At 31.0% G+C, this 72,089-nt stretch overlaps 2 protein-coding genes and 1 long non-coding RNA gene across 6 annotated transcripts; 2 read left to right on the forward strand and 1 right to left on the reverse strand.

Moving 5' to 3' along the window:
• Positions 1–3,032: 3,032 nt before the first annotated feature.
• LOC114754570 (uncharacterized) lies at positions 3,033–3,803 on the forward strand. Its single transcript, XM_028943354.1, has one exon. It carries the CDS (start codon positions 3,033–3,035, stop codon positions 3,801–3,803), a length of 771 nt encoding a protein of 256 aa, XP_028799187.1.
• Positions 3,804–25,857: 22,054 nt separating this feature from the next.
• Positions 25,858–38,375, reverse strand: LOC114754564 (probable sucrose-phosphate synthase 4). Of its 3 annotated transcripts, XM_028943347.1 has the most exons (14): positions 38,057–38,375; positions 35,238–35,327; positions 32,890–33,107; positions 32,170–32,233; positions 31,364–31,563; positions 30,433–30,913; positions 29,632–29,763; positions 29,039–29,170; positions 28,727–28,903; positions 28,406–28,459; positions 28,247–28,309; positions 27,056–27,907; positions 26,819–26,946; positions 25,858–26,172 (listed from the first exon to the last, which is right to left on the reverse strand). In XM_028943347.1, the coding sequence occupies exons 1-14, from the start codon at positions 38,294–38,296 to the stop codon at positions 25,896–25,898; spliced, it is 3,108 nt and encodes a 1,035-aa protein (XP_028799180.1). In that variant the 5' UTR covers positions 38,297–38,375; the 3' UTR covers positions 25,858–25,895. The 3 variants fall into 3 exon arrangements, with proteins under 3 accessions (XP_028799180.1, XP_028799181.1, XP_028799182.1); XM_028943348.1 differs by lacking the exon at positions 28,727–28,903; XM_028943349.1 differs by lacking the exons at positions 28,727–28,903; positions 29,039–29,170.
• Positions 38,376–49,355: 10,980 nt separating this feature from the next.
• LOC114754565 (uncharacterized) lies at positions 49,356–51,600 on the forward strand. 2 transcript variants are annotated; one of them, XR_003741208.1, is made up of 3 exons: positions 49,356–49,570; positions 50,977–51,076; positions 51,436–51,600. It is a non-coding gene; the product is annotated as an uncharacterized LOC114754565 (long non-coding RNA). The 2 variants fall into 2 exon arrangements; XR_003741209.1 differs by having other exon boundaries at positions 50,977–51,071.
• The last annotated feature ends 20,489 nt before the right edge of the window (positions 51,601–72,089 follow it).

The raw sequence follows: 72,089 nt of genomic DNA on the forward strand, positions 1-72,089 counted from the left end.
CCGTAACTCTATTAACAACTTCGGTATAACATTTAACAACAAGTTTTCTGAAAAATTCAAAAAAAAAGAAGAAGAAAACATTTTTACAACTTTAGTAACTACTTTTTTTGAAAAATTTTACAACTTCAGTAAAACGACTAACAATTTTTATAACGTTATTAGCAAGTTCAATATAGCAGATAACGAGTTTTTTTAGAAAATTCAAAAAGTAGTATTTTGACAACTTCAATAATGTCATTAATAAATTATGTAACTCTATTAACAAGTTCAGTACAGTATTTAACAACTGGTTTTCTAAAAAATTCAAAAAGTGGCATTTTTATGATTTTAGTAACGTGGTTAACAAGTCATGTAATGATATTAACAGCTGTCATGACCATAATGGCTGCCTAATAAGTGGAAAATTTTTGTTGCACTACTTTCATGAGGAGCTAATATCAAAAACATCAACCTTTATGAGAGTTATTAATATTTACATGACTTGTTAACCATGTTACCAAAGTTATAAAAATACCACTTTTTTGAATTTCTTAGAAAACCTATTGGTAAATGTTATACTGAACTTGTTGATAGAGTTACGGAACTTGTTAACAATATTATTAAAGTTGTAAAAATGCTACTTTTTGAATTTTCTGAAAAACCTGTTATTAACTGCTATACTAAACTTATTAATAGTGTTACAAAACTTGTTAATCGTTTTACTAAAGTTGTAAAAATTTTCAAAAAAAGTAATTACTGAAGTTGTACAGATTTTTTTTTTTGGTTGAATTTTTCAGAGAACCTGTTGTTAAATGCTACACCGAACTTATTAGTAAAGTTATAGAACTTGTTAACGGTATTACTGAAGTTGCAAAAATGTTACTTTTTAAATTTTCTGAAAAATCTGTTGTTAACTGTTATATTGAACTTGATAATAGTATTATAAAACTTGTTAACTATTTTATTGAAATTGTAAAAAATTTCAAAAAAAACTTGTTCTTGGCCGCTGAAGCTCTAGTGACGGCGGCCACTTGAGTTCCAGTCATCAGCTGGCCAGTGGGGACATGTGGTTTTTTAAAAAATGATAAATATAATAAAAGGTAATATGGTCATTTCACTAAATTTATAAATGTCAAATTGGTCACTTGTGCCTAAATTGGGATTTTGCAAATTCAAGTGACCATTTTGGCATTTCTAAGTTCAAGTGTCATTTTTGTATCATTTTTTCAAGATACTATTTCTTAAAAATAAATAATATATGTTTATGTATTTAAATTTTATCTATCATATTATAATATAATATAATTGAAATATATTGCTAAACAATGAAAATTTTATTGAAATCCCTAATTATCTTAAACGAATCTCTTACTAACTCAATCAGTGCTATTCTGACTACCCGAGCACATTCAACCATATTGATTTGGGGAAAAAAAAAGGGTAATTAACATGATAAAAGTCTTTTTTTCCCTCTTAAAAAGGGAGCAAAATACTTCATCGCAATTTTTAGTTTTTAATATGTTTAGGGTGTTAGTTTATGCAACAAAAAATTTTCATTGATTTGTACGGAGTGCACACTTTATGAAAATTAATCACATATTGACCCATTATGGTTTTTTTAAAAAAAAAAAAAAGATAACTTTTTTCGTCAAAAAATTAAAAAAAGATACCTACCGGTTTTAGATAACCGTCTGTATCTTATACCTGAGTTAGAATATTTGGCATAGCTTCAACCTCTTATAAAAAAAAAAATACTTCATTTTAGCATCACCCAGTGTAACTTTAACTGAAAAAGGTTAACTTTTAAAGAGTATAATTTATCAAAAGTACAAATATCGGGAAAATTTGTCACATCTGCAAAAAATATAAGTATCACCTCATTTACACGCTAACTAATCAAACAAGAGATTCTAAGTATCAGATGAAATACTTATTATTTTGTCTTCAAACAAATGAATTCGATTGTTAACAAATATTTTTGTAAAGATGTGTGCCAACAAATTAGAACACTGAACAAATTAATGACCACAATCAAGTAATTACCTGAAATAAAAAAAATCTCTAAATATCTTCAATGTATAGGAGCTCAGTCAGTTATATTTCTCCCATTGCCATTAATGAACAATTATTTTTTTTAAAAAAAGTTTTACGTCCTGGTCAAAACTTGACTACCAAGTCACTGAAATAATCAATTTTTCCCGTCCTCTCCCACGTCCCAAGTCACCAATAATATTCTTTTCTTTGGTCTCAAGAAATTATCGGTACTTTCAAGTTTCAATGCACCATATTTCCTATTTTTACATTTTTATTTTCATGATTATTTATATATTTTTATAATAAATTATATTTAGTTTTTTATATAGCAACTGAATTACTACTATTTAGTTAGTTAATAGAACAAAGATGCATATCTATTTGGATTGATTTTTTTTTTTTCCGGCTATCCTATTTAGATTCATTCCTTATTATATCTCTTATCTTCATATACACACACATTTATAAAAATTTATCCCTTCCTAATAAATCATATCTTATCCATTGTCTCGACACACACAAACACATGTATATATGACTAATCAAATATGTGCGTAGAGATCTATATATAGACCCCACCTCTTCTCGAGTACTCCCAAGTTGTTCATAGAAAAGAACCAGCGTTGCATCGTTGAAGGAGTTTTCTAAGACACGGGCGAGGCACATAGTTTTGGATGCTATTTTGAGATTTCTTGTATATAATATCTGGACGCTATTTTGAGATTTCTCGTATATAATATCTTTCTTTCTTTATTTTGATAACTAAACAATTCATATATACAAAACGTAATACGACAGCCGTGTAGGAAGCTGAACAGTATGGTTTACTGATAAGAAATCTTGTTTCTGTGTGTTCTTGTTTCTCATCCTCTCAAACTATCTGAGTTATTCAGATTCAAATATTAGGTCTTATTATAATCATTTATATATTCTTCAGTTTTTAAATTTTCCCTTTTTTCTTTCAATATTTTTGACATATAATTTTTTATAGTGTAGCTACGTTGCAATTCCAAACGACCATGGCTGATTCACGACCACTTAAAAGAATTAAAACCACTACTTGTGATGAGAAAACTACTAATAAGAGCATAACTTGTGGTTTGCCGATGGAAATATTGTTGGATATTACTTTAAAAGTTGCATCTCAATCGCTCACTGACCTTTGTCACCTTAAACTGACTTCCAAAGAGATGCTCAATATAACAAATGACGACGATGTATACAAGCATGCTTCTTTGGATACAGTCCCCTTCTTTCGATTGCAAGATATACCACAAGAAGCTTCATTCTTAAGTCGTTGCAGATCAAGCGGTAACTTAGAATCTCTCTATAGAGAAGGCATGGAAGTATACTTCACTAACTTAGAGTTTTACGAAAAGGGATTGGATTTGGTACGCATGGCTGCTGGGAAAGGGCACAAAAGATCAATGTATGCCTTTGCCATGATTGTTCTAATGAGCAGCAACACAATAAAAATAGCGTTTTTTGGGACCCAAGAAGTTGAAGACGCTTTGGGGTACCTGAGAATCTTAAGGAACCAGAAGTGTGTGCTTCAGTGCAGGAGCGATGTTGCCGAATTCGTTCGTTGTTTGAGGTGGAATAATATGCGTTCTAATCTTGTAGTGCAAGTAAGAAAGCGTTTATGCAATAACGTTCCATGCACAAATACATTGAGACTGAGAGTTGGAAGTTGGTGCTTTATAACTGAAGATGATGATGAGAATGATCCGAACATGTGTGAGAATTGCAGATGGGACCACGAGGTGGAAGAATTTTGCAATATGATATAGATTTTATACATGTGTCGTGTTTTGGTATAGGAGACAACATTTAACTTTTTGTTGGTTGAATTTTGCAGTGTATTAATGGTTATTGCACATTTTTAGTATGTTTATGATGAGCACTAGTTGCCTTTTATATTTTGATAGTTTTTGGTAAATCGATCATTTGTCCTAATTTGGGAAAAGTCACGTTTGGCAAGATCTAATTGATTCATATTTGAGGCACCAAACTAACTCATCATTAGTTAGCCAGTATATAACTTAGAAGCAACGGTATTTATTAAAGAGAGCTTTAAAAAAGGTAATCATTTATAAGGACTGAAAATCAATATGTCAATATATTTATGGGAGAGAATATTAAAAATAGTAATTATTTATAAAGATTAAAAATCAAACTATAACCATATAAATAGTAAATTGCGCCGAGTTAAAAACCCCAGCACTCTCACTGAATAACTTGGGGGCAATTTATTTATAAGAAAAAATTGATCTACAGGCCGCTGGTTCTTAATAATTTTACCTGATTGGCTGATTGTATCTTTATTATTTATTATTCAAAATACTGTATTGCTTTTATATAAAAATTTATTTACATGAACTGATTGATTGTATCTTTATCATTTATTTTAAAATTAAAATACAAAAGATCTGTAATTTTTCAATATTAATAATTCATCTGAGAACACCTTTTATTTTGGCTGTTTAGATAAAATATATGTTATTGAGATTTTTCTGTTTTCTTATTTCATATTTTTTTATCAAAAAAATTTTGCACCATTAAAATATAATTTGAAAGATCAAAATCATAAGTGGAAGCATGAAAATACTACCTCATGTTCTTAACATAAGACTAAATAATTAATTTATAAATATTAAAAAAACTAGTTAAATTAATTATTTGTAATACATAGATTTTCTGTTTCCAAAAATACTCTTGTTTAATCATGATCATTAAAATTAATAAAAACTTCTTAACATGTGTAATCACTATAGAAATTATTTAAAAGAAAAATAAATAAATATTAAAAATAAAGTTGATTAAGATTTTATATTTAGGATCAAATTAAATCTCCAATTAATTATTATGCTAAGGACTGGAAAAGATAGTATATTCTAACAAATGTATGCTTTTTTGTAAATAATTGTCTTGTTGTAAATCAAATAATATATTATTATTCATGCCATTATTGATTTTTTTGCCAGAATTCATTATTAATTACTACCTCTAGTTCTTAACATAAAAACTAATTGAAAATTAAATTTGGTTTTAAATATAAGACCCCAATCCACTTTGTCTCTAAAATTTATAATGTTTCTCTAAAATATTCTATAGATTGGAAGAGATTCCCATCAAGAGATACTTTTAACATATATAATTAAAAAAGATAATTTAGAAAAATCAATATACATTTGTTACATTTAACAAACTTAAATATCATTTGATGCATTCATGGCAAACACTAAACAAAGAAAAGAAAAGTCATTTTATGTATTGGTTAATTATGTATATGGAATTTCCACTGTCAATAACTTGCCATCTGAAGTTATGAAATAAACAATTTTAAGGGTTTATATTAAAACATTCGAAAAATTATAATTATTTTAAGGATTGTAATTATTATTAACTTTTATATTAGATTCAATATCATAATTTAAAAGGCTGATAATAAAAAAACTAAAATCTTACAATGAAATATTTTTAAATGATTATTCTTATGAAAATTTGAATATAAATCCTATAGAACCATGTCAAAAAAATTTGGCATAAAGACAGTGATCAGTCATATTTTTATGCATTTATATCCTCTTCATTTGGTCCTTTTGATAATGAATTTTGGCTAATTGATCTCAATTACATTATATTTTATTTTATTAGCCATTTTCTAGTTTATGAAAATTAATTGGTTAAATATCAGAAATTAATAATTAAATTTTCATTTAATATTTTTCCACATGTGGCTATTGAATATTTTCTTATTTTGTGAGGAAAATATATATTTGGTAGGTCCTTTAATTAGGGTTTTTTTTTTTTAATAACAAGGGAAGCTAAGCTTGATAAAGATACAAACGGTAACTATCCACCTAATAGAGCTAACCTCCTGAATGGAACTAGTTTCAATGCTCATCCTTTTGATGAGCACCCTAAGCTTATTATATTTGAATCATCCATATGTTATTTGGATATTTCAGATTTGATTTTTCTTTTATTTTTATTTATTTAAGATACTTATTTTAATATCTATAGAATCTAAAATAGTGATGATCTTTTAATTATCAACTATCATTCTTTCAAAAAAATGGTTTTTTTGTATTTAAAAATAATTAATTAAATATTTTAAATCTGAACTGTTCAAATCAAATATAAACAATCCAGATCTGATAAGCTTGAGGTGCTTATTAAGGTGACGAGTATCGAAACTGGTTTCCTCTTTAATAGCACTCTCCAAATCTAAGTGGAGCTGGTTTAGATAAAAGTCAGGAGGTCCTGTTAAGATCCTCATATCAGTAGTGCTCCCATGAGCTTCCCTCACAAGACAATCAGCACATTTCAAAGTTTCTCGATACACACGTATTGTCTCTAATTCCCAAGCGTCAGAAATGAAAGATCTGATTTCCATAATCTCCCTATCCAGAGGATGTGTCCCTCCACGGTCATTCATCACCAGTTGAAGAGCTTGTATTGAATCTGTAAAAAGTTTAACTTTTACAAATTTTAAACTCTTACAGATTGCCATACCTTCTGCCGCAACTGTCGAAGCATAACCTATATTTTTCTAGAATCCCACTAACCAGTTTCCTTTATGGCTTTATCAGCCACCACAAGCTGGCTGGTGCTGATCTTTAACCGAGCCATCGATGTAAGTATCGTCCATTCTCGACTCCCTCGAGCATGAGTAGCGCACATCTCTAGGCAATAACCTTTGGATGTTCAGCAGTTCCTTCAAAGGCCTTCAAAAGCTTGTTTGCATCGGTTTTCCCATTTAAGCCAGCAGGCAAGTCCAAACACCTTCCTCCAAGGCCACTTTGCAAACTTTTTGAGTTTCCCATTCATTCCTTTCATTCCTTTTCAACCAAACCTAATCAGGTTTTATTTTAAATACTTTGAAATTTACATATTTTAAATTAAAAATTAACATGTTCACATTTAAATACTGAGTCACATTTTAAAATTTCTTAGTTAGCATTTTCTGTTAAGGAGCCTAAATTTCAGGGACTAAACTGAAATTTAATATAAACTTAAAAGACTAAACATATATTTTAGCCTTGCTTTTTATATAAATAAATTTTAGTAAATTATTTAATGACATTTGAATTCTCTTTTCCAAATTTGAACAACCAAACTAATTTAATCAACGGCTTCTAAATTAGGGAAAAAAACTATAGGATTTGAGAACATTTAGGAACAATTAATGTTGGTAAGATTTTTTTTTTTTGAGATAAAGATGCTATTTATTAAAAATAAGTAATGCATATTTTTTATTTATTTCAATTTTATCTATCATGTTATAATATAATAATTTAAATATATTGCTCAAAGAAAAAACAATGAAAATTTTATTAAAATCCTTAATTATTTTAAGTGAATTTCTTGCTGACTCAATCACTGCTATTCTGAGTGGCCAAGCACATTCAATCATATTGATTTGAAAGAAAATGTAATTAACATAGGTTTTTTCTTCCTAAAAACGGAGTAAAATACTTAATCACAATTTTTAGTTTTAATATTTTTAAGATTTTAGTTTATGCAACGAAAATTTTTCATTGATTTGTACTAAGTGCACACGATATAAAAATGGTTAATATAATTTTAGATTCTTTAAATTTGCATAAATTTTTATTTTAATTCTTTGAGTTTCAAATTATGGTTTTTGGTCATTCAAGAGCCAAATAAGTCAGTTTTTTATTAAATTATAGATACTAATATTTTAGACAGAAAAAAACTCAAAAGACTAAAATGAAGACAAACTTAATAGTGTTGGTTGCTCAATATAAAATATATTTGTATTTTATCATCTGATGTAACTTTAAAATAAAAAAACGCTATGTGTCCTCCTTCTCTTCAGTGTTTTGTGAGCCGGGTTCGACTAAGAAGGAGACAATTGGTTTCTTCGAGATTTCAGTAGGAAAAGCTCGAAAGGTTGCAACTGGGTGGGCCCTTTTCATTGTATCTTTTTACCTGCGATGAATTTGAGTTTTGATAAAAAAAAAAAAATTTATAGGGTCTCAATTTATGCTGGTCGATGGGACATGGACAGGTTTTATTACTCACGCATTGTGCTGAAGTTTTCTCTCTCGTCGATAGAGGAAGTAAGAGAAGTCACCCGTTCAAGAATTTTATTGATGAAGCCAGGCTTTATGTCACAGGAAATAGTCCGTTCTTCTGTCTCATTTATCGAGAGAGTCCTTGGCTACCGCTAACTATTTAGCGAAATACTCCCATTTTTCGGAGAGTAACTTTGTATCCCAAATCAACTACCTTTTGATTTAGAGGGGAACATTGATAGAGAAAATTAGGTTTTTGTTGTTACGTCTAGGTTATCTTGTTGTCTCAGCTTTCATCAAAACAAAATTTTAATATTGAATGAGTATAATTTATCAAAACTCAAAAGTACAAATATTAGGATAATTTATCACATCTACAAAATACACACACACACAAGCATTACCTCATTTATCCGCTAATCAATCAAAATAGTCAAAATATCAGATGAAATTATTATTATTTTGTCTTAAGGAGGGAGGAAAAAGAACTAGAAAAGAAAATAAGGGGAGAAATGAGTTCTTCCCTATTTTGATGGGGTAAAGGGCGTCTCCATTCCCCTTTTCCTCTATTTCCATCCATTTTCATCTCAAACATAAGATTGAGATTTTAACAGTTCAAATTTCATATTTATAAAATCATAAATAAAATGTCAAATTTTTAAAAATAAATAAATAAATAAAATCAAATAAAATTACTAAATTTTAGTTAGGATAATTCATTACAGTAATAAAAAAGATTTTATAAAATTATTTTTGAAAATATAAAATTTGGACTGTTAAAATTTCAATCTTAATGGCTGAATTAAGAAGTGGATGGAAATGGAGGAAAAGGAAAGTGAAGACACTTCTTACCCAATCAAAATAGGGTAAGTGGGAAAAAAATAGATGAAAATAGAGAGGAAAAAAAGTGGAAAGATTCTTTGCCCATTTGGATGAGAGGAAAAAATGAAAAAAAAAATGGGAGAAAAAATAGACTGTGGGACCCATCTCTTTTTTTTTTTTCAACTTTTTTCTCTACATATGAAGAGAAAATGAGAGAAAAGTCACAAATCCTTATATACCCTCATCAAATATATTTCAATAATCTAACATTGAAATTTTTTTTTTAATTTTAGTTGTAGCTACTTTATTGTTTTAAAAAATTATCTCATTGTATTATGACCAATGATATTTTAGTTATTCATATATTCATTTTCTTTTCTCTTTATTTTCTATCCTCCATCCAAATAAGAGAGATGATAACATTTTCTGTTCTCTTTCGTTTCTCTCCTCCTATTTTCTTTCCTCTCAAATTTTTTTTTTTTCAATCCAAGCACACCAATAAAGATGTGTGCCAAAAAATCAGAACACTGAACAAATTTATGACCACAATCAAGCAAATGACCTGAAATTAAAATAAAGGGGAGAATTCCAATTAAGTTCAATTAAAATGTCAATTTTTTATTTAATATAAGCATCTATAAAATTTTGTGCAAAAATAAAAAATAAAAAATATATTTATAGAAGAAAAGTAAAATAATAGAGAGCTTTTCTCCTTGATTTCGTTCTCATGAAGTAAACAAAGCTTTATATCCTGGATAAGGTAAATCGTTTTTTTATTTAAATTGCATAAATATCTTTAATATTTTTGTGATTATATACTCCTTTTATGGTAGTGAAAAGTAAACCAAAACTTTAATTTTAACTTTAATTTTCAACTATAAAATATTCTGAATCAAATTTTCAGTGACAAAAAATTATATATTTAAGTTAATAGGAATGTGTTAAAAAAATTTAAGATAAAAAAAAAAATCCCAATTATATCTAGTTGAAATAGATAGCTTTAATTTTTTTAAAACTATAAAAGGGGTATTTTGGTCTTTTGACCAAGTTTATAAATCCTTAATTAGACATCTTGGCTTAATTTGTTAAAAAAACTCTCCAAATTTCTCCCATTAATGATCAATAATTTTTTTAAGAGAAAATTATGTGTCCTAGTCAAAACTTGACTGTCAAGTCACTGAAATAATCAATTTGTTCCCTCCTCTTGCAAGTAAACAATAATTTTCTTTTCTTTGGAGTCAAGAAATTACCGGTGCTTCATATTTACTATTTTAATATTTTTCATTTCATGATTATTTATGTTAGGTTTAAGGTTTTGATGATAACAAAATGAGTAATTTGTGATTCAGCATGTTGATCGATCATCTAATTGATCAAGGTTTTATCGATAAGCTGATAGATAATAACTCTGTTTAATTAAGTAAACTCAGCAGAAACTTCGATCGATAACGTGTTAGATAATGTGTTGATCGATCATTTGATCGATCATTTTTAGTTGCATATGAAAATCTGGGATAAATTATCGATCACTTGATCGATAATCGGAAATACAAAATTAATAGGTGTTTATCGATAAACAAATTATCGATGAGAAGACAGATAAATGGTAATGTACTTTACTCATTCTATGTTTTGTTTTTATCGCCATTTATCGATCACATTATCGATCAGCTATTTATCGATAATATGATCAAACATTGCCTCATAACTCTTCATGCAGGAATTTATTTCGGTGGCTTATCGATCACTTGATCGATAAGAACATTATCGATCACATGATCGATAATCAACATAACTCTGTCTCATCGTGGCTCTTCGATCACCGGATCGATAATCAGATTATCGATAATCTTATTGATAACCATCCTTCATGTTTACATTGTTTTCACATAACTTGATCGATAAATTAACTCTTTTGTTTTACAAGAAAAGACCTCTTTATTGATAACATTATCGATCAACCTTTTATCGATCATCTATTCGATCCACTTACATAGTCTGTGTTTTCACAAAATATACTTTTTTCTACTATTTATTGATAAGGTTATCCATCATCTATTTATCGATAAAGTGTTCGATAATCGGTGTTTCAAAAGTCATTTCTATAACACTCTATTTATTGATAACCTGATCGATCAACAAGTGTTCGATCACTTGTTCGATCATGAGGTGATTTCAGTTTAAGTCTTAAGTCTCGATGTTTCTCAAAATTTATCATATATTTCATTCGATCTTTTCTCAGCCTTCATAAGTGTCTTGTTTCACTATTTAAAGAATGTCAAAATCAAAAGGAACCTTGATATTCATTGTCTATGCATCATAGTATGATATCACTTTTTCCCTTTATCGATCACTTGATCGATAAACTAATGATCCATAACTTGATCGATAATCTTGATTCTCTGGTTCAACGTTTTCACTCAGAATAATCGATAACCTGATCGATCAAGTAATAATCGAACAACATTTCGATCAATCACGTTCAGTTACTACCCAGTGCATCTGACATTGATTCTAATCATAAGCTATGAATATTCAATTATCAGTTGGTCAAATCTACTCTTGATCTTATTCTACGAAGAATAAACTTATTGAATTAATGTATTTTTGCAGATTACGAAGAAAATCCCAATGGCACTCCAACGCTTGTCCAAGTAGTCTGTAACCTACTTTGTCAGAAGCATTAATGCGGAAACCGTTGCAACTGGAAAAACACGCAACCGGATTTACAACAGCTAGAAGCTCTTCCATCTAACGGTTACTAAACGACCTTAACTATAAAAGGCGTGAAGAAGCATTAATGAATAGAATTGAATACGCGAGCTACCCTATGTTAATTTTTACTGTTGCATTCAATACTATGTTCTTTCATAACTCCGAGCGTCAGTGATTATCATTTATTCACTCTGTAAGAGAGTTTATTTACTACTCATTAATAACATTTGTGGGATACTCACTACAAAAAATATGTCAATTGTAGCGGTTAGAGTGAAACATTTCTAGCGGTTTTAACCGCAACAAATAACATTTGTAGCGGTTAAAAAAACCGCTAGAAAACCAAGCGCAAGAAAAAATTTCTAGCGGTTATGGAAACCGCTGCACATCATGGTCAAAACGCTAGAAACTTTCTAGCGGTTTTTAACCGCTAGAAAATCTGTAAATGAAAACATTTCTAGCGGTTTTGTAACCGCTAGAAATGTTCAACGGAATAAAATTTATAGCGGTTTAATAACCGCTAGAAACATGCTAAACCATATTGCCGGGAATTAAATAATTTCATTAGCGCGCCGAAATTTCTAGCGGTTAGAGAACCGCTAGAAATGTTTGGGAAATTAAATTTTTCCGCCAATTAAATTTTTGGAATGACAGCAAAAAAATTTTCTAGCGATTAAAACCGCTAGAAATTTTGGCGCAAAATTTAAATTTGACGAAATATTTCTAGCGGTTTTGAACCGCTAGAAATGTTTACCGTGCCAGAAAAAAAATTTATGGTTTTTCATATTATAATTTTAAAAACCATTAAATAAATTATGTTGAAGAATTTTTGTTAATTTGTATAATTAGTTATATGTTACATTTTATATATTTAAATTTTGTAATTAAATTATGAGTGTGTCAAAAGAAGTGAATTTAATTTAATAAGATAATTGAATTGAATATTTAATAAGATAGTTGAATTGAAGATGATATATTTTGTAATATTGAACCTATAGTGTTAGGTTGAGGAGTATTTGAGGAGGGTATGACAAGTGTGAAGCAGAAAAATCTGAAAGAAAATGAGAAATAAATATGTTAGTAAATTTTAAATAAAAACAAATAAAAGATACAATGAATTATGAAATAAAATTCACTTACCATACAGCAAAGAGAAAGAAACCACCATATGAGATAGTAAGAAAAAAAGAGAGAATTATGAAGAAGAATAGGAGAGGAAAGAAAAGAGATGGAGTAAATGAATGTAGAGAAGATATGGTATTTATAGGGATCAGCGACACATTTGTAGCGGTGTTTTTGTAGCGTTTTATTGCATTTTGTAGCTGTTATTCATTTTCTGGCGTATGCCTAACCGCTAGTATTTTGTAGCGGTTATATACAAATTATAATTTTGTATAATAAAATTGTAGCGGTTATGTAACCGCTAGAAATTTAAATTTTTTTATTTTTTAAAAATCTGAATGAATTTTAATCTATAGATATGTATTTGTAGCGGTTAATAACCGCTACAAATTATAATTTTTTATAATAAATTTGTAGCGGTTATTTAACCGCTACAAATTAAATTTTTTTTATTTTTAAAAAAACTGTACGAATTTTAATTTATACTTATATATTTATGGACGAAAATTTTTTTTAATAATTTATTTTGGATGCTGCTATTCTCCATCATCATCCGGCCTGAAAGGACACATTTTTAAAAAATTAGTTAAATTTATAATGTATTTGGAAAAAATTAGTAATTAGTAGTTAATTATTTAAATAATTTAAGAAAAGACGTGTACCTGATAATTGGCAGATTATCATCTCCTTGAGGAAAGAAGTCTTCAAAATTCAAGGGTTGGAAGGGTTCACTGTCGTAAATAATGTCACCATCACCCATATCATAAAGATCCCGTGGCTTGAGGTGAACGACCATATTCCAGTCTTTATGTTTCTCGTCCTTGACATAGTAAATTTGGTGTGCCTCAGAAGCAAGGATATATGGCTCATCATCTTCAGATGCCCTCGTATGAATAAGTCTAGAGAAATTAACTGAGGTGATGCCCAAATGGTCAGTAGCAAGTCCCCGTGAAGTTGTCGTATTTGCCCAAGAGCACTTGAACAGTGTCACGGTGAAAAGTTGGTAACTCAACTCAATAATGTCAATTAGCTTTCCATAGTAAGTGACGCCTCCAAAGCGCATATCGCCATCACTACTGCTAGCATAACATCTCGTTCCGAATGTCCCGCAAACTCCAGAGTTTTGTGTGAGCAATCCCTGATCACGTCCAACCGTACAGAACTTGAAGCCGTTGACATTGTACGAGGTAAACCTTCGTGCATGGTCTAACGGACCGAGAGAAAGAGCTTTGAATTCATCTGTGTATGGGCTGTTGTCATTACGTATTCGACGTGTAAACCAACTGGGAAACTCTTTGTGGACTCTTTTATCAATGTCAGCAGAACGCGCATGGCCCCGTAGCTGATGCCTGAGATAACTCCTAAACTCACTATAGTAAAGTGTAATTTGTTAGAAGAGTCAGTAAGAAACAAATATAAAGTGTAAAAGCTAGTGAGCTTATATGATATATATATACTTACTACATGAAGGGTTCAACTTGGCTGCAATTTATCAAAACGTGTCTGTGTGCCTGGAGTTTCTCTGTAGGAGTGAGTCTGAAGAATTCATATCCTCCAACTGGTTTCCCAACAGGAGGAAATAAAGTTGACGTGGAAGGACTAGGAGGAGAATCATCTACGCGACGCGGGCGGTTAAAAGATGTCTCCATGTCATCAAAGTACCTCGAACAGAAAGTTAGGACCTCATCTCCGGAATAACCTTCTGCTATTGACCCCTCAGGCCATGCCTTATTCCTAACATATGATTTTAATTTTCCCAAGTACATGTAAGTTAAAATTGCATTAATAATTACGAGTAAATGAAAGAACAATGTGAAATTTAAAGAGGCGGGAATAAAAGATAATCTAGTACCTCTCTATAGGGTACATCCATCGATAGTGAACTGGGCCAGCAACCTTTGCTTCTCGAACAAGGTGGACAGTCAAGTGAACCATAACAGTAAAGAATGATGGAGGAAATATCATCTCCAAGTGACAAAGTGTAAGAATAATTTTATTTTGCAGCTGATCAAGCTCTTCCGCTACCAAGACCTTCGCACACAACTTCTTGAACAATGAACATAATTCTACCAAAACCACCGATACATCAGAAGGAAGTGTGTTTTTCAAGGCCAATGTAAGTAACTATTGCATAAGAACATGAGAGTCATGACTTTTCAACCCAGTAACCTTTCGAGCCTGCAGATTGATACACCTTGAGATGTTGCTAGAATATCCATCTGGTACTTTTATGTTCTTCAACGTCGAGAGGAAGATATCCTTGTTATGCTTTGTCAAGGTGAATTTAGCTGGCTGAAACTTGTCGTTTTCATCAGGCCAAGCCTCTTCACGAATTCCCCAGGCCCGTAAATCTTTTCTAGCTGCGAGATGGTCTTTGGACTTTCCAGCTTCATTGAGCAACGTATATAGCACATTATCGCACACATTTTTTTCAATGTGCATAACATCCAAACTGTGTCGTAGCAAATTAGATTCCCAATAAGGAAGAGTGAAAAATATGCTTCTCTTCCGCCATTGCATAGGTTGCGTATCAAATGTCCCACGAGATCGTCATCCCAATCGTTCGGGATCCACACTCTTACCAAACTCGACATTAACATCTTCTAACTGCCGCAAAATATCCATACCAGACAAAGTAACAGGAGGATCTCTCTTCTCTTGTTTCCCATCAAAGCGAATCCGTTGCAATCTAAGTCTGTGCTTGGAATCAAGGAACCGTCGATGTCCTATGAAGCACCACTTGCAACTGTGTGGAAGGCGACATGGCACAGAATCAAAATTGCACTCAGGACAGGCCAACCCAGTATGCACATTCCAGCCAGATAAAGTTCTCAAACCGGGAAAATCACTTATTGTCCACATCAAGGCTGCACGGAGATTAAATAGTTGCTTGTCATGTGAGTCATATGCCTCAACACCATTCGTCCATAGGTCGATCAATTCGTGTATCAATGGTTGCAGGTATATGTCAATATCATTTCCTGGTGCTTTCTTGCCAGGAATGATCATGGAAAGCAAAAAGGAGCTCTGCTTCATGCACATCCAAGGTGGTAGATTGTATGGAATTAACACCACCAGCCAGATACTGTAACTTGTGCTCATGTTTCCGAAGGGATTGAAACCATCGGTTGCCAATGCAAGACGTACATTTCTAGGATCATTGGCAAAGTCTGGAAATTTCGCATCAAATGCTTTCCACGCCTCTGAGTCTCGTGGGTGCCTTAACCTACCATCTAGATTTTCCTCAGTCGCATGCCACCTCATATGCTGAGCCATTTTTGATGACATATACATTCTTTGCAATCGTGGTTTCAAAGGAAAGTATCTAAGAAAATAATATATTAAAAATTTAAAATACCGAATATTTAAATACTAAATATCGACTCAATTTAAAAAAATTGATGACATAATCAATTGTTTTAAGAATTTCAAATATCGAATATTTAGAGACGAAACAAGTAACACACTGTAATAATTTGTACCTGAGAATTTTGGCCGGTTTCTTCTTTTGCTTCTTGCCCTTCCGTACCGACTTATAGCGTGACATCTTGCATCTCGTACAAATCTTTTTGTTGGCATCATCTCCCCAGTATAGCATACAGTCGTTTGGGCATGCATCTATCTTCTTATAGTTCAAGCCAAGCTTGTTAATAATCTTTTTTGCTTCGTAAAAAGATGGAGGGAATTCAGCTTGGGGGAAAGCATCTCCCAGTAATTCCAGCAACATGGACATCGCCTTGTCAGTCATACCGCACAAGCATTTGATGTGATACAGCCTCACCAAGAATGACAACTTCGAATACTTTGTGCACCCAGAATAAAGAGGCTTGTCAGCTTCGGTCATGAGGTCAAAAAATTCCCAAGCAGTTTCGTTTCTTAGAAACTCTGGTTGAGGTCCCTCTACTTCATCTTCGTTGGGATTCGGGCTTTCGTGAACACCAAAAGCATCATACACAGCATCATTCACGGCATCGACTTCATCCACTCGAACTCCCATCCGTGAAACTACTAGAACTGACTCAGCACCCATATCTAGCCGTTCCCCATGTAGTTGCCAAAATACGTACTCTCGCGGAAAAGGCTTAAAGATTAAATGTTCCCTAACAATATCTTTGGGATGCCACTTTTTGAAATTACATTTAGGACAGAGACACTGAATCCTACCATTTACGGCAGCATTGGCGAAAGCAAAATCCAAGAAATAGTTTAGACCAACCAAGTATTGCGGAGTCGACCGGTGCAAGTTGATCCACGACCTATCCATCACTAATAATGCTCAAATTTCGTGAAAATATGACACAGGAAGCTCAAAGAGAAGTTAAAATGAAATTCAGTTGGAGTGCTTCAGCTTATAAAGGAGGCTGTCAAAGGAGAGGAACGGTCATTTTTTTGTAGCGGTTACAAAACCGCTACAAATTTGTAGCGGTTTTAACGGAAAGTTTCATTTTCCAGCGGTTATTAACCGCTAGAAATTCAAAATATCGGTTACAAACTGATAGAAATTTCTAGCGGTTTTAACGGGAATTATGTCTCCAATGGTTTTGAAATTTCTAGCGGTTTCTCATAAACCGCTAGAAAATTACATAATTTTCTAGCGGTTTTGTAACCGCTAAAAAGGTTCGCGTTGTAATAAAATTCAGTTGAATTTTCTAACGGTTTTAGAACCGCTACAAATGATATTATTTTTAAATATTAAATATAAATATTGCGCAATAAATTAATAACATTACAAAAATAAATATTTATTAAATTAATAAATGATTATAGAATTATTTTGATTAATTAACATGTTTAACGTGTTTAATAAATTGTAATGTTGATGTTGTAATAAATAAATAAATATTTCAATATTAATTAATACTTGACATAAATAAAATTATAGAAATAAATAAATAAAGTAAACAAATAAATATAAAATTTAAATAAATATCTAAATAGTATATAAAACCATAAAATCAAAATTCTAATAAAATCCTATACAATAAAAGCAAGATAAATCATGGGTGAGGGGCAGAAGCAACATCATCGTGATCATCCTCTGTTGGATCCTCCGGTTGGGGGTGGGCAAGCCGCTCAACCTGCTGAGACTGGACTGGCGGATGGGGGGTAGGGGCGGGACTGGTGGCAGGTGTAGGTCGGGGATCTCAGGAATCGAGATGTTTGGAGCTATACTGACCACCACATGACGCAGAGCCGTAGCAGCTGCCAAGAGCTGGTCAAGCTGCGTCTGGAGCTGACGATCACGCTCCTGCAGGATCCTGGCCTCCATCCTGGCCTCGAACTCTTGTCTGAGCTCCTCTCACAATTCCTCTGAGGATGAGGAACCCGGCCGCTTCGCACTCGCCTGAGAGCTCCCGGCAGTATATGAAGGGCCAGCGCCACTTGAGCGGGGCAACCTAGTCGGTGTAGGTCCAAGTCCAAGCCCGCTAACTCGACCAGGGTGCTGCGGCCGGCCACGACCCGCTAAAAGTGAGGCAGTGGGATCCAAGGCAGACCCTTGAGACTCACGCAACTCGGAATCGACCTGAGTCATCCGTGCCTACCAAAATTAATATAAAAAAGTTAATTATAATATAATGATATCTACACTGTGATATTATATTAATATTTAATTTATTACTTACCGCTATCTCCTCAACCTCATCCGACGCACACCCGTCTCGAGGTCTATACACCATCGGCCACATCTCGCCATAAGTGGCCGTGTATCCCCGCTCCTGCCGTATCTTCTCCCTCTGTAAATGAAATCAAAGAAATAATTAGTTACAAATTAAATACATATACATATTTAATAAATTTATTTCAAGTACTCACAATCTCGTCATAAGTGATCGCAAAGCTCCTGGATCCAGCCCTATGACGTATCGTCTGATGCCTGACGCTCCCAGCATTTCTCCTAGAAAGAGCCTAAAGCAAAATGTAAAAAAATTAAATTAAATGAGTCAAGTCGGATAAAAAATAAAGAAATTATAATTAATACAATATTATCATACCATCTGGTCAGCCGTCATCCTAAAATAGACGTAACTGGACCAGTCTTGCTCCAGGACTCCACCAGGTACATCTGCCAGTATCTCCTGGAGGGGCCTCGTCCCGTCACCTTTCTTCTCCCTCCACAGGTCGGCCCTTCTGTTCTTGCATGCCATCCCAAGCCTCTTGATCGTGTCAGCCCTCAACTCCTCCCTCAGAATAAATTTACTCTATGATTAAAATAATAAATTAACTAAATAACAAATTATAAACAAATAATTAAGCAATTTCAATAAAAATATTTAGTTTTTAACTAATTTAAGAATATTATAAATAAAATATAAATTAATCAAAAACAAATAATAATTAAACAATTAAGTAATTTAAATGAAAAAATATTTTTACTCAACTAAATTTAAAATTATTATAAGTAATAAATTAATGAAATCAATAACAAATTATTTTCATTTAACTACTTTTAAATAATTTAAATAAAAAATATATATTCATTTAACTACTTTTAAAAATATTATAAATAACAAACAAATTAAATAAATAAAAAATTATAATCAAACAATTAAATTATTTGAAAACAAAATATATAATCATTTATTTAAATTAAAAAAATTATAAATAACAATTTTATATTACCTTCATCATTTCCCAACCTTGCTGCTTCTTGTCTGAGGTGATCTTCTTCCAGTCCTGCACGTAGATGGGGAACAGCGTCCACTGCTGACCAAGGAGGTGCACGTACTTGTTGTACAACTGGCCACCTTTCTTCGTCGGTTGGCCCAACTCATTGAGCGGCACAACCACTCGTCCGCTCGTCATCATAGACAGCTCTCTGGCTGTCAGCCTCCGATAGGACCTGTTCCCCTCAGTGTCTGCAAAATTTAATTAAGAAATAAATTATATATCAATAAATTAATACAATTTCTATATAAATTAAATACTGATCAAAATTTAAAAAAGTTAAATAAATACTTACCGACAAATTCCACCTCAAAACCAGCCTGACGTCTCGGAGCAGGACGCTGCGCAGCCTGGGGATTCTCATTCCCCTGATCCTGCTCCTCCTCCTCCTCCTCGTCAACAGCATCAGCATCAGCATGGGGTTACTCATCCCCAGTAAAATGAGCCTCCTCAGTCCGCTCAATATCATCCTGCTCCATAAAACTGAGGATATCCTCCTCGCTGAGATCGTAGTCATGAATGCTAGGGAATGGCTCACCAGCATCATGATGAACCTCACTGGGTCCAGCTCTCTCAGGATCAACTGGGTCCTTCCCGTGCCGACGACTCATCCTAATAACAACAAATAGTAATTATTTATAAATAAAATAAAAAGAAAAATTATTTATAAGCCACAACATAATAAATTAAATAAAATAAAACATAAAATAAAAATTATTTATCAATAATTACTATTTTACCTGAAAATAAGGATCTGCAACTGAATCAGAACTCGAATATGTTTTGTGGAGAAAATTCAGCAGAGCTTCGCTTCCAGAACGATTGAAGAAGTGAAAGTGGAGGGGTTATATAGGCCGAGCATTTCTAGCGATTTTCGTCAAAACCGCTAGAAATTTCTAGCGGTTCTCGGAAAAAACCGCTAGAAAATCCTAACGATCACAAGTGCCTCGAGAATTTACAGATATTTCTAGCGGTTCGTGTAAAAACCGCTACTAATTTCTAGCGGTTTTTACACGAACCGCTAGAAATTTCTAGCGGTTTATAGAGAAACTGCTAGAAATTGCTAAACTCCTTGGGAAATTAAAATATTTCTAGCGGTTCATGCATCAACCGCTAGAAATTTTCAGTATCTAGCGGTTTATTGGCCTGAACCGCTAGAAAATAAACGCTACAAATTTGGCGCCAAGTTCCCGCCAAAACCCGGAAAATTTTCTAGCTCTAAATTTCTAGCGATTAGGTGGTAACCGCTAGAAATGTGCGGGCAATGGTCAAACTGTCGGTAATTTGCAGCGGTTTTTCTAAAAACCGCTAGAAATGTTGGAATTTCTAGCGGTTTTGTTGAACCACTAGAAATGTTCCGCGGCTAATTCAACATTTTCTTGTAGTGACTCAAGGTTGTGGACTCTTAAGTGGGGCTGTAACCTTACGGGAAGTAAGGGGGAGTGATTGAGAGTTTCAATTATTGTACTGAGACGCCATGAGCCCGATCAATCTTGGAACATAGTGAAATACTCAGAGGTGTTCTGAGGACCAGACGTATGTCAAGTGGTTGAGACCGAACCAGTATAAATCTTGTGTCTTCCTTTCTACGGTAAAATCATTCTAAACTCACACTCTCTGTTTCCGATAGTTTTTTGTTTTAATTTCGTAAATTTTTATAACTCACCCAATTCACCCCCTTCTTGGGTGAAACTGCCACTAACAATTTATATATATTTTATAATAAATTATATTTCATTTGTTACTGTTTAGTAACCTTATTACTACTTAGTTAGTTAATAGAACAAATATGCATATCTATTTTGGATTGAATTTGTTTTTTGCCATCTTATTTAAATTTAGCCCTTATCATATCTATTCTATATATATATATATATATATATATATAAAATTTATCCCTTCCTATTACATCATATCTTATCTATTGTCTCAATATGTATATATAAGATTTATCAAATACATATATGTTCAGAGATCTATATATAGATCCCATCCCCCCACCTCTTGTTGAGTGCTCCAAGTTTCCCAAACAACAGAACCAGCGGTGCATCGTTCAAGGAGGCTTCTAAGACACAGGTCAGGCATACAGTTTTAGGTGCTATTTTTAGATTTCTCGTACATATACAAAATATGCCTGTGTGGGAAGCTGAATATTAAAGTGCTATGCATCATGGAAAATATAAACAAAATCTGAAAAACATATATATATATATATATATATATATATATATATATCAGTTAGAATCTTAGTATCACCATCGATTATGGTACTAAAATAGTTATCAGTATCTGTTAGTAAACCATACTATCTGCTGATTAAAACTTATATGCTGCCCCAACCAAAAAACAAAAAAAGAAAAAAAGAAAAACTTATATGCTGAGAGCGCGGTAATTTATTATGGTAATTTAATATTTTGTTTACAATGCACATATGCACAGATATGTGTCGGTTCTCTTAATTGGGTAATAAAACAGTTACTGATAAGAGATCAAGAACTTGTTTAGTTTCTTGTTTTGAAAACAATTTTTTGTTTTTAAAAATAGAAAAATAAAAACTTGTTTGGTAATTTGTTTTTAGTTGATTGTTTTAAAAAACAAAAACCAATAACATGTTTTTAAAAACTGAAAAACCAAAGCAACTTTTATATGTTTTCTTCTTTTTACTTTTGTGTTTTTTATTTTTTGTTTTGAAAAATTTTGAGAAATCTTCTTCTCTTCTTACCTACTATCCACTATTTATTATTACTGGTGACAACTATCACCTATACAAAGTATGATTTTTTATGATTTTTTTTCAAACATAATTTTTTAAAATTATTATCTGAACAAATTCTTTTGTTTTTTAATTTTCAAAACTCGTTCCAAGAAACAATTTTATATATTCTGTGTGTTCTTGTTTTGAGAACAAGAAAACAAAGAACAAAAACAAACATGCCCCAAGTTTCTGTGTGTTCTTGTTTCTCACCCTCTCGAACTATCATCGAGTTATTCATATATTCAAATATTGTGTCATATTATAATCATTTGTATTTATGTTTTCCCTTTTTTTCTTTTTATATTTTTGACGTATATATTATATTTTCTTATGGTACAGCTAGATTGCAATTCTAACAGTCATGGCTGATTCAAGACCCCTCAAAAGAATTAAAACCACTACTTATGAGGAAATTTCTACATCTAAGCGCATAACTTCTTGCTTCCCAAGGGAGATAGTGTTGGATATTACTTCAAAAGTTGCTTCTCAATCACTTGCTGACATCCATCGCCTCAAATTGACTTCCAAGGAAATGCTCAACATTACAGATGACGACAATGTATACGGTTCCTTTCATCCAATTCAAAGAAACCCCACAAGAAGCTTCATTTTTAAGTCGTTGCCGATCAAGTGGTAACTTAAAATCTCTCTATAGACAAGGCATGGAAGCATATTCAGTGACTTAGAGCTTCATCAGAAAGGGTTGGATGTGGTACATGTGGCTAGTCAAAAGGGACATGCAAGATCAATGCACGCTTTTGCCATGATAGTTCTGATGAGAAGCGAGACAAGAATAGATTTTCCGAGGACACAAGAACTTGAGAAGGCTTTGGGGTACTTAAGGTTTTCAAGGAATCAGAAATGTGTCCTTGGATGTAGGAATGATGTTTCAGAATTTATTCGTTGTTTAAGATGGAACAATATACATTCTGGTCTTGTGATGGCAGCAAGAGAGCGTCTGTGTAAGAATGTTCCGTGCACAAATACATGGAGACTCAAAATGGGAAGTTGGTGCTTTATAACTGGAGACGATGATGAGAATGATCCCAAAATGTGTGAGAATTGCAGATGGGATCATGAAGTGGAAGAATTTTGCAATATGATATAGATTTTTTATGTGGGTTGTTTTTTGGTACACGAGACAAACTTTTTGTTGGTTCTAATTTTGTAATGTTTTAATGATTATGCCCATTTGTAGCATGTTTATGGTAAACACTGATTTTTACTAAGTTGATCATTTTTCATCGTTGGCAAAAAAAAAAAACAAAAAAAGTTGATCATTTTTCCTTATTTAGGATAAGTTATGTATTGCAAGATTTAATTGATTTCAAATTTGAGGAAAAAACTAACTTAGTTAGCTAATAACTTAAAAGCAACAGTATTTATTGAAGAGATTATTAAAAATGGTAATCATTTATAAAGACTGAAAATCAAGATGTAAATATATTTATTGGAGAGAATATTAAAAATTGTAATTATTTATAAAGATTAAAAATCAATATATAAATATTAAATTGCGCAAGCCAAAAGCCTCTGCATTCTCTCTGGATAACTCAGGGGCAATTTATTTATGAGAAAAAATTGCTCTGCAGACCTCTGGTTCTTAATAATTTCACCTGATTGGCTAGTTGTATCCTTATTATTTATTATTTAAAATCCTATATTGCGTTTATATAAAAATTTATTTATAGATAACTGATTGATTGTTTCTTTATCATTTATTATACAATTATAATGCAAAAGATCTGTAATTTTTCAATATGAATAATTCATCTGAGGACACATTTTATTTACGCAGGTTAAAATATAGTTTGAAAGATCAAGATCAGTTGTTGCAATAATCTATATTCTAACAAATGCATGCTTTTCTGTAAATAATTGTTTTGTTTTAAATCAAATAATATATTATTCGTGTCATTATTAATTATTGGACACATACTGTTATCATCTTTTTATCGAAATCAATACTAGCTCTGGTTCTTAATACAAAAACTAGATAAAAATTTAATTTGATTATATATGTAATATCACAATACACTAGTCTTCTATATTTATTTATTTTGCCCCCAACCTCAAGTAATCTCCATGGTAATTGTGAAAATTGTTTCAATACATATGAATACATGATTAACAATGATAGTTTAGAAAAGATAATATCTATTTATTACAAATAATTAATTTAACTAATTTTTTTAATATTTGTAAATTAATTATCTAGTTTTTTATATTAATAAGAGGAGGTAGTACTAATATATCATTGGATGCATTCATGGCAAGCATTGAAAAGAAAGAAAGAAAGAAAGGAAAGTCATTTTATGCATTGGTTAATTATTAGCAATAATGTTCATCAACGTAAAGAAGATATCAAATCGGATCGTCGACAATCATACAAACTAAAGGCAGTTTAATATTGGGAAAATGATAATAAAATACCTTCTGAATTTCAAAATGACAAATAAGACATCTGAATAAACAAAATGACAAAAAAGGCATCGGGTACTAATCTGGAATTTTGATTTTAAATTTTACAAAACATATAGTGAGATTTACAGTTTTCATAGTAAGAGTTACTACTTTGTCAATAGGTTTTGCAACCTGTTTTGAAGGGCTGGGCAAGTTTTCTGTTAAAAAAAATATAACTCCACGCCGAATTTTACAAACACATAGTGGGATTTATAATTTTCAGAGTGAGATTTACTACTTAGTCAATGGGTTTTCCAACCTATTTTGAGGGGTTGGGCAACTTTTCTGTTAAAAACAATACCATTCCATGCTGAACTTTACAAAACACATAGTGGGATTTACAACTTTCATAGTGAGAATTACTACTTTGTCAATAGGTTTTACAACATGTTTTCAGGCCAAAAATCAAAATTCCAGATTGGTACCTAATGCCTTATTTGTCATTTTGAAATTCAGAAAGTATTTTATTGTCATTTTCCCTTTAATGTTTTTAAACTTATATTTTGGTATTATTGTACTTTTAAATTTTAAATATTCTCCTGGCTCGGAAGAGAATGGAGGTGGAAAAAATATGTGGTGTAAATGTTGATGCAATGCAAGTTAACTGTGCTAGTGTTTTAATGTTGATTTTTTTTCATAAATAGTTTCTATATTTTTCGATGACAGGAGAAAATTTTACGAAAATTTATTGTAAATTTAATTTTATAAATATCTTGAAAAAATATTTTTAAAAAACTCAGATACCTGTGATCAATAGATGCTTGTAACCTTTTTTATAACATTTCTTGAAGTGTTATACATGACTAAGTAACCAATAGATAAGTTTGAAGTTGGTAGTATTATTATATGCTATAAATATAAAATTTTAAATGCTACCACTCTACTTTTCTGTGGTAGTAGTAGTGTTAGGCTTATATAACTTATAGGCTTACGCAACTTAATTCCAATGACAATATATTTGTGTCTATAGTATGTTTGTGTATCTCATATAACCCACAATTAAATATGACACTTGCTATTGTGCTCACTTTAGTAGCTACCAGCTACTAATGGGAATATTATCCACTTTATATATTCACACGTATAGATCATATACACCTTCTGGTGCTATTTCTATAGATTCCAATATGTGAAAATGATAAATCATGTTAGAGATGTATGTCTTGTACATAACTGATGTACGGGATTTACATTCTCCTTTTGGGTAATATTTATTTTGTGGGCTTATAATCATCTATTTGTATTGTATAGTTCCAAGACAAGGCATATGAAAAATAAAAGTGAACAAATAGGAATCATGATGCTCCAGGATGCCCTAGAATTGCAGATATGTCACAGTCCATGTGGCCGTTCTCTGAATAGATAAGGTTGGGACTGTCTAGATTGAACATATCTTCTCTTTTGAAACTGTCTTCACTGTGAAGAAGCTTTTCGCTGCCTTCCTCTACAGATCCTCTTAAAACAAGAGTCTTGTGGATGCCAGCCATGAGTTCTTCATAATCTGTATCCCCTCTTTCTCCAACAAATATGATTGCTTTGGACAGATCAATTCCCCACTTAACTGATAAATACCTGCATATTGGACAAGACGTATGTCATTTTATCTTTGTTGCTCAAATCATTTCACAACTTGCAAGATTCAGATATCTGGGATCAATCATACAATGAGATGATGAAATTGATAGAGATGTTACATATAGAATATAAATGAGGTGATTCAAGTGGCAAAAGGCTAACGGAGTTATTTGTCATCAACAAATAACAATAAACGTAAAGCAAAGTTTTATTGCATTGTTATAAGACGACCACTAATATATGATAGTGAATGTAGAGCTTTAAAGGGACAAGAAGTTCATAAATTGGCGTGACATCTATTAAAGAGAAAATGGGAGAAAATCATTTGAAATGAATCAAACATATACAAAGAAGGCCATTGGAGATGTCAGTGAGGAGAGTGGACCAAACAGTATAGTGTCCTCTAAAAATGGTAGAGAAAGACCGGAGAGGATGTTAAATAGAGTTATTGAACAGGACCATTTGGCTAATAAAATATTCAATGACTTGGTTCTTAACAAAGCATAATAGCATCATGAGATCCAAGTTATCAATCCTTCCTAGTGGGATATGTTTCTTCTTCTTGTTGTATTCAGCTATCTTTTCTCATACTTGAAGTTTCGGTGCACAATAAAAGAAATAGGGAGGGCATGATGTTGCTAACCTCAAAGCTTGTTTTCTTGATGCAAATAATGGTATCACATTTAATCTGAATCCTGCATGTGTATAGACTAGGTTACAACGGAGGCCTCTCATTCGTAGCCTTTGACGAAGATCATATATGTTTCTAACCTGTGATTCATCATCAACACATGAGAATCATGGTTTTGAAATAATTTTTTTCCTAAAATATACGAACCATTGACGAACTAGTTTCTTCTTTAACACATAAATATCTTACCTTCATGCCTGGTTTCACACAGTAGGAATAACACCTAGAACTAAAACCACTGACATACTCTTCAATGTAGTCCTTATCTTCTTCACCTTCAATCCCAGCCAGCCTTGGTACCATTGATGTAATATTTTCACCGGGCCATCTATACTCAACATGGGCTTCATAATCTTCATCAACCATCAAATCTTTCCATGGATAATACATTTCACTCCCACTGTTACACACTAGAGCATCAAATTCTTCTATGTTTATATTGCAGCTGTTTAATGCTTCAATTGTCTCTTTCAAACTTGAACCTGTTAAGAGTACAACTCCAACTCTTCCTGATCCTATACCTGGTCCTGCAAATTTCATCACACTCTTGATAATTGCCTCAAAAGCTTTTGTCAAGCTTCCTTCTCTGTCATAACAATCTGCAGCAATCACAACAAGCCTTTGCCTTCTCATGGGATGAAAACTGGCACTGGAATTCCTAGTAGATGATGAGACCCTATGGCTAATGGCTTCAATGAGTTCTTTCGGTCTGGTTGCTGGATCTGTCTCTGTATTATTAAACTTGGAGTCTCCTTCAATGGAGAATCTCAGAGAAAGGTCCTCTACATCTCTTAGAGAATCACTTATTGGTTCTTCCGGAATTGGCATGATTTCCAAGCGAGAGGTAGAGAGGTGGTTCCTGCAATGTTCAATATGAGAGAGGTAGTTTTGGCAGTGCTCTGGCCATGAAAAACGATGGATGTTTCTTAGGCCATTTTTGCGGCACTCTAGCCAAAGATTTTTATCAGCAACAAGCTTTAGCAGTGCATCTGCCATGGCTTTCTGATTATGGGGATCAATCAGGAGTCCATTGTTAAGTACCTAGTATGGTATGAATGTATATAAGATAAATGGCTAGCCCAACAAAATAAGCATAAAATTTTAAAAAGAAAAAAGAAATGTGGCTAACTTAATGATGACTAACCACGTGGAATAGGAAATCCTACCCAAAAAATAGTTGTTAAGGTGGAAGAACCAGCCCACTTAAATACCCATTTAATGTGACTTTGAGTACACTTTATTAAGTGGTTAGTGATGAGGAAGTAATGCCGGGCATTGTAGAGAAGGCTCCTTGAATAGAGGAACTGGAATTTATTTGATACAATAAAATTTAATTTTGATAATAGGAGACAGTGTGTTTATGCATTATTTTTAGCCTACCTTTAGAATGTCCACCGGCCCTCCATTTTTTGTGGCGACAACAGGTAAACCATAAGCTGCTGCCTGTGTAATATGAGAAGGAAAGGAATTCCTGTAAGTTCTAATTTCCTCCTTGACTGAATCAAATTATATTTCCTTTGATTAAAAACCGAGGTTTACCTCAATGATTGTTAGGCCAAATGGTTCCACCAAGGCTGGGTTGATAAAAACTCCCTTCAGAAGACAATATGCACAGTACCGATGTTAGCAAATGTATCATAGACAACAAGTGTGGTGTATAAATAAAAAATCTCAAGACATATGGCATGCAGAAAACTAAGCTCTGAACCATTATTTCACATCATAAGTTAATTACGTTGTACTGTTATAACGATCTATATAAGTCATATAGGGATTTTTCACTTTGCTGCTTTCCTATGAGCAAGGCTAGTCCCTACATTTTTAGTATTCAAAAAGATGAAGACAAATATGTATAAGTACCTTAGTTTTTGCAGCAAGACGATATATGTCTGGTACTTGAGATTGTTTATGATGCTTGGGGTAAGCTACTTGACCATATAAATCGTACTTATCAATAAGCTTGAGCACCATGGAAAGAACAGTAGAACTGCTTTCAGACATCTCTTCAATGTCATCTCTATTTCCAAGTATGAGTGTCTGCCGTGATTCACAGTGAAACACTAAGTCATTGCTTTCTGACATGCTTACAATTTGTAACTAAGTCTTATTTTCAATTTAATCCCTCAATCATTATATATTGAAGGTTTTCCACGTCAGAAATGTAAAACATACCAGGTTGGCCAATTCCCTGAGGCGGTGGCATTCCCCAAAAGCCTTGAGCAGGGTCATGACATTTTTCTTGGGATCAGGTCGGGACAAGGCTAGTATAGTTGGCTTGTGAGGATTTGTGAAAAATCGCATTATCTGCATAGAATATAAAACTCATTTTCATATTTCTTTAAGTGTTGGAAATTTAGGGGAAAAAATGGGTACCTAAATTTTAAAATATATCAGAACAGTTTTTTGAAATTTTGACTGCAATAAGGGCATTAAATTTAGTTAAAATTTACTTGGAGAATTTGCCTGCTAGGTTCCACAATTTTCCCAGATCAGTTGTGGTTAATTTTGATGGGACTTAATGTTTTTACTTCAAAAGTTCCAAAAGGTGTTCTATTTACATTCAAAGTTCACATACCCATTGTGTAAACAGATCATATTACAAGCATAAAATAGTTTCCTAAGATATTAAGGAAAGACGTGGTGCTTCATATGTTAAAATTGTTATTTCATTGTTTTCAAATAAGCATTAAGGAAATAAACATGGGCTTCTGTTTTTGATGCCAAAAGAAGAAAGGAAATGGACATGGAAGGGAAGAATTGGCAACCTCAGACCATATAGGAGGTAGTTTCTTTTTGCTTTGAGCTCTGTTTGATCCAATCAATGACTTCAGATCTCCCTCACCTTCCATTGATTCATGTGTTGTAACATAACTGAAGTCCATGCCTGGTGGAATGACCTAATGATATAGTTTCAGCAGCAAATTTAACTGTTTAAGTGTTTAGCAGTGAAACTCTTGGAATCCCTTGTTCAATAGTTGAGAATATTGCCACACAAGTAAACACCAGCGAGTAATGTGATTTTGCATCTTTGCATAAAAGCATAAACTCTTATTTTCAAGTGCAATCAAGTATCTGACATTGGCAGCACTGGAACACTAACACAGACACACAAACATGTTCTACAAATACTAATGTTCATACTAGTTAACTGGGGGTTAAGGATATATACATTTGATTGATTTGCTCCTACCATTCTTTTAAATTTATATAGAAGTATTTCTGCAATTTCTCATATACGGAGTCTGTTCTAGTCAAATCATTGATTTGAAGATTGGTAGCCTCCACATACTTGGTGAGAATATACATAACCTCATATTCCCTTCAGTCCTAAATGTGGGAGCCAGATAACTAATTTGTAGAGAATAAGAAAATTAGTTAAATTAGTTATTTGTAAAAAAATATGTGTTAATTTCCCTAAAGTATTAATCATTTGTATTGGAAACTACTCTCTTGATGAAAAAACTCCCTTAATTTGTGCAATCAATAGACAGTGTGATAGTGTTGTTTGTATATGCTATGTGACAAGCAATTGAAGGCCAAAAAATATTGAGATTCATCATGCATACCACCATCCTAGGCATGTATCTTCCTAGGCAGCTTACTCCACGCCGTCTCCGAACCCTAAGTTTCCTCTCCAACTTGAGGTCAAACCCGTCATACAGTCCCCATTGCTCTTCAATCTCTTGCCTTGTACTGGTCACAACCATTTCTGCAGCGTCCAACGCCATCTCCTCAGCCTCAATCCTTCTCATTATCTTGTATGTCACATTTATGGCCTCCCTAGACAGCCTTCCTTGCTTCAGAAGCTGTTCAAACTTGTTACGTCCCAAGGAGTGCCCTGTTAGTACCATTGGTACATTCAGTGCACCAGACAAGTGAGCTGCTATCTCCCCAGCGTCGGCATAGTGACCATGGATAACATTAGGCCACATTGGTTTTCCTCCCTTCACTTGTTCACCTAAAGCCCTAGCCATGTTCACAATGTGATTCAAAGCTTCATCTACAAACTCAGGTAGGTATGGCCACAGTGACTCCTTTGGTATGTATCTGCATCACATGTCCCATCAAAATTTATGATCATCCGAATCTGAAATGTGGTTTAAAGTTTGTCTTTAGAATTTTAGACATTTGCATGTTTCCTTACAACAAATGTTGTTTGTACTATACTCAGATGAATGATGGGGATCTAAGTGGAATGAGGAACCATATCCCCAAAGCTAGTTATTGAGGAGGGAGAACCAACTTATTTTAAATACCCCATTGAGCATCTCTCAAGTCTTCATCAATAAATAACAAAGAATTTTACGTCTGGTAGATGAAGACTCCAAGTTAATGAAATTTATTTTGATTATTCCTGTGTTTTGAAATTCTTCCTGGAGGCCAAAGGACAAAAAATTTGAAGTGCATAAGAAAAACTATAGTGCAAGGCACTAAATTAAAGTTTCGTGTCTGAGTCATTTGGAGTACTTAGTAATATAAATGTCTTAAGGAACCTACTTGTCTTGTGGGCCACATGGAAGCCGGATGATATAAGCTCCGCAGCTGCCACTGCCATCAAGAGGACAAGACAACATCTCAATGGGCTCCCCATAGCTTGAGTCTACTTCTGGTGAAGCTATCTGTCTGGTTAGTAGATCAACTCTATATATTCCCTTTGTGTTTGCTAGTGCACGAGCTAGTTCCACCACATATTTCACCTGAATTTGAAACTCAAACTCAATTTATGGACAACAAGAATGCTTTTTTTTGGATCTGACTTGAGCTTATTAACTGGTCAGAGAGAAATTCTTGCAGAGATTTAATCTACTGATTCTCAGAACCTTAGTCTTTTTTAACATCATACATTATTCTCTTGCAAAACAGCCCCCTGCCTCTAATATCACATGGAGTGAAGTTGGAGATAGTACTGCTGAACAGTATCTAACGTTGGAAGCTTTTCTCTATAACTTATAATAGTGGAGTTCAACTAAAATTTATTTGAACTTGTCTCTCTGTGTCTCTTAGACTTTGTGCAATACCATGCCATTCTTTATCCTTATATAAATATAATATAAAAGCTTTAACAAATTGCGCTACTCATGAGTCATTATCAGTGCAGTTCATTTCTCAGACTCTCTGCAAAAAAATTGAACTAACCTTAGTTTATTTCTAAATGTTCAATAAATCATTATGTCAATTACTAGCTAGCTATCATTTGCAAACTAGAAAGTTAGCTGACATATTCACTTGGCTGATCTTTTTAGCTTAGCCCACCAATTTTAATAAACCAAAACTCATGAAATCTCTGTGAAGTTAACAAGTACCTGACCACCAGTATCAGAATCTCTCCCAAGTTCCATGTTCTCTCCTCTTACCAATCCGTGAACACTACAGTAGAAAAATCATATCACAATTATAGAATATGAAAAATTGACAATACATTAGTTATTCTACAAAATACTCCTCTAGTCTTGTGTATAATAAGAACTAGATAGCAAATTTGTAGAGATGAAAAAGATTGGCTAAGTTAGTTATTTGCAGAAAATATGTGTTGGTTTTCTTAAAATACTTATTTAATTATTTATATTGGAACTAGTCCCTCATCTGAAAAGGAAAAAATTCGGAAAAAGTCCCCCACTAAAAACTTTATTGGTAGCAAGGACCTAAATCAGAATGTCGATTTCTATCGTTACAAAATTTGCGAAGTATTGGTACTTTCTATGTATAAAAATTCACCAAGTTCTTCTCACGGATAAAATTTTCAATGGGGGGCTTTTTCTCAATTTTTCTTAAGAAAATCCTCTTAGTATCTGCAATTGGTAAGATGGTTTTGGGGGGAGATTATAAACCTTGAACACAAAGTAAATTGACATCTTATATTTAGAATCAAAATAAATCACCTAATTGGCTTATGCATTTAATACCGGAGGGAATATCAAATTTATTTTACTTTTAATTTCTCTTGGAGAGCTAGGACTAATATTCCCACATATCACACTTTAGCTATATATATGTTTTTGGTGATGATGGAGTGAACATGATACCTGATTAAGACAATATAAAGGTTCCTAAGCTCATTCTCATCCGACCAAAGTTGCATTTCCGAACTGATCCTGGGAATGTCCTTCTTAGATTCCGAAGCATTTACATCTTTCTCTTTTTCACCTTCTGAAAGTTCTGACAGATCATCTGCAGCATCATTCCGGCCTTGTTCTCTCTCAAATCGCCGTTCTGCAAGCTTTTGTGCATCATCCCATGCAATCTGCAGAAAACAATGGTTACAGCAATTATTGTTGAAGCTTCTCTTCCAAGCAAACCCTTTAATTTTATGAATGTTTTAGGAATGATCAATATTCTCAATACTATTACTAAGTATACCACAATTACTGCACTGAAACTCATATCAGACATTAGGAAAACTAATCGTTTGGTCCTTATAGCTTTCAAATCGGTTGCAACTTAATATTACTTGGTACCTATAGTTTTGACTCAGTTGAAATTATATCCCTAAACTTAAACTGAGTACAACTTAGTTCCTGTAATTTTAACTATTTAAAATATTAGTCCCTACTTTTTAGAAAAGGCTAAGATGTAAATTTGTTTCAAAAATTTTCATTGAAGAGCACTAAGTGCCCAGAAGTGTTTTTTTTTTTTTGTGTAAATTTGTTCTGAAAGTTTAAAATCAGGCAATGTTACCCTTATTGTTAAAATGTAAGTCCCTATAATTTTAACTATTTAAAATATTGGTCCCTACCTTTTAGAAAGGGCTAAGATGAAAATTTGTCTTGAAAGTTTTCACTTAGGAGCACTGAGTATCCAGAAGATTTTTTTTGGGTGTAAATTTGTCCTCAAAGTTTAAAATCATGGCAATGTCACCTCTTACTGTTAAAAATATTAACAGTTAACGTCAATGTTCAAAGACTATAAGTCCCCCTACTGTTACCTAAACAAGCTTTAGAATGCCTATCTCTTTTGAGTGAAAACTTATGGTACTAATTTGCACCTTAACCCTTTCAAAAAATAAAATTATAAGAACTAAATCATGTTTTAAATGGCTAAACTATAGGCACTAAGTTCACGTTCAAGGACTAAGTTTTTCCAAGTCAAAATTACATGAATTGAATGGCACCAATTTAAAGTTTAAGAATTGAATTACGAACAAAACTATAGTAACCAAATGATTAAGTTTTCCTATTTAAAAATAAAAGAACAATTAGCTACTTAAATTGAATTGTAATGTAAATGGCTTATGAACTTGCATAGATGCTTATTACTTAAGAACTGTGAGCCTTTAAGTGTGTAATCAGCTTATAAACACAGGCATTATAGAAACTACTTCTCCAGTTCTTAATATAGGACCTAATTGTAAAGTTGATTTTAGTCACAAATATAAGACTTATTTCTTATATCTATCAATTTTTTCTAAATCACTCCTATTAATACTCCCTCAACTATAGTCAAGTATGAGAGGGAGAGAGGATATGATAAAGATGATTAAGATATTCTAGGAAAAACATATCATATTTATTACAATCAACTAACTTACTTAATTTTCTTAATCTAATCAAATTAGTTAAATAGATCTTATATTAAGGATCGGAGAAGTACTTCTTTTTTGAAAATCACCTCTAAGCTTTTATTTTGATCTTATGTGATGCAAATCCAACATTGTGAAGCAGTGCTGCAAAGTTTTGTTTAAAATTATATCAATTCAACAATTACTGTCAAAATCACATCTAGAGAATTGACTTGTGACTTGTCTAAAGTCAGCCAAATTGCCTTGAAATGATTAGCAACCAGCCAATAACCATCAATTTAGTTATTTTAAATAAACTATGATTTGGGTGTCATACTTTACAAGGAATCTAAAATAAGCTAAAGCCGTACTTTTTATAACTTATAAATAGTACAGCTTCTCATGGATTTTTTATATGATATATATATTATATCATTTTAGCAAAAAAAAAATGTCCCGAAATTTTTTTTCCCCCTGATGTTGTCTCGGAAATTTCAAAACGCAGTGATATTGGTCTACCCCATAAAAAAAGAAATAACGTTTATAGCTAAAAAATTAAAGTTGATGGTTAAAACGATAAGAAACAATATTACTCTATTCTAATACTTTTAGAGTAATATTGAACCCAAGAAAAATTTCCCGACAATATTGCTTTTAAGTGAAATAAATTTGCACCTTAGCCTAAAAACAAATTTACACTAATGAAGGTTGGGTTTAACGGAATAGATTAAACTCTCATAACAGAATGAATCAATGTTCAGAACCATACCAAGAGAGTTACTCACATTTAAAGTTTAATGGTGTCTCAAATAAGATTACCTCTTGTAATAATAAGAACACATGCCCTTAAAAAATTGTGGGGAGAGAGAGAGATGCCTGTTTCTTTTTGCGAGTGAGGTGCCAAATCGGCCAGCACATATTCTCCATCCGACTGCTGCGATCTCTGCTATTCCTTGTCGCTACCACCTGCTTATTGACTGCCCATTATTTACTCTTCACTACTGTAAGTTTTTTATATGTATAAATTTTATAGTCAAGTACAGTTTCGTCAGACTTGTACATATGCACAGACACAAACACACACATTTACATAAATTAAAGTCATATTAAAAATTATAAGAAAATCAAACACTCAAGAATGTTAAAGGCTAAAGTAGAATGCGAGTTGAACTTAAATGACAAAATAAAATTCACAAGGACCTCATAGATTTTTAAAATATACGGATTAAATTAAAATTTGAGAAAATTTACATGAATTGGAAAAAGGTTTGCATTTTTCAGTGATTAACATGTTTTCATAAAAACTTGTTTTAAAATTTACATGAAGTGGAAAAAGGTTAGCATTTTTCAGCAATTAAAATGTTTTCATAAAATCTTGTTTTAAATATTATTTGATTTCTATTTTATTCACAAAAATTTCCTCCAATAACACCTTGCACATTTTTCAAGGATATGCTTTACTATATTGTCATAATATATTGGATTACAATATATCTAGCATTTCAGAATATTTTTTCGAGTGTATCCAACACCATAAAATATTTTGTGGTGTCTGCAATATCCTGAATTTTCTTTTTTTAGTGTGTTTAACACTTTAAAATATTTTCGTATACATCTAGTACTGTAAAGTATTTTTTTTAATTACATCCAGCACCAAGAAAAAAATTACTTTAGGGTGCTAGATGCACCTGAAAAATACTTCTAGATCTTGGATGTATTATAAAATGTCCAACACTCAAACAAATACTCCGAGGTGCGATATGCATCTTAACTCTAATATATTTTATGTTTTTTTTTTCTTATACATTAAGTCCATCTTGAATATATTTTTTTTTCCTTCCAAATTAAATAGTCATTGAAAACTTCTTTCTCACATCCATCAAGTACATAACTTATGTCATTTTCAAATTTCGAGTGAAAGAAACTTTGCAAAAATTGAACTCAAGGTTTCTATTCAACTCGAAAGATATTGCAAGTTGGACTACTTATATGCACAATCTCTCTCTGTGTATAGGTGTATATTGTGTAGGTGTATTCGACTTCCGATACTAGGTATAAGAACTAAATAACTAAATTATAAAAATTAAAATATTAACTATATTAGTTTTTCATAATAAATATGTGTTGGTTTTTCAAAACATCTAATTTAATTATTTTTATTGGAAACTACTCTTACTGATCAACTCTTTTTGGTATATACAATTAACAAGATTATTTTGGAAACAAGTATAAATTTGCAAGGACAAACCCTCAATTACTAGCTTTTACATTTAGCATAGGTAGGAGAGCATATTATTTCATGTGGTCCCAATTATATGAGGTGCCAGAATTATTATGAGAAATTAACTTGAACACCCACAACTTGCGTTTAGAATTTCCCCACATCTATGGAACAAAATAAAAGTCTCATCATCACCTCAGACCCAAAAAAGTGAAAAACTATCCTTCTTTTTTCTCTCTTTTCTTTATTCTTTTCACAAGTGTGTGTATCTATTAGTTTTAAGTGCAATTAATTAATACCTTTGAACCAAATATATAAAAATTTAAAAGATAAAAAACATATTTTTCATTGTCTAATTTTATATAAGGCTTTAATTTTGATTTTCTTAATTTGATGAAGTATTTTTTTTTATTTATTTAACCTTAACATTATATTATTAGTCTCAAATTGTAATTTTTATATCACTCCTCGTTATTTTAAAAAATAAAATAAACTTAATACGTTAATATTTGTAAATATTTTGTTGACATTTAAAATTTTGATGTTGGCATCTTTTTCAAAGAAGTTAGCGGTGTTAGAATTAAAAAGATTAAAAAACACTTTATAAAATTAAGAGACTAAAATCAAATCTCCTGCAAAGTTAAAAAATAAAAATACACTTGTATCAAGATTAAATCATTATTAAACTGATAAAACTGTAAACCGATGATAATTTATTTCATCACTACGCTTCCGAACAAAAAGTGAAAGAATTCACTTTTGCTATTTCTTTGTATCTTAGTCTATTCCTTCACTCCACCAAAGATTCTCAAGTGCTCTAAACCCAAAATTAAAAAAAAAAGTTTAAAATACTTTTCTCTCTAAAATATTAGTATGTCAAGGTTAAATTGTATAGATATTTCTTAATTCTCATTGTTTATGAAATTATTTAAACCTCTCCTCTACTTTTAAAGCGCAAATAAACAAGTTAGATATACAATAAAAAATTACCATTTACTATTACCTACTCTTAAAGAATATATATATATATATTCGGGTCAAAAAAGAGAATATATATTAGTTTTGAAGATAATAAAGAGGTCTACATCATTTAAATTAAAAAAATTTTAAAAACCCATGCTATTTGCTCTAACTTTTTCGGATATGACACGTACACACACACGCATATATATAAACACACACATAAAAGAAGAAAAGAGTCGGCAAAAAAACAAGAAGAAGAAGAAAAGAGTGTTTAATTTGAATAAAAATTTATGTGTATATATATATTACTCAAGAAAAAAACACTAAGAGGAGGAACGCAGAAGAATATATCTTTTCCACCCTTAACTAATCAAGCAATAGTTAAAGTGAGTTTCCAGACTCAATAATGACCCAAAATTCGTATAATTAAAATGATCCTAGTAAATTTATAGAGAAATTAACAGAGAGATAGATAAAGAGAAGAAAGAAACTGAAATGAAGAAACACAAACCTTAACCCAAGTTCTGTAAATATCAGATTCATCAAAGCTATCGATAACCTGTTCAACAAAATACTTTGTAGGACTGAAGAACTTGTAATTATTCTTATTTTCTCCTTCCAAATTTCTTTCTTCTTCTTCTTCTTCAAACCTTGTGATTCTGTGCTTTCCATCGTTATTCCTCTTCCTGGTGCTGCTTCCTGCATCCAATATTGCCTCCAGATATCCATGCAACCACTCGTTCACTGCCATGATCTTTCTGTTTGGAGGGCGAGAGAGAAACTTATAACTTCACTTCAACTTTCTTGCATCTGTTTGAACCCTCTCTCAGAGAGGAAGAATGGTTTCAAGTGTTGTTTTCTGAAGCCAGCCAACCAGCGGCTTATTATAAATGTCCTTTTATATTATTTTGCCAGAAAAGAAATTATGTGAAATTTCGTTAATTTTAATTTTATTACACTACTTTTATAATTCTAGAAACTACACGTGCAAACCTTCTTTTAAAACATGAATAAATCATATAGACCTTTTTTTCTTTCTTTCATGTAAAGTGTGAATTTTGCATATTTGATTACAGGATTTTAATTTGATTCGTTAATTTTTTTTAAAAAAAAATAGCTTTTCAATCCTTTAACCCTTTTATCATTAGTGTAACATTCTGATTTCTAGACCTAGAAGTACCAAAAATAGCCTGAATTAGATAGGCTGCTAAACTGCAATATAACCAAAGCTAGAGACTCCAGAAAAGTTTCAAGGGTCCAGAAAGAGAAAAGAGGTTAGATATAGGCCAAAGATTAAGTTAGAAGCCTCAAAAAGATGGTTGTATGAGGTTAAGTTTAAATAGGGATTAAACTGTAAATTCAAAAAATTACGATTATCAGGGGTAAAAATGGAAAGCATACAAAAATTCCAAGAAAATGGGAAATAATACTCCAAGACTCTTTTATGAAGAGACATGATGAAAATACCCCTGAGAGAGCTTAAATGGAATTTATGAGGTTATGACCAGTAAAAGGTGCATGACTTGATGTAATTATTTAAAATACTCCCTCCATTTCTTATTATAAGAGACAAATAACCAAATTACGTTGATAAAAAAACAGTTAAAATTAGTTGAGGACAATTAATGTGTAAAAAGTATAATGTTTTTTCCAACAATGCCCCCATTAATAAGGAGAAAGAGTATGAGAGAGAATAATTAAATTATTAAAAAAAAGAGAAGTGGGAGGGAGAGAGAGTATGAGTTGTAGACAAAATAAATAGAGATAAAATAGGAAATCAATACAAAAAAAATAGAGACAACTTTTAAGTGTCTCTTATATATAGAAACATGCCATAAGCATCAAATGTCTCTTATAATAAGGAATGGAAGGAGTAGCAAGAGATCTCAAAAATATACACAAAAATGAGGTTAAATGGTTAAAAGATTGTACTAATTTATAAATTAGCCCCGCAACTAAAAGACTAGTAGAATGGTTTTAATAAATTAAAAAGCTAATTATGCTGTTAAAAAGGTATTTTAGTAAATGATTTTTATGCAAGGCTTAAAGGAAGCGTTATGGCCTGAGAAAATTTATAGATATTCTCTAGAATTAAAGAGGATTTATGGAGTATACGGAAGAATTTTTTGAGCTCTAGAAAACCAAAAAAAACTCCAAAAAATGAGAGCCAAGTAAATCAAAAAAATATCCAAGGATAAGACAAAAGTCATGATGGCTCATTAATGCATCCTATAAGGCAATCATGACACATGTGAAGGCATTAATTAGGAGAGAAGAGGTAGTTGAATAAGACACAAGTGATGTGACAAATATATCAGTGCTCTAGGAGACTAGAACTAAGAAAATGAATCGATAAAGTGCACTGATAAAGTGTAAAGGTACACTTACTTTTCACTTGGCCTAGATTACGCCACTTGTCAAGCTCCCTATGAAGAGGATTTTGGCTTTAAATATCAATTTCATTTGGAATTATTTTAAGGATAAAAAATAGTTCAAGAAGCCTTCACAAGTTGACACCTCACCCTTGTAATTTGAATGAACTTGAGAGGTATTTTGGTTCATGCAGACAAAGTTTTGGCTATAAATAGAATCCTTCCCCTCTTGTAAGACTTGATTTTTAGCCAAATCTAGGGAAAAGTCTTGCCATTTGGATTCTTGAAGAACAACCAAGAGAAAACTACCTCTTTTGATCAACCAAGCTTAGATATAAGGTTAGTAGGTTGTTTTATTATGTTCTTTGCCTTGTTTTCTCAGTTTGTATGGTGGAAAAAATCTATCCTTTCCTCTTTTATGTTGTTGGCTGAAATGTGTAAGGTTAGGAGGTGGAGATTTTGATGTTAAACATAGTTAGAACACATTAATTCAATGTTGATTCAAGTGGTTTTGAGTTGTTGTTTAAAAGATTTTATGATTTAATGACTAAGGGTACTTTTGGGCCAAAGCTGTTTGGAAGGGAAGGAATTGGATTTTCATTAATCTAAACTTATTTTTGGATTCCTTAGAGAAAATTATGTAGGATTGGCCTAAAAGAACAATTTTTACAAAGCTAAAACATTAATCCAAAAATTAAGAGAAAGAGGTTAAGTTCAAGAGAGCTAGTCTTGAACTTTATATAATCTAGTGGTCCTAATAGATTGTATGATTATCATGGTTATGTTTAGGACCTTGGAACATCTAAGAAGATGTTTGATAATGTTGACCGAAAGCCCTTGTGGTTGGAAGTTAAGGAAGTCAAAGGAAAAGCAAGAAGAAAGCTTGAGGTGCAAGGTAATAAACTTACCATTTATGTGCTTGATGTGGTATGTTTATATGTTGGTTTGTTTTGTAGATATTTGTATGATGTTGTGACATAATGATTGTTATTGGAAATGCTATTTTTAATATGTTTCCATGGCCATGCATTTTTATACCAAGCATAAAGTATAATGGCATGTCACTAGTTAACTTAAGTTTATGGAAAACTACATACCATATACTAGCATCCATCTTGTGCATGTATGTGGTAATGTTTGCTCTTGAGATTCTCTCAAATCTCACCTCTCCCTAACCAACCATTTAGGTTAATCAACGATAGGCAATAATGGCATGAGAAGCAAGGAGAAAAAAGTAGAGAATTATTCTTGTTAATGAATGAGACTGTTGATGAATGTATAATTTTCCTATTTTGTAAATTATGTTATGGATGCCAATGATGTCATGTTTAATTATAATATTTATGGCATGAATGTAACTGTATGAGAAAGAATGGGAAAGAGTAAGCCCAAGTTATATATGCCAAAGAAATAAAAAGAATTAAAGTAAAGAGTAGCTAAGGGATAAAACATAAGTCCTGGGATAATAAGTTTGTAGCTCCAGTTTGACCTATCAAATGAATGAGTTAAGCCATGATATTTGGCAGAATTATAGTACACATCCCAAGCTTTAAAATGGTAGGTAGATCACCTCAATTGAATGTGTACACAAGGAGATACGAATTTCTAAAATTGAGACACAGAATTTGAAAGTTCCAAATTTTACCAAATAAACAGTAATATTTATTGAATAAATTGTACTAATTGGCCAAAGATAAGTCTAGTTTGATATTTTTTTCTTAAATATCATTGAATGAAATTTCCGTAAAATTTTAGAACACCTCAATACGATTTTTATGGAATTAGTTATGAATTTTTGAAGTTGAGCCTATAATCAAGAATTTGAACAGTGAATAGTAACCCAAGTAATTATGTTGAAATTTTAAATCTACAGGCTTGTATCATTATCCGCTTGAACCATAACGCTTACTAATGCATATTTTGAGAGGTTAAAGGAAGGACGTTTTAGTTAGTTTCAAATAATAATGTTTTATAATAAGTATTGCTACGATGAAAATAAAACTTAATATATCAATATTGTAGAATGTTTTGTCAACATATAAAATTTTAATATAAGTTTTTTTTTCCGCAGAATTAAATTTAAATGACTGAAAAGTCATTTTATAAAATCAGGGATCAAAATCAAATAAGAAAAATTGATGAAAGTTTCCTATTTGTAAATTTTATGTTCAGACAAACTTGATGCATTTTTATGCACAGAAAATATCAGCACTCTAGATTATATCCTTTTTCCCCCATAAAATTCTTAAATAAAGTCTTTTTATTAATTTTCCTAGTTATTTGAGTTTATTAGAAATAGAAATAGGTTAGGCTAGGTTAGACTTCAACTAAATCGGTTTGGGTCTATACTGTAACAGACATCTAACACTCGAGACTACATAAAGGCCTTTTTTATGCCTAAGCTTGAGCATTCAAAAAGCTTTTTGAAAGCCTATTTAAAAAGTCAATGCCTCCAAATTCATATATAATTGTAGCGGCTTCACTCTATAAAAAGGAGGACATAAGTTTGAATCTCACAAAGCGCACTTGTTGGGAGGACTATTTTTTAACTACTCCTGTAAAACCCTATATCCCAAAACATTATAAACTCGACATAAAATTACTACTATGGTAGAAAAGGAAAGCTGTTACAACAAACTACTATAGTAGAAAGAAATTTGCATAATTTTTAGAAATTAACATTTAAACTCGGTTCAAACTCAAACTCCGTTGCATGCAACTAAAAATCATTCATGAACATCCATTGGGCCTCCGAGCCTCCAGCCTAGGTAACAAAAGATATCAACATCAGCTAATCCAAAAGGTTTCTAACAAAATAAATCAAAGTTTCATAAGACACTAGAAATAGCCTCTGGCCAACCAAAATAAGGAGATAACATTCCCTCTAGTTTACAATAAGGCCGGGCAATCAAAATATTTCAAAAGGGGCTCTAAATGTGGCAATATACAACTAGCCATACATATACAAGGGCTAGAGGCCTAAAGCTAACCAAGCTCAAGCCTCTGCGTCTCTTCCCGAAAGCACATGCCTAGAACCTTCACCTGAAAACATTGTAAACCATGGGGTGAGACAAACGTCCCAGTAACTAACCTTTCCAATTCAAGGTACTACTAAATAGGTGCTCGTGAGGTATCAAGTGGGGCAGTTCACAAGTAATATGATAAATGATAGCCACAACAAGTCATGCAAGTGCAATGGTGCAACCCCATCAACCATATCCCTCACTTTGGGGGATTTTCAAGAGCCGAACCCGGCCTATCCCTCACTATGGGGGACGTAAGGAGCCAAAAAGGGCCTATCCCTCACTATGGGGGATGTAAAGAGCCAACCATCATACATTAATGGAAGCCTTACCACGTGGTAGTAACAATCAAAACTCTCACCAATTTCCAATTCATGCATCATGCTCAAACTGTAATCAAAGAGTAAATAATCATTTCACAATTAACTTCTTTCAGTGGCCTATCTTTCACAAGTTCCAAATTCATTCAATATCAATTGAAACCCCACAAGACGGTTTTCCTTTTTAATATACAACATACACTCTGAACACAGTTGTTACTCGGAGCACAAAACATAAATCCACTCACAATACCACAAAAGCATATACAAAGGATTGGAAAGTAATTACCTCTCGCCTGAGCAAGGAATAACAAACCAACAATACAGCCCCGTGCACCAACAAGACTCACAACAGGTCTACACAAGCACACAACCATCATGTATTAGCTTTCAACTAATAATGTGGCCAAACAACACTTAGGGACACAAAATTCCTAACTCTAACCACAACTCTACCCAACTAAAAAGGGTATAACCATCAAGGCAACACTCTAAGGTCATAAAAATCCATTAAAACCTCAATTCCTTTCCAAACATCAATTAAAACTCATAACCTCAAGGACCCGCTAGGAATTCAACACCCAAACATCCCATTTGAACAATTGAAGTCTTAACAACATTCTAAACCGATTAAACATCCAATTTAACCCTCCTTAACATAACCCAAATCACAAAACTCAAAATCAACCTTCACATGATCATCCTTAATCACAAACCTCCCATTTCCATAAACCCTAATTTCAAAAACTCAAAGTTCTTCAAATCCAAAAAAACTACACCGATTAAATACTTAGACTAACCCAAAGCAATCAATTAAACTCAAAACAATCGGTCAAAAACCTCAATTCCATAACAACCTACAAAACTCTAGGGTTTCACCATAAATCCTCAGAAATTCCAAGAAAGAAAGTAGATTAGAGGTTAAAATCACTTACTTGAGGTAATGGATCTTTAGAAATACCCCCTCTAGGCCAAAAATTCAAAACCCTAGCAGAGCCTCTCTCTCTTCCTTTAGATTTTCTAATTTTCGCACATCTGACCCCTCCAGCGATTATATAGATTCGACCCCTTTTGCCACGGCGACCCCATAACTTCGCCGCAGCGAACTAATCTCGAAAGGGATTACTAGCTTGAAAACCTGACTTCGCCGCGGTGAAAGCTTCCCGAGAGGAAACTCTCGCTAGCCCAGAAAACCTTCGCCGCGGCATCCCTCTAATTTCGCCGCAACCAAACCTTCCCAAAAAGACATTTCCCCCTGGAACTCCTAGTTCGCCGCGGCGAACAAACCCTGAGAGGGATTGTTCACCTATTCCTTCAACCTACCTCAATCCCAAGCCAAACACCAAGATCAAGGTTAAATCACTAATCTATCCTCAAAACCAACCAAAAAGAGGCTATTAAAACCCGATAAAACTTAGGACGTTACAGCTCCAAGCTCGAAAAAGATTAGTCCCAAGTTCAATGTGACTTGGGGATGCCCTTGTTTCACCTAATATATATATATATATATATATATATATATATATAAGCCTTTATATCTATGTAGAGGCCTATGTCTTGAAAGTGTAGAATCCATTCTCGCTTGCAATATAAGAGATTAGTGAGGAAAAGAAAAGAATGCATAATGACAATAATTATAGGAGCATGTAGAAATCAGAAAAATCAATCATCTATTCACTAAAATAAACTTACAATACTTGTTATGCTTTAGTAAATAATACAAATAAGGGGACAAGGAGTGAGTTGGCATTGCAGTCTTGAGTAATTAAAAAAAAAAAAAAGATGTAGAAGTGCACGACTGGTGAATGAAACTATGAAAGAGTTGATCTTATTTAAGAATGTTGTGATATACATGAAACCAATAAGCCAAAATTAGAAATTTTATATATAATTTATAAAATTGATTTAGAAAAAAGGAAAATAACATAAAAAGAAGTTGAAAATTACAATATTCCAATTTAGCCACCTAAGAGGTCAAAATTCCAATGGAGAAAGTGATGTCTGATTTGATATTTTGCAAATATAGTTAATAAAAAAAATGCTCTTGTATCAAAAAGTTTATTAACAAGTTGTGAACTGATAATAACCAATATTGAATAATAAATGACAAAAAATATACTGGCAATGACAAGTAATTGATTAATAAGTTGTGTATTGACAATGACAAGTGTTGAATAAGCAATGACAAGAAATATATTGGTAATGATAAATCTGGTAGCTTTTTTTCAAAAAATCAGATACAAGGGCATTTTAATCATTTGATTATATTTGCAAAATACCAAATCAGGCACATCTTCCTCTTTTGGGATTTTGAACTCTTAGTCACCTGAATTAGAATATTGCAATTTTAACTTCTTTTATGTCTTTTTTCCTTTAAAAAAAAGTGCTGATGAGAAAAAGTAGCAAGTGGATTTTATTCTCTCGCTTCTATTTTTCCCAAAAAAAAAAATGTATGAACGTTTATAAAGTTTCATTATATTTTGTTATACTACTTTTTCTCCAGCATATATTTTTGGACTTCTAAGTAGTACCCATTCCTTCATTTAAAACATCAATAAATTATACAGACCTTCTTTTCTTATGTTTAGCCAACCTTTATTTTCTTTTAACGAGATGTCTTTGAACATGTTAAAAATATAAGAAAATTTTGCATAATGTTTGACAAAATTTAAGTACTTTTAATAAAATTTAACACAAATATCAAGTTTCACTACAAAAAAAAAAACAGTCTATTAGTGACGGAATATTTTCCGTTACTAATTTCTGACGGAATTTCGACGGAAATTCCGTCAGTAATTTTTTCGACGGATTTGGGACGGATTTCCAACGAACTTTAGCAACGGAAAATATTCCATCGCTAATTCCGTCGCTAATTTCTACTCCTATTTTGTGATAGATTTTCTGACAGAATTTGTTTCCGTCGCAAAATTTTGTCACAAAATTCTACATTATGATTATAAAATTTAAAAAATTTATATAATATAATAGTGTAATTATTTAGACATGTATTTTAACAATTTATATATCTATACATATTTATAATATAATAGTTTAATTATTTATACATATTTTCTGTTGGGAAATAGAAGAAAATTGATATCCTTATTAGACACTTTTTTGAAATTGATTATATTTTTTTGAGCTTGTGAACTTAAATTAAAAAGCTGAATATAATTCGTAATATGATTTTATTTTCTTGTTACAATATGATTAATTTTTTTGTCAGATTGCTGCTCTTTCTTTCAACATTAGTGTAAAATAAGTGTCTTTAGATATGATAATATATGTGAAAAGTTTCTTTAGATATGATGAGATATGTGGAAAACGTAAAGACATGTTGAACTTTTACCTAATTGATAATTTATTTAACAACATATTGAAATATTATTTATTGACTTATTTTCATTGAATGAATAATAAGGGCGCCATAAACTATAGAGTTAAGTTGGAAACCTAATAACGAGGTCAATTTAGCTCAATTTGCATATACTTGATCTGTTCAAAAAAAGAAAGTTCAAAAGAAGTTTTGGCCAGGTTAGTTTAGATCCAAAAGCGAGTATGTTGGATTAGCTTCATTATTTGACTGAAGTACTCAACTGATGGCCCATGTTATTAAATATAATCTATAGTGTGTGTATCCTAATTCTCGTTTGCGACTTGGAGTAATAGTAAATGCTCATTTGATAATGAAATTATATATAAGAATATCTAAGATAAATAAGGGGATGGTAAAGTATAAAAAGAGAATCAATATCTTGAATTTCTAAAACAATAATTATAAATATTTTGAATTTCTTTTTAGTCATCCTGAAATTGAGAAATGATAATTAGAAAAGAAAATTAGAGATTATAGAGTAGATCTAAGACTATAATAAGAAAAATCTTATTAGATCTAAAAATATTTGATTAGAATATTATAAAAAGCTTGACAACTTTACTTAAAAAAAAATTTCATCCTGGTAACATATAAGTTAGAGATTCTACCCCTATCATTATAATCCTGTGGATTAAATTTAATTTGTAAATTTCATATTTAAATATATCTATATTTTATTGTCAAAGATTTCAAATATATTTGTATTAAATTTGATAAAAATATTTCGAATAAGCTGCGGTTTAAATCTTTATTATTGAAGTGTCTTATATTTATGTTTTTTATTTTAACATTATTATATTCTTTTTAATGCTTATTTCTTGATGTATCTTATATTTATACCACTATATATATGTATGATATTAGTTTAACATTATTGGACAGTATTTCTATATTATTATTACTATTTAGGTTTTGAGGTATGTATTAATTTTCTCTAATTACATGTTTAGATGGCAAAAATTGCTAGTAAAAAAAGGAGTGAAAGTTGAGAGGGAAGGTACTGAAAGATAGAGTGTGTGAGAGAGAGATGTGATATAATTAAAAGTGAGATAATATATGTGAGAGAGAGGTATTATAATTAAAAGGAATAATTTTAATAATTAATTTATCATTTTAATGCTAAGTATATGTTCTATAATAACAATTTTATTTTATAATTTTTTACTGAAGAAACATTTAATCAGATTTTAGTACTGGGAAAACGGGGCCGGGCCGGCCCGTTTAAGCCCGAGTTCCAAAAATAAGTAATTTTTTCAAGCCTGGCCCGTGAGATGACAGGCTCGGGCTAGCCCGCGGGCTTTTGGCCTTTTTAACTAAAATGAATTTTTTTTTATTTTTTTGTATATTTTATCAAAATAATAAAAATGAAACAATAAAATTACTAATAAAAGGTATAAATATAAATAAAATTGAGTTACAAATATAAACATTATCATGTCTAAACATATATTATAGTGTAATAAAGTCTATTGAATAAACAAACTAAATAGAGGACAGATATAAATAACTAAATAAGCATTAAGTTCAGTAGATAATTACAATGCGGATGATCTAGTTTGATTATAAATAATTAACAAAAAAGTTTAACTAACAAACATAGTATACATGAAGAATAATCATTTGTCATATCGACAAAAAAGAAAAGAGTCCATCTTCCTTAGTTCTAAATTTGTTTCTACTATAAAAATGATATAGATCTTTATTTTAGTTTAAAAGATTTTTTGATCAATTATATTTCAAGTATAAAAAATATGGGAGAATGACAAATAAAGACTATAAAAATTACACATATAGTATTTTAATAGGTTTTGACAACTTATTTAACACTATATTTTTGTGAATATACCTAGTTTTAAATTTTGCAATTTTCATATTTTTTTGGTTATTTTTCGCACAACTATAGTGATTCTTTTTTTCTTTTTGTGAATGCTATCTATGTGAGCTGCCAAGATAAGTAAAACTAAGAGTATTATATGTTTAAAATGTTAGGGTTTTCTTTTTTAAGTTAAGAAAAAAAGATAGAAATTTAAAAAAAATTGGCGGGCCTAAACGGGCCGGCCCGCGGCCCTACAGGGCCGGCCCGTTTATTTTTCGGCCCTACAGGGCTAGCCCTTTTAAGCCCGACTTCCCTTTCAAAACTCCAAAATACAAGCTCGGCCCTTGACTTAAACGGGCCGGCCCGACGGGCTCGGCCCGTTTTCCCGGCTCTAGATTTTATATCTATATGTGTGTGAAAAATCTTGCCCCTCCAAAATATTCGCATGTTCCCTCCGTTTGCAAAGGCAAAATTCATTTTCCCTCCACAAATATCACAAATTTGCTCTCTTTAGGATTTTTTTTTCTAATTTCCTTCTTTTAAAAAATTACAAGAATCGCAAGAGGAGGAGCCAGACCACTTCTAAGAGTTTCCTCAACGCCTAAGGGTTTATTTCTCTGATGAAACCCCTTCACCATCGTCTACCAGTCCAGCAAAGGCGCCTCCAATCCTCCACTCCTACTCTTCTTCCATTTCTCCTCCTCAGATCAAATCGTGCCTGAATGTGCAGGTTTTGAGACTCAGAGTGTCGGCCTTCCGTTCGCGTTGTTGTGTCCATTCACATTCTTTGGTCTCTTCTTCAAAGTTTAGATTCTATTCCGTTATGTCGGCCTCCTCTATTTTCATCGTTAGCGTTCAGATTTGTCACTAGGTAGCTTCTTGGCATTCTATTTCTTGTTTTCATCTTCTAGTTCATATTCCCTTTTAGATTTCATTTTATTTGTGGGTTACTTTTTATTTCAAGGTTCAGATCTCCCTTCTAGTTTTGTTGAAAATATTTCTACTGGTACTAAGTGACTGCCTTTTAGTACTGCCTTGACTAGTGACATTGCAGAGGATTAGCACTTCATTTGGTTGATTGGATTCTCTGCAATTCATTCTGGGAGATGGAAAATGAGGTACACATTTAGTTAAGCTTTAATGTATACTGGTCTTTGATATATATGCTTTTTTATTGGAGTTTTATATTCATTTTATCTTTATTGTTGTATACAAACATCTGTAATTCCCAACCCTTATTCGTAACTTCTGTAAATTGGGCCCTTTTGCTTTCATTTGCTTTTTTTGGTTATTCATTTTATATTTATTGTTGTATTATTGGAATTGGCTTCTATTTAAGAAAGCTCATTCTTCGAGCTATCACAGTACAAACATCTGATTGTGTTGTAGCTTCCATATTACATTCATCATAGTCGATGGATGAGTGTTGTGTAATGGTGATGGCACAAGCATTTGGTTGCTCTTGACGTAAAACTCATGAAATGAGAATGTTGCAAGTTAATCATGTGTAAAGCATCCTAGTTTGTTTATTTGCATTATAGATTCAATTACCTAACTAAAAAAATTCCCCCTCATGTAAAGCTGATATAGATTTCACTCTGATAGTTGCAATGTTTCAAGGTATCTGGTAACTTATCATGAGCCTGTCAGTGTAAAATATAAATGAAGAGTATTACCTGGATATGGCCAAAACATACTGGAATACTATTAATCTAGCAAGCAGATGATGTATTAGACTCATCATGATTTAAAAGAAATTAAAAATACTTGTAGCAGGGGAATCTTCATTGAGAACCTCATGGGGACCAGTATATCGATACTAACATGTATCAATTGAATTCCAACACTAAACTTATACTTTTACAAAATTCTTTCAATATGCATGCAGTTTCAACACTAAAAATTTAGCTCTTTAATTTATTATGGTTTATTAGCTTTAATGATTTCTAATTTTTTTCCTGATTGTATTATTAATTTTATATTTTTAGGATGTCATTTCATTAGGATGGTCAAAGATCCTATCAGATTAGAATCTGATTTTGAGTTATTACTACAGGCCTAGCCCCAACTATATGCATTGATCATTCCAAAGGAAATAAACAAGAGCTGAGATGTTAATCCTTCAGCAGATTACAACTTAAAAAGATTGCAAACATTTGATCCAAAATGCCTATAATTTCAGCCTCAAACATTATGGGCATTATTACATGAAACAGCAAAACAGTTTCCTACTGATTGAGCATTATATAACTATTATGCAGATTTACATCACTTTTGCAATGCCATAATTGGGCAAATACATGTAAAATCTGTCATTACATGAGATACTTGGTTGCTTAGAATATTAAGGGACTTATGATGTACGTATATATTATCTATGTATAGAGTTACCAATTATTGAAATGCTTAGTTGCTTATGCTTGATTTATATTATATTTACCAATTATTGAAATGCTTGGTTGCTTGGTGAATGCTTTTTTTTTTTTTTTCTGGTTTTAATTTGTTGACCTGATTGTGTGTGCAGGGTTGGATTATAATAATTTGAGATGCAGCAGCTCCTTTGATAGAGTTAGCTAGAGGTCTAGTGGCAACCCAAACACAAGTTGTAGAACTATTCAAGTAAGGTGACCATTTAACTGTTAGTTGGGTTGACGTATAATGTTTTGTTTTTTCTATCTAGCTTGATATATGTTGTTTGATTGTTGTTGGTAGGTAGTCTCAATACATTCCTATCTCTTACATTTTTCAGAATCTTTTTCAGTTTTTTTTTGGTACTTCAAAGCTATATGTTAATGATTGTTTAGCAAGTCTTGTCTTTGGTAAGAGTTGTCCTTAAATAAAACTTGTTAGTTTCTTCATATACAAATGTTGACATTTAACTTTGCTTATTCATATATATATGTGTGTGTGTGTATTTGTTTGCCATATGTATTACTTGTCTTCTCCAATTCTTACATATTACTATTGCACACCTCTTTCTTAGAATGAAACAAACGTAGAAGCATTTCAAGCAGATGGATTAGAAGTCATACTACCAATAATTGTTCATGATGATGAATTAAATAATGAAAGAGACTTTGAAATTCACTATGAAGAAGTAGATATGTTGATTGATAACATGGTTTATGATGATGATGATGATGATGATGATGATCAAGATGATGAAGAAATAGAAGATGGTGAGGAAGATTCTTATATGGATGAAGATGAAGAGGAAGATGATGCATAAATTATGGTTGTGACATTGCATTTGTTATTTAGTTTTCAGTTTGATTGATTGCATTTGTTATTTAGTTTTCAGTTTGATTGATTGCATTAAGTTCTTATTTATTTTTCATTTAGATTAGATTATAATTCTGTTAATTTCTAAAGAAGATTTAGTTCTTATTGATTTAGTTTTTATTCATTTATTTAATTTTGAATATGCAGAATATATATTCTGATTTATAATACATCATTCAAACTTTGTTAAATGGAATCTTGTTTTTAACCTTAATGTTCTTAAATTTATGACATTTCATTGTATGGGATTATTTTTAAATTCCAAATTGTTTCTTATAAAAAAAATTGAACTATTTGCAGTTTATAAACTTTACTTATTATAATGAAATTTATTTCTTTCTAAACAATTTATAAAAAAAACCTATTTAAAAAAATAACTGACAAAATTTTGTTGCAAATCAAAAAATAAGCATAAAAATTGAAGAAAAAAATTTGCACCTGATTTGCGACGGAATTTCCATTGCAAATGTGTGTGAGTTAGCGACGGAAAATTCCGTCGCAAAATATAGCAAGTTAGCGACGGAATTTTCCGTCGCTAAATGCGGTACTTTGCGACGGAATATTTTGTCGCTAATCCTACTTTATTTGCCACGGAATTTGTGACAGAATATTCCGTCGCAAAGTACCGCATTTAGCGACGGAAAATCCGTCACAAATCCGTCGTAAAATTAGCGACGGAATACAATGTCCACTGCTAAACCAATTAGTGACGAGGCTATTTGCGGCAGAACATTTTCCGTCGCTAATACTTTACCAATGGAATTCCGTCGCAAATCGATTTAGCGACGGAATTTCCGTCCCTAATTTCCGTTGCTAATAGTTTGTTTTTTTTGTAGTGTTTCTCTATTGAATAGAAAGGTGCATTCAATATTCTGATCTTATTTTTCATATACATCTAATATTCTGATCTTTTATATGGTGCATTTAGTACCAGATCTTATTTTCTCGGAACATCCAGCATCTTGATATTATTTTTTTTACTTACATTGAGCATCTTAATCTTTGGGGCACTAAATGTACTGAAAATAAACCTAGGGTTCTAAATGCGCCCAAAAATTTATATCAAAGTGCCAACGCACCATATAAAAGATCAAGGTGTTATACACCTTTACCGTTCTTTTTTTCAAAAGGTACTAAGAAACGAATCTTATAAATTAAATGTTCTGATGCGAATATTAAAACAACGAGTGGCTTTGATATGTTCTTTTATTATTGTTGTACTTAAAAAGGAATACGAATCAAGTATTCTTAATGGATCCTTTATTATTATTCTCCATTTAATTTAATTTGCTTCAACTATTATTCAAATATCTATCCAGTCCCACCAACACCTGCAATATCTACTTTGTGTTTTATATGCTTCAATAAATTAAAACATTGCAATATAGAAAATATATTTGGCACCAGGTTTACCGGTTTGATTTGATTCAATCCCATTCATTTTACTTTTTATGTAATATAATTAGCCAGTAGGGGTCTCATATATGCTACCGAAAGTACGAAAAATAAAGCCGAATCGTACATAACTTTCCTAAATTTTATATAGGATTAAGGGTCATTTTGTTAGCTTCGCAGGTATTCGATAATGACCTGCGGGTATTAAGAAAAAAGAATTTTGGAATCAAAATCACCTTCAAAATATATATATAAAAAAAAAAGGGAGTAATGTGACTCTTGTGGTTAGAAGATATTAACAGTTAACATTAATTTTTTAACGATTAATCTTAGTCCTTTAATAACAACTGTTTTGTGAATGCTTTTTTGAGTAAAAATGACCCTTTATCATTTTATACATGTAATGTATAGGTAACCTTTTGAAACTTCATAATTAATCTCACTAAACTTACATTTATGCTTATAACTCTCCTGCAAATACCTAAACAATTACTTTTTTTGGGCCAAATTCTAAACATTCTTAACCTTTAAATTTTTTTTTATTGAGTGTTTACATTTTTCTCAATTACGGGCACTACCCATGTTCATAATTTATTAAAAAAGATATTTTTAAAAATAAAATGATGGAAAAATTTATTTATCATCAACATAAAAATAAAAAAATGTTATGCTCATAATTATTTCCTGGTATCTATGTAATGCATAATTTGATTGATTTTGATTTTATCTACACCCATGTGGGAAAATTAAAAATAAGGTAAAATTATATAAAAATGTGTATTAATTTTCTCAAAAATATTACTACATCTTTACGGATGAAGGAGTTGATAAAGAATCTTCGATATATATATATATATATATATTGTGACCGTGGACATGGGACAACAACTAAAATAGTAATTTGTAAGTATAAAGCTAAAACAAAAAAAAGAAATATTTAAGTATAGCTATTATTATATATTTATTTCAATTTCAAGACCACAGAAAAGGTTATAATTAAAGTGAGCATATTCCTAATCTTCAAAGAGATTATTATTTGTTATTCTTTTTTCTTTGATTGAGTGGCACAAAATTGCTCTCTTTCAAGTGATAGTTTCAATATTTGCATATATTCTTCAAGCCTAGTTACTATTAAGCCAAATATTCTTTCAACCAAACAAGTTAATTTAATTAGGCCAAATGATTGGCCAAAACAAATTTAGGCCAAATTAATTAAATATATCTTTCCGAGCTTTATATTTTACGTTATACGTATAACTTACCTCGTTAAGTTTTGAACCTTTACAATTAATCGTCCTAAACTCTTATATTCGTCAGATAATTTCTTTGTTAGCTAGTAGTTTTATTAGCTACTTATTACACACATATTAAAGTTCAGGGAGCTTATATGAATATAACTTAATGCTTAAATGGGTTGTATTCTCATATGAATATAATTTAAGGGGTATACAATTGATGGTTGGGGTTTATCCATGCAGAGTCATAAGTTTAAATTGGTTCGCTATTAATTTTTAAATGTTAAGAATGTTATTTGTATTTTGGCCAAAAAAAAGAATGTTATTTGTAAATGGTTCAAAGTTTTGCCATTTTAACATTTAATGAACAGTAGGTGAGATGATTGACAGAAAAGATGGTGAATGAACGCTCATAATTGGTTCGGCAGAAAGGTATATAAAGTGGAACAATTCCAATTGATGGATAGACCTAATTAATTGAGTGAATTAAATCAAAATAAAAAGTCAACATTAAATTGAGATATTCTGGGTCAACAACAGTGTTCGGTAATCTAACATATTTCTTATCTTTATCAATTTTTTTCTTAATTTATTCCTATCAAATAATTAAATACCACAATAATACTTATTACTCATTAATAATATACTTATATATTTTATAAAGTGAGTGAGTACTTAGTAATCATTAATTTCACACATACATCAATTCTACCGTTTTATATTTTTTATAAAATAATTTAAAATATTTTTTGAAATGTCAGTATTAATTAAAAGATTTCAATTACCTAACACTATTGTCGACCCAGAATATCTCAATTTAATTTTGACTTTTTTATTTTGATTTAATTCACTCAATTAATTAGGTCCATTCATCAATTGGAATTGTTCCATTTTATGTACCTTTCTGCCGAACCAATTATGAATGTTCCTTCACCATCTTTTCTGTGAATTATCTCACCTAATATTCATTAAATGTTAAAATTGCACACAATATCTCGAAACTTTGAACCATTCACAAATAACATTCTTAACCTTTAAAAAATTAGTAACGAACCCATTTAAACTTATGACTCTGCATGGATAAACCCCAACCATCAATTATATACCCTTAAATTATATTTACATGAGAATACGTCCTATTTAAGCTTTAAATTATATTCATACAAGCTCCCCTGAACTTTCATATATGTATAATAAGTAGCAAATAAAACTGCTAGCTACCAAAGAAATTATCTGACGATTATAAGAGTTTAGGACGATTAATTGTAAAGTTTCAAAACTTAATGAGGTAAGTTATACGTGTAACATAAAATATAAAGCTCGGAAAGATATATTTAATTTGGCCTAAATTTGTTTTGGCCGATCATTTGGCCTAATTAAATTAACTTGTTTGGTTGAAAGAATATTTGGCTTAATAGTAACTTGGCTTGAAGAATATATGCAAATATTGAAACTATCACTTGAAAGAGAGTAGTTTTGTGCCACTCAATCAAAGAAAAAAGAATAACCAATAATAGTCTCTTTGAAGATTAGGAATATGCTCACTATAATTATAACCTTTTCTGTGGTCTTGAAATTGAAATAAATATATAATAATAGCTATGCTTATAGATTTCTTTTTTTGTTTTAGCGTTATACTTACAAATTTCTATTTTAGTTGTTTTCCACGGTCACAATATGTGTATATATATATATATATATATTGAAGATTCTTTATCAACTGTTTCATCCGTAAAGATGCAGTAATATTTTTGAGAAAATTAATACGCAATTTTATATAATTTTACCTTATTTTTAATTTTCCCACATGGGTGTAAATAAAATCAAAATCAATCAAATTATGCATTACATAGATGCAAGGAAACAATTATGAGCATAACATTTTTTTTTTAATGTTGATGATAAATAAATTTTTCCATCATTCAATTTTTAAAAATATCTTTTTTAATAAAGTATGAATATGGGTAGTGCCCGTAATTGAGAAAAATGTAAACACTCAATAAAAAGATAAAAAAAAAAATACATGAATTTGAATAGAAATTAAGTGAATTCATGATGACTAATGCATTATTTTTTTCCTAATATTTTAAACAAATTGGTATAAAAATATTCTTAACAAAACAATGCCACTATATGACGCTTCAATTTCATCTAATCCACCTCGTATTTTTAATTTCATATAACCGTAGCAAGAAAGTTGAAGCTTTCTGTATACTCATTTGATTTCATACAATGAACAAAATCTTTACTTTTATTATCATCTATTGACTAATAGTTATATTGATTCCTCAATAGTATATAGAAAGTTGAAGCTTTCTATATACTCATTTTGATTTCATATGATGAATAAAATCTTTACTTTTATTATCATCTATTGATTACTAGTGTTATTTGAATTAAAAATGAAAATTATCCAAATTTGCAAGGTAGATTAAAAGATAACGAGTTGGGGTAAAGGTGACATGAAACATGCTCTTAGCATATTATGATTTATCCCCCAAAAAAAAATATTATCTTCGTTCTCCCTTATTGCAATACAAAGACATGCACTTTATTCCTTTGTTTAAGTACTTTATCATGAATACGGGCACAACATCATTTAAATAATTAGTAGAACTATTAATAATTTCACCAATTGTCAACAAATCGGCAACCCATTTACTCTACATCTTGTGTTTTATTTGAATATTGATTAAAATAATTATTTACATAAAAAACTTAACTGGAAATTGCATATTGTTGGTCTAGGAGTGATCCACCCTTGGTCAATTAGTCCAAGTCTATTATGTCATGGAGCTGAAGTGCAATAAGAGACATTTTGGGGGACTAGCTGATATTTCCTTCAATTCAATGCATAAAGTAATGGTTGAGGGAGTGGAAAAGGCACTATTAGTTTATATCTTACTCATAACTCGTAAGTTACTTATCGCCATAATTCCTAAGTTACTTTGACCCCAAAAAAAAAGCTCCTAAGTTTCTTATGAAGCCATAACTCGAGCTATGAGTTACCCACACATCCACACACACACACTGCTACTCTGGTGTTTATTCTCCAGCACAAGTGGTATATTTGTCATGCTTCCATAACCATATCCGAACGCGTGATACGGTTAAGTATAGGTATTCAAGATAGTAAATGGCATTCAGATATGCCATAAACTCACACATATTTTTACTTAATAATTCTCTTTTAAAATAAAAAAATATAAGCTAATATATATATATAGACACTTTAGATGAGTAATGAGCTGAGTTCTAACTTGTAAATTGGATTAATTGTAATTAAGAAGAAATTCTTCTGACACGATTTTTTTTTTTTTGATTCACAAAGTTCAAACTAAAAAGTCATATTATACAATTACTTTTTAATTTTCTTAGAGACACAAGGTATAAATTCCATATTATCACAACATATAATTTTATAGGCCTCAATCAAGACGAATATGGAATTTGATTTGCAAGCAAATATAAACAAACAAAAATGCACTTTGAATCTTTTAATTATATATAAAATTTTATTTTGACCCTTAATTTTATAAAATATATTTTTAATCTTTTAACCTGGCATTGTTAATTTCAAATGACTTTTTTTGTGAAAAGCTTATTATTATTTTGAAATTTAATATGTCAGGATTTAAGAATGTTTTGTTAATATTTATAATTATAATGTTTTGTTAATATTTATAATTACAAAGTCAACATTTTCTGTTAACCATGTTCCGGTTAAAAGACTAAAAAGACATTTTATAAAAATAAGATATCAAAATGAAATCCTATATAAAATTAAAGGAACACTTTTACAAATATAAACATGCGTGAACATTGAACAGCCATTCATTCTTTTTGTGTTAGTGCATCTGATACCTAAATTTAACTAAAAGGCCATCAATTGCGTCAAAAGCATAACATTGAACCCCTAACTATTGAACAATGAAATGTTTTAAGAAAGCATGGAATCAGAATAAATAGGTGGAAATTTTCAACAAAAAAAAAAAAACTAGAGAGCAAAAGAAAAGACAAAGCGCACTGCATGAAAAATTCTTTTCAAGGAAGTTAAAGGGGAAAAAAAATTAATCAAGGCCCCAAGAAACATAAGTATATTCCCTTGAGCATGAGCTTTTGCGAAAGTTAACAGCCAGCCATAATGTAACTGTTTTAGTGTACTGTTATCCTATTTATCACGCACTTTCATCGTGTTTCATAGATTAAAAAAAACCCTTAAATTACATTAAATTTTTATTAAAATGTAATAATTTTTTAATTTTACCCCTATTTAATACTCTTATATACATCTTTCAAAAGAAATAACTATTTACATTATAATAAATAAATGACAAAATAATACATTCATGTTAGAAATTTGATGAAATAGCTTATAAATAGGACAAAGAAAAACCTTTTCTCTATTCCTTATAAATAAAACCAGAGGAGTATACATGTGTCAAATATTGGCTAAAGTATATATTTGGTCCTTTAACTTTATATAAAATTTTAATTTAGTCTATTAACTTTAAAAGGTATACTTTTAGTCATTTAACTCCAAAATTGTTAGTTTCAAATGATATTTTTTGTAACAATCATGGTTGTTTTAAATATTAAACTTAATATATTAGCATGTAGTACTGTTTTATCAACATTCAAAAGCTTAATATCATCATTTTTTATTAACAATTGTAGGATTAGGAACTAAAAGTTTACTTTTTAAAGTTAAGGGACCAAAATGAAATCTTATATAAAGTTAAAGGACTCAAAGTATAGTTTAGCCGTCAAATATAAGTCCTAATTGATTAATTTATACTGATTAAAAAATTAATTATTTGATATTGTTGTATAAAAATATTTATTATTTTTGTCTAGACTAAAATTACATTCAATCATTTTATATATAGGAATATAAAATCTTTTATAGTCAATATAAGTAATTTAGGAAAAAAATAACAAATACAGAAGAAAATGGTGAGTTCTTACATTAGAACCGAAAAAATTTTCTTAACTAACTTCTATGTTTAGTACCGAAGAAAAACCTTTTTATTAGAGCTAATTGTTCTTACACTAGACACACACGTTTATGTATGGGTTATAATTTATAAAAAAAAAAAAGGAAAGAAAAGAAAAACCTTTTTTATTAGAGCTTACCTCATTTCATGTTTATTTTCTTATCTTAATATTGTTATTTAAAGTTCTGGCTTTCCACCACCTGCCGTTTTGCCGAGTGGTTCTTAATTGTATGCTTGTGTTAGTGGGGTGTATGTTGTGATGCCGCTTCGAAACGTCCTTATGTAATCAAACATATACATATATATATATATTTATATATATATGGGGTGTGTTAATTAACTATTACCTCTGGTCCTTAATATAAGATCCTATTTGACTTTTATTTTGATCCTAAATATAAAATCTCAATCAATTTTGTCTTTTATATTTATACATTTTCTTTCAAAGTAGCCTGTCTAACAATTATAGTTCTAGTTAATACAGTTGATTGGCAAAGATATTTTAGGAAAGACAACACCTATTTAGGACAAATAACTAACTCAACTTATTTCTTTAATCTCCTCAAATTAGTCAATTCACTCTTATAATTAGGACCAGAGGTAGTATCTCTTACTAAAAGAAAAAGGAAAAGTTGAACAAAAATGACATTTGATTTTCAAAAAATCAAAAAAGTCACCCAAATTCGCAACATTTTAAATTAATAATCATAACTAAATTAAAATTTTTAAATGTTGGTTAATTTATAATATTATCTTTTACATCAAAAGAAAAACTCAAGTTGTGCTTACCAGCAACTCCACTAACTGGCCGGCTACCAACGACGGTCATATGCTGTGACATGATGTTAATAAGGTTATAAACATCATTGTAACAATTGCCAACTATATTATTAATGTTGAAAAAATTTCAATTTAAAAATTTGAAAAATACATGATAAATGATACCAATGGATAAGACATGCTCTCTTTTTTTTTTCCTTTTATTTTTTTTTACAATATAGAAAATTTTAATTACTCTTGAGCACATATGTTTTTTTGGGTAATACGGTATTGGGAAATCTCCCAATCTTTTTACTTGATTACCAACCATTTGCCCTGATTTTTCAAAAGTGGAAATGATTAAGTTCTATTTGTCTATTTTACTCAAATAATTTTTTATAATACTTCATTTAGTCCTATTTATAAGCTTCAAATTTGGAGAGGGGTATGATCTATTTTATAAGTTTTATTTTGGGATTGTCTTAACATTTAATGTATTTTTTAATTTTGTTATTAATTATTTATTATCTCTCATTTACCATACTCTCTCTTGTCATATTTTTTCAGACATTCTCTTTTACCTTTTTTCTCATTTATTATAAAAGTATATTTAGAAACAAAAATACTCCCTCTAATCGATAACATAAGAAGTTTATTAACTTTTCTTACATACCAAAAAACAGAAATTTAATTGTTAAATTTGTCCTAAAATAATAAATTTTTCCTACTTTATCCCTAAAAAATGATAAAATTACATTTAATGTTACACTTTTATTCTCTAATCTCTCTCCTCTCCTATGTTTAATAGGAGCAAAAGTGAAAAAATCACATTAATTATCTTGACAATATCTTATATTTTGGACTAAAACTTTTTCTCTAACTGACGTTTTATATTATGGACTAAAGCAAGTATATTTCTAACGTATTTATTACTTTTAACTAATTTTAACTAGTTATTTGTTATTTAAAATTAATTATTTGAAGCTCATAATAAGGATTGGAGGGAGTATATAAGTACCAAAATATTTTAAATACATTTATTTAATCTCATCAATCTTATTGAATTTCTCACTTTCTCTGTTTTACCACCCAAAATTTAACCCAGTAGTCGTTTTCTATGATAAAAAAACTATATGGTAATTTTCAATTACCATGAAATAATCTTATTCAATTCAACTCAATATTAATAAAATAATTCAATTTAATTACTTTTTTTGGGTGAAAAATTCAATTTAATTACATTGTTGTTGGCACAAATAAATAAACAAATTGTGTTTATGACTTAATCAAAGAGCAAACTGTGCAAAGCTATGTAGTGCTCCTCTAATCCTTAATATAAGACATGTTTAACTAATTTGATTAGATTAAGAAAGTTAGATAAGTTAGTTAATTATAAAAAATATGACATGTTTCCCCAAAACATTATAATCATCTTTCTTAATATACTCACTCTATCTTCTACTTGATATGGTTGAACGAGTATCTATAGAAGTAATTTAAAAAAAATTAATAAATATGAGAAATATGTCTTATATTTAGGACTAAGATCAATTCAACAATTAGATCCTATATTAAGAACCGGAGGAGTAATGTTTAGTCAAAATTTAGTATTTTTTGAGTTAAATTTAGTATTTGTATAATCTGTAGTTCGCATACATTTTTATTCATTAGTATATCTAATTAAGTATTTTTATATTTGCAATTTTTCAATAATACAATTTTTTTTTTATAATTTTTATTTTAATATTTCCCTTAAAATTATTACGTTAATTCATAATTACTTTTCAATTGCATTTTTCTAGGTAAGTTTTGTTATGAACATAATAATATTTTTGTGGATGTCAATATATCTCCTATTATCTCTTATATCTTCTATAATCTCCAATTTATCTCTATATCTCACAATTATCTCCTATTATTATGTAATCTGTAGATTCTATCACAGATGTAAAGTTGTGCCTATAAATAGAGGCCATGTATATTGTATTGAGCATTATTGAACGGAATGAGAAATACTCGCTCTTGTTGATCCCCTATTCTTTTATATTATTCTTTTCTATTTCTTCTTTATTTATAACACGTTATTAGTGTGAAACTCTAACCAAGGTACATATGATATGCATTTGATTCTTAGCATAACTTTAAAGTATCACCTTTATCATTTCTTTTCTAAAGTATCATTTGCTCCATTCAAATAAAAATATCTCAAACATTGTATATAGTGTTTTAAAGTATTTGTATATGTAAACGATCTTTTAAGATAATCTGAGTTATTATATGGAACTGAAAAGATCTTTTCCTATTATTTTATACATTAGGTTTCATGGCTAAGATTAGAGATTTCACTTTACATTTTACTGCTACAATTTAATTTTGATATGAATCTTATACCTTTTGAACTAATTGTGATGAGAGGGTTTTTTTCCCCCCTCTATTCCTCATTAACCTGACGTCATTATTTTGATGGAACTCGAATTTCCAATGAATCTTGCAGTATCCTTAAAGGGTTACCATCTAAAATTAAATGGCCAGAAACCATATAATTCTAATTTTTCATCTCATTAAGATTAAATGGTCAGAAGTCATATAACTTTGATTTTTCATTCTTTTTAAATTAAATGGCTAGAAGCCATATGGTTTTGATTTTTTATATTATATTAAGAAGTCATACAACTTTAACTTTTCATCTTATGGGTAGAAAATTCTTTAACTTTTCATCTTATGGGTAGAAATTTTTTTATCTTATTAAATGGTTAACAGTCAGATAACTTTAGTTTTCTATTTTATGACTAGAAGCCATATATCTTTGATTTTTTTTATTTTGAAACTAAATGGTTAGATGCCATGTATCTTTAATTTTTTTTCTTTTTTATTAAACGACCTGAAACCATATAATTTTGATTCTGAGGAGGATCATCATATGGCTTGTTTATAAAAGAAAAGTTATGACAATTAGAATTATAAATAATATAACCCAGAAAACTAATGACTATATAGTGAAGGATCTGTTGATACACAAATTTACCTTTTCTTCTTATCATGTTACATTTAATATTTTACATTTGATTAAGTTAAAGTTCAAATTTTATTATTATCTTATTCTCATATATTCTTGACATTCAATTTGATATCTATTAATACTATAATTTTTTGTTGCTAAATGGTCAATAATTATTACACTCATGTTATTGAATGACATGAAAAGACTAATTTATGACCTTTTTAAAGCCTTGAAGGCTTATGATTCAAAGAGTGACATAAATGATCTTTGAAAAATATATTTACTATATAGAGTCTTAGAAACTAATGACTTATAAATAGCTCTGAAGACTTATGATTCAAATCTTCATAATTATATAATTTTGATTTTAACCCTTATAGATCTTTTCACATTTCTGTTGGATTTATAAATTTATGAATAAGATTTGAAGTGTTACAGAATGCATATAAAAAAAAAGTAATGTTTTTGAATAATAAAATATTGAGAAAATATATATGTTGCAAAAAAAAAAAAACACTTCATATTTTAAAAAAGCATAACCAAAAAGTGAAGTAGATCATATAGTAAAATAACAATATATGTTAATTCCTAAAGAACTATATATAGCATTTTTTGAAGAACTATATGTAATTAAAAAATTGATATAGTTCCAAAAGAACTAATAACAAAATATTGATATAGTTTCTAAGGAACTGGTAACAAAATCGATATAGTTCTTGAATAACTAATATAGTTTTCCCTATTCTTTATGGGCAGAAAAGGAAATAATAATAAAAATTATGACCCACAAATATATATATATATATATATATCAGAATATTTGTTTATCGAAGGGTCTTCAGGCGATAGGTCAGTTGGATTATATCTGAATCAAGAAGTACTCAAAATTTTAAATTAAAGAGATGTTATTAGCTTACTATATGCTATTCACTCTTTTTGAAACACATAAATTAAAAAAAAGTATGTTTATATGACTCACATTTGAGGGGGAGACTGTTAGAATACAAGTGTGAATTATGTTGAATAAAATTTGTTATCATTAATATTCATGTCATTCTTTATATCTCATATTCCTTTTGAAAAATGCTCCAAAAGAGTCAATAGAGCATGACTCTCTATGAGTGCACAAGTTTCTGCTATTGGATAAAAGATAAAAAAATAAAGCTCTAGAAGTGCTATATCATGATTTATTATCCTCAAGATAAAATTCGTAATTGATAACATATTCGTTGTAAAATATTAAGGAGAAAAATGAATAGTATGATATAGTAACAAGAAGTTTACCAATAATTAAGAATAATTTTACAATAAACCAGAAGTTTATGTATTTATAGTTTGGCATGACTGGTTAGATCATCCTGGATCATAATGATGTAAAATATCATAAAAAATGTACATTGACATTTATTAAAGAACCACAAGGTTCTTTAAAAATGGTATATGATTCAAGAATTTTTATGTGTTGTTTGTTCTCAGGAGAATTACATAAGATAACATCACTAGCTATACTCAAAATCAGATCCATACAAATTTATGATGTATCAATTTTATATATGGACCCATTTAGACACATGTGGACCAAATTAATACTTTATAAGTGAAAGATGCATCTATGAAATGGTCAAAGGTGTTTATGATCAACTTGCAACGTGAAGTTTGCAAATTTGTTCAAATAATTACATTGAGCACATAAGTTTCTAAATATGAAATCAATATAATTCTCGTTGAAATTGCTAATGATTGTTCCTCACGTTGTTGATGATAATATGCTTAGTAAAAGCCTCCATAAGTAGCTAGACCAGAGTCTATGAGAATAAAATTCTTGTTTGAGTGTTGGGATGATTGATTTTATATATTTTTACATATAAATGCATCAAGCCAATAATATATTGTGAATTCACCCATTAGAATTGGCTTTTGGTTAGGAGCCAGACATTTTTCATATTAGAATATGCCATATCTATTATTCCATCATAATAATGCACATAGATAGATATTAAAAGTAAGTTAGAATTAATATTGGATAAGAACATCCTTATTCTTGTTTGTCTCTAAATGAAACAAAATAATATTTCTAAAATAAACTTATGGATTTGGAAGACCTACACTGCATGTTCTCAATATGAAAGGGAGAAAATGTATAACTGAAAAAGAGAACACAGAATGCATTTTTACTGTCAAATGTAAATCCTCAAATATACTAGTATGAACTAGAAGTTCTTAAAGTATTGCATTTATAAAATATTAGTAATATCTGCCACATGCAATTACTGACATAAATGAGAATTTTTAATTCTTATATTCCAGCCAAAAGTGTTCCTATTTTTTAAAACATGCTAAAAGCATAAGAGTATGATTAGTTCTAAAAGAAAAGAAAGAGGAACATATGATCATACTAAGAAGGCATGAATTGTAAAAGAGGCTAAGACATAACTATTTGACCCTTAAAGAGGTTTAGGTGTCTAAAGGCAATAAAGAAATCTCAATATGTTATGTCATTAAAAAAAAAAGAATCGATAAAAGAGTAAAATTATTGACAATAATTTTAGTGATGATATCATGTGATCAAACGAGAATCTTATGTATAAATCTATCATGAGATACAGATAGAAAAATAGTTCACCAACAGAAAAGAAAAGACGCAAAATAAAAGGAATTTGTGTATCTTTAGCCCAAGCACTTGAAGTGTAACGCTAGTATCATATGAATAGGCATTTGTACAATAAAAGGAGAAATAAAGTCTTGTAGTGGATTAAATAACATGTTTTATCAATCTAACAGTTTGGTAATAAACGAAGTTTTTTCATATGCGTTTTGAAAATATATAACTATAACTTATTACTCACTATATAGTGAAATTATATGTGAATCTGAGAAGGATTCAAATCTTTGGATAAATTCAAACGATCCAATACATTAATAGATCTGGATCATAGTATATAAAAATCCTTATAGGATTTAAGTTTCTAGAAGCATACAGTCACGTTCTCAAGAACACTACTCAATTAAGTCTTTATATGAGGTGTATATAGTTAATATTGATTGAATGAATGATATAAACATATTACAAATATTCCGTTTATTAAAAGATTCAAAACTGAATTTATTATCAATACTATTTATGATAATAGCATCGAAACTCTCGAAGAGTTTTCAAAAGTTGCAAATTACTTAAAAAAAGAATTTGAAATGAAAGTTTTGAGAAGAATAAATATGATAAGTTAGATATATTATGTGGATAATTAGGCCATATCTACTATGTGCTTTGATAGCTATAATATCTTTGAATATGGACTAAAGATCCATTTAGACATCTAGAAAGTGATGAACAAATACTCAATTCAGAAGTATCATATTTTAGTGTCACTAGAGCCATATGTATCTATCTAGCCATACAAAATCTAATATGTCATTTGCTAATCAGCACAATATAGTTCTTCACCAACACAAAGACAATAAAGTGAAGTTAAAAAATTCTTTGTTACTTTAAGGGTACAGTGGATGTGATATTATTTTATTTGAAGGTATCCAAGACTAATCTTACTAGCTATGTAGATAAAGTATTGTTGTTTGATCCCTATGTTAAAAGATCACAGTATAATTCACATGTAGGTAAACCATAAAAAGACTATTTGTTTCATAATTTTCAGAAGATTATGAAATTAATATTTGACATTTTTATCTCATTACTATATTTGGAAGACTTGTTCGTTATATTAGACTTTGTAGACTTGAAGATGTCAAATTGCCAAGAAGGACAGTTGATACATGCTATACTTTTTTTTTCCTTGTCTATGATTTTATCCCATTGGATTTTCCTAGCAAGGTTTTTAATAAGACAGCATTGCATAGTGTATCAATGAATAATGTACTCTTTTTCTTCTGCTAGGTTTTTCCTAATTGAAGTTTTTTTAATGAGACACATTCATATATATTGGACATCCAAAGAGAGTGTTGTGAATATAATAATATCTTTATGGATGTCCATATATCTCCCATTATCACTTATATCTCCTATAATTTTCAATATCTCTCATTATCTTTATATCCCACAATTATCTCCTATTATTATGTAATTTGTAAATTCTATCAAAGAGGTAAAACTGTGCCTATAAATAGAGACTATGTATAATGTTTTGAGTCCTTTTGAATGGAATGAGAAATACTTTTTCTTGTTGATCCTCTCTTCTTCTCTATTTCTTCTCTTCTTCTTTTTTTTTTTGTGAATAAAAGGGGATAAATTGCAGCTAGATCAACACCCTATGATAGCTATGTAGGCCCAACAAATCTTCCTATAGAATATCCAACACCTCATTAGGCGGTCTGTTCCAAATCCTCTTTTCCATTTGCTATCTCGTGCTCATCTCAGCAAGCTTGTCCACGCATCTGTCTGCTTCCCTATAGACATGCTTGACCTCTATTTCCCAACCCTTGCTTAAGGCTGTTAGATATGATTAGTTTTGATGATGTCAAATAATAGAACAAAAAGTTTACATAAATTATTTATCTCATATTTTGACTAACTATCATACTTAATATCTTGTGTAGTTTCCTCAAGAAAAGAAAAGAGTCATTATGTTGCACTTTGAGTTATGAAGAATGATCAAGAGGAAGAAGAAGAAGAGAGATTGAGAAAAGAAGAACTTGCAAGATCAAATGAAAATATCAAGATTCAAATTCATAGATTTGATGTTAAATGTTGCTATACTTAATCAGAAGTTTGAATGGCTCAGTTGGAAGCTAAAATATTCAACCGGGAAGTTATACCATCATATATTGAGTCACCCTTCACATAAACATGAAAAATAAGCTTCAGAGGTGATTTTCATGGGCAATTATCGATCACTTGATCGATCATCCAATGATGGATCAAGTTATCGATAAAATACATCCTCTGTTATGCTCTGTTCTTCGTTCAGCTCTGACATAGGTTCGGTATTTCTTCAATATCTCTCAAACTACAAATCCGTTTGGGGTGAAACTTAATTCCTATGAAACTAGACTCAGAACACGGTTCATGGACACCAAATTCACCTTCAAAGAGTTTCATATGAGGGAGATATGTTCTTCGAAAGATTGAAGTAAGGATTAACGCCTTTATTCCGACCTTTAGTCATTGTGATGAAGATAAATTTTCAACCACAACGAATTTTGGGGTGATTCTTGTTGCATTAGAAAGTAGACTCAAAGATCTTTCTGGGGATATGTCATTTGCAAAATTTGGGGTTGAATTGGAAGAGTTATGATCACTCAAAGTTGACCTTCGTTTTGCTGGAATCAGACTTCGAATTTATTGAGGCAAAGACCAGAAATTCTACACTGAACAATTAACTTCTCAAGCAACATGCTACTCAAACATGTTATTGAGTAAAAGCTCTAGAAGAGATGAAGAAATGAAAAGCCATTATGACATGCTACTCGAGCCTGATCAAGCGACTACATACTCTGGTACTATAGTAACATGTTGGATAAATGATTTTTGGATAATGTTATGGATGAATATGTTTATCTATCACTTGATCGATAACTGTCAAGTTTTATCGATCACGTGATAGATAATTTAGTCTGCTCAATAACTTGCTAGATTGATCCGATCATTGGTATAGCTGCTTAATATAAGATGTTACAGGAAATAATCGATCACTTAATCGATCAGACCTTTATCGATAACTTGTTCGAATATTACTCGATATAGTGCTCTGTCAAAACCATTCGTTCAAAATCTTTTATCGATCAATTGATCGATCAAACATTTATTGATCAAATGATCGATTATTATCTTCACTGCATTAACTTATGTTGAATCATTTTTTCGATCACCTAATCGATCATTGATTTATTGATAAAATGATCGATCATCCGATTTCCTGAAACTCCTGTTTTCACATAACGTGATCGATAATCAGTTTCTTTACCTTACAAGATTAAATCTCTGTTTTTCATTTTATCGATCACTTGATCAAATATTCATTGATCGATCACCTGTTCGATTAATCCACATAGTCTGTGTTTTTCGCTGAATATATTCTTACTCATTGTTTATCGATAACCTTATCCATCATCCATTTATCGATAATTTGTTCGATCATCAATGACTGAAGTTTCATTTCTGTAACACTTAGATTATCGATAACCTGATCGATCAACAAGTATTCGATCACTTGTTCGATCATTGTACAAGTTCATTTCATAACAGCATTTCACGATGATTTCGAAAGCTTTTATCTTTTTATCTTCAAGCTTTTTCTCAGCCTTCTTTTTACACATAACTCTCTATTAAAAGGATACGAAGGCAAACGTAACTTGAAAAGGTTTATTCTTGCATAAATCATTTTTGGGTCACTGTATTCATGCTTTATCATTTATCGATCATTTGTTAGATCACTATATGATCCATAATCTATTCGATAATTGCATCTATCTGCTATATCTTTTCTTCATGTAATTAATCGATAATATAATCGATCAAAGCTTTATCGATCAAGACATCGATCAAGTAAGTTCATCTTACTTTTTGAATATCTGAATATCTGATTACTGATTCCATGTTTTCTAACTTATTGTTTCTAAGATTATCAGATACTTATCACTTGATCTGAGGAAGATTATTTTAGGCAAAGAGCCACAATGAATTTATGAGGTGAAGAATCGACTTTCGTCAGAAGCTTCCAACGGCTAGTTTCAACGGTCATATTCTTCAAGCCAAACGGGAAGAAAGTACTCAACGGTCAAGTACCCAATATCATCTATAAACAGAAGAGCATTCAAAACAAGAGAAGAGAAGAGTCTGAGCTTATAACATCAAGTGCTAAAATGCCGAAGCAACATATTCTCATTTAGAGCTCCGAAAGAAAACTCCCTGTCTCTGTACTTCATAGATTAAAACTTATGTATTCGTAAGATAGAGAGGAGAGTTTCCCAAACGTGCTTAAGAGTCGTCTATCACTTCTTTGAGAGAAGAAATATTCAATCTTCATTATCATTATTAGATTGTATCCTTACGGTGAGTAAGGGGGAGTATTTACCTCGGTGTGAGGTTACTGTTGAATAGACTGGTTAGTCTAAGGATTGTAAGTGGCAACACAAGTGCCCGGATCAAACTTGTGGTTGTAGTGGTTCTCAAGTACCCGTGTTAAACTTGAGGGAGATAGTCGATTGAAAATCTCAGGGGGGGCCTGGGGACTGGACGTAGGTCAGTGAGGACCGAACCAGGATAAATCACAATTTGCATCTTCTCTTCCCTTACCTTTTTATATTTCCAACTAAACCATTTTACTACTGTGATTATACTTATGTCGATTCATTGTTTTTATATTCAGAATTTCTTATGAATTTAATTATATTGCGAAAAGGTTTTTAATTTTAATTAACACCTAATTCACCCCCCCTCTTGGGTGATCAGCCATTCTAACAAAGACCTTCCTAATTCCTTTGATATAATAGAGTTCCCTTCAATGTGTCTTCCTTGTTGCAGTGACTTAATCACTTGCTTTGCATCACACTCTACAATAACCTTCCCGAACCCCATGGACCAGCATAGATTCAGTCCTTTGAGGATTCCTCTTTGCTTCTACTGTAAGTGAGCTTTGGTTTCCTAATTTCAGTGAATACCTACACAGCCATTCTCCAGTATCGCCTCTTATTTCTCCTCCACAGCCAGCCTCTCCAAAGCTCCTTTACATACCATCAATGTTCAATTTACACCACCCTAACGATGGTTTCTACCATGCAATCCTTCTGACCTCTGTATGCGTAACTTCCTGTACATCGTAGTTCTCTTTTTGTCTATAAGGAATGAAACGGTACCTCACTATTTCCTCTGGTTTTTCAAGCAATTCAAAATCTATGTTATGAGTTAAGGAGTTTCTCCATTTCCATATATGCCAACAGCATGTTGCATATAATTCCGGCCACTCTGTTTCTTCCTTTTCTGTTGGGCCTTGTCTAAGATTACTCCAAAATCACATCTTCCACGTTTGCTTAAAGAAGCTTCCTTTCCTCCATTTTGGAATTAGTCTTCGCCACATATTTGTCGCAATAGGATAGTCCTTAAGTGCATGTAGTTGGTCTTTGGTTGCTAAATGACAGATGTCACAAATTTCTTCCCCTGCATTCCATCTACTTGTGGTGCTCTTAGTACCAAGTCTGCCGTGATTACCTAACCACATGAAGGTTCTAATCCTTTATGGAACATTTAGTTTCCAAATTTTGCTCTAAGATGTTCTCTTAGCACGTCCAAGCTTACTTTGCAACGCTCTGTACCTTTCTACCGTAGAGAATCTCCCATTCTGTGTTAATTTCCATCTCAACTTGTCACTTTCTCCATTCAACATCAGTAGTATCATGCCTCAAATATTTGCTAAGACCCAGTATGGGAGCAAATTCTCTACTTCAGTCAACTCCTATTCCCCTCTCTCATTAACCAGATCAGCTACTTTTAAGTTCCCATTCACCTCTCTATCTTTTGATATGAATGTATTCAGTCTCACCAAACACTAATGTTCCTCCCATTTCTTACTTCAATCTTCAATATTCTCTTTAAAAATATCTCAAAGCTTACTCATTTCTTTCCACAATTTCAAGTCCCTTTCTTTTGCTATAGAACCATTGTTGACATCCCTTCCTCTACCATACTTCCCAATAAGCACCTGGGCCCATAATTCCATAGGTTGATTAAGAAGTCTCCATAAGAGTTTGAGTAAGAAAGCATCATTCATTAACTTCATTGACTTGATTCCCACTCCTCCCACATTCTTGGGGCTACACAGAGTTTCCCATTTAACAGCATATCTATGTTTTACTTCCCCTTGTTCTCCTCAGATAAATCTTCTCTACTCTTTCTCAATCTCTTCCACTATACCACAAGGTATCCTATCATGTTGGAGTTGATTAAGTGTCATGGCACTAATGGTCACTTTAACCAAAGTTATCAGACCCACCAAGGACAAACTAGAGGCTTTCCACCCAT

This window comes from Neltuma alba, unplaced genomic scaffold (assembly GCF_004799145.2).
Source record: "Neltuma alba isolate B1F8T4 unplaced genomic scaffold, ASM479914v2 tig00010150_pilon, whole genome shotgun sequence".
Lineage (NCBI taxonomy): Eukaryota > Viridiplantae > Streptophyta > Magnoliopsida > Fabales > Fabaceae > Neltuma > Neltuma alba.

What these genes read in the sequence shown, in the direction of transcription:
- LOC114754570 (XM_028943354.1), top strand. Translation starts at nt 3,033, where the DNA reads ATGGCTGATTCACGACCACTTAAAAGAATTAAAACCACTACTTGTGAT.
- LOC114754564 (XM_028943347.1), bottom strand. Translation starts at nt 38,296, where the DNA reads ATGGCAGTGAACGAGTGGTTGCATGGATATCTGGAGGCAATATTGGAT. An exon ending in CCATGTGGCCCACAAGACAA is followed by an intron (nt 30,914 to 31,363) that starts GTAGGTTCCTTA and finishes CATGTGATGCAG; the next exon opens with ATACATACCAAAGGAGTCAC. An exon ending in GTGTGAAACCAGGCATGAAG is followed by an intron (nt 26,947 to 27,055) that starts GTAAGATATTTA and finishes GATGAATCACAG; the next exon opens with GTTAGAAACATATATGATCT.